The 67365-nt window shown below is 40.7% G+C and overlaps 3 protein-coding genes across 10 annotated transcripts in view; 1 reads left to right on the plus strand and 2 right to left on the minus strand.

Moving 5' to 3' along the window:
• Positions 1 to 5143, plus strand: part of LOC127778827 (pentatricopeptide repeat-containing protein At2g46050, mitochondrial-like) — a 6128-nt gene extending 985 nt beyond the window's left edge. Inside the window, exons 1-5 of one of the 3 annotated variants that reach the window (XM_052305461.1) lie at positions 1 to 819; positions 909 to 976; positions 1602 to 1690; positions 2167 to 2344; positions 4715 to 5143. The exon at positions 1 to 819 is cut by the window's left edge and continues 985 nt beyond it. In XM_052305461.1, coding sequence (XP_052161421.1) covers positions 1 to 754 — 754 coding nt within the window. In that variant the 3' untranslated portion in view covers positions 755 to 819; positions 909 to 976; positions 1602 to 1690; positions 2167 to 2344; positions 4715 to 5143. The other 2 variants (XM_052305460.1, XM_052305462.1) reach the window with 2 other exon arrangements.
• Positions 5144 to 13023: 7880 nt separating this feature from the next.
• Positions 13024 to 16177, minus strand: LOC127779965 (BTB/POZ domain-containing protein At2g13690-like). The gene is made up of 2 exons (XM_052306898.1): positions 15247 to 16177; positions 13024 to 14129 (listed from the first exon to the last, which is right to left on the minus strand). Exons 1-2 carry the CDS (start codon positions 16012 to 16014, stop codon positions 13203 to 13205), a joined length of 1695 nt encoding a protein of 564 aa, XP_052162858.1. The 5' UTR covers positions 16015 to 16177; the 3' UTR covers positions 13024 to 13202.
• An 18891-nt stretch (positions 16178 to 35068) lies between these two features.
• Positions 35069 to 41836, minus strand: LOC127780394 (pentatricopeptide repeat-containing protein At3g21470-like). 6 transcript variants are annotated; one of them, XM_052307301.1, is made up of 6 exons: positions 38278 to 41836; positions 38074 to 38152; positions 37025 to 37051; positions 36888 to 36937; positions 36048 to 36222; positions 35069 to 35892 (listed from the first exon to the last, which is right to left on the minus strand). In XM_052307301.1, exon 1 carries the CDS (start codon positions 41730 to 41732, stop codon positions 39840 to 39842), a length of 1893 nt encoding a protein of 630 aa, XP_052163261.1. In that variant the 5' UTR covers positions 41733 to 41836; the 3' UTR covers positions 35069 to 35892; positions 36048 to 36222; positions 36888 to 36937; positions 37025 to 37051; positions 38074 to 38152; positions 38278 to 39839. The 6 variants fall into 6 exon arrangements, with proteins under 6 accessions (XP_052163261.1, XP_052163262.1, XP_052163259.1 ...); XM_052307303.1 differs by having other exon boundaries at positions 35070 to 35892; positions 38849 to 41836; XM_052307300.1 differs by having other exon boundaries at positions 35070 to 35892; positions 38074 to 38487; positions 38849 to 41836.
• Positions 41837 to 67365: the final 25529 nt, after the last annotated feature.

Here is a 67365-nt window from a genome sequence, read left to right on the forward strand (position 1 = left end):
AAAACGAACATTTGGTATGATCCATAACCCAGATCTAGTTACATGGTCATCAATGGTTTCTTCTTTTGCATATCTTGGACTTGCCAAGAGTGCAATCGACCTGTTTGACAGAATGCTCCAACAAGGCATACGGGCTGATGGCATTGCATTTCTTGGAGTTTTTTCTGCGTGCAGTCATGCTGGGCTCATTGAAGATGGCTTCAAGTACTTTCTTCTAATGACGAGGGACTACAAAATTGATCCAACTCCGCAGCATCTTGCTTGTCTAGTTGATCTCTTAGGGAGAGCTGGTAGGATTAGAGATGCCTACGAATTTTTGGTCAATATGTCCTGCGACGCAAATGTTGATGTCATTGGAGCTTTCCTTGGTGCTTGCAGAATGCGAGGAAACATTGAGTCAGCAAAGTGGGCTGCCTCTAGGCTATTTAGTCTAAAGCCAGATGATCCAATCAATTACCTGCTTATATCTAATACGTATGCTGCTGCAGGAGATTGGAATGAGCTTGCAAAGGTAAGAAGTGTAATGAGGAACATGTGTGGCAACAAGGTGCCGGGCTGTAGCTGGATAGAGATAGGTGGAATTGTTCAGACATTTGTATCCAATGATATGATGCTCCATCAGTCAAGAGAGATGCAAAGAATGATGGAACTTCTTGTTTCATTAGTGGAACAAGATTGCAATGGTGATGACACAATTTGCAATGATCCATCATCGATTTTAAAATGGCAAGATTTTTATCTGGCATTTGATTAATTCAGCTGTTTGGGATAATTTCACAATGGAATACTGTCAGAGCTTCCTAATGTGACTATTCTCAGGTCATTCCGAGATGTATCTATTTTACTGTTTTTTTATCCTTTGATTATATACACAAACATAATATGCTTACTAGAATTACCTTGTGCAGGTTTTCACTTACCATAGACATGAGATAATGTACACCCAGGAAGGAAGGAAGTCTACCGTTTCTTCTAGGTAATCCATGTAAATATCAAAATATGGTATAACAGCCACATACTGATTTTTGTATGTAAGCAACCATATTTGTTTTGGGCAATCATGTGTACCAGTCAACTACTAACTCGGGTCAGTAAGTAATAGTAATTATTTTAGACTGGAAAACACATTATGAACTTACCAAGGCAAGGGTGGATAGTCCTGACCAAAGGGAGGGAGGGGACTAAACAAGTCAAGGGACTGAGAGTCGCATGCATGACCAGGCTCAGGATCCTCTCTGTGTATAGTGGCATGGTACCTCTGTTGTGTGCCTTGGTAGGACAGTGGAGTAGGTAACTTGATTGGGTTGCATCAGTGTTGCCTGTTCATGAGAGTACTGCAAGAACGCTGTAAATACAAGCCATGGACCTGATGCACAGGTGGGGTGAACATTGGGTGTAGCACATCATGGATTTAAGGATTTAAGTGGTACGATAAGCCTTAAACACACCAAACAAAAAAATAAATTACTTGTGAAAAAGGCCCCAAATGTTGCTGATAGGAGAGTATTACTTATGGAACTTCAGATGTTTTGCTGAATTGTTTCAATACTGTTAGTTTATAACAACTAAATGAAAGCTTTATTGATTTCATTTCCTTACAGCTGGTATGTGCAAAATCGCCTGCATTGGAATTTGGAATTGCTAAAATTCCTTCAGCATTTATTGGTTAATGGTGGCCAAGCAGAATAAGGTAAACCTACTATAAGCAGTTCAGCAGCAAATACCAATCCCAAAGCTCATAGCTTAAGCTATGATCACCCAGTACTTCACCTCTTTAGATAGTTTTCATTAAATATCCTGATACTCCGAAGTAGAGTGTGAAAGAGAAGGAAAAAAAATGAATTTCTACCAAGAAGTACAAAGCATCTTGCCATTGATCTAGTCCATTCATACCTTGGTCACGGTATCACTCCTTTCTCACATTGCCCACATTGCTCTATTCATACATTTGGAATAAGGGAATTCTTACCATTTCTGATGGGAATTGAACTGATTCTTGTGCATTTAAAAGGAACCCTACATGATTATATTATATTTTTCAACCATTCAATGTTGCTGAAGACAAACCGATTTAAGAATTATCTAAAACATTCCAAACTGCTACAATCATAGGAATAAGACACATTTAGGAAATTTGACTACCTCTCTTTCAATCATGCACAACAGCCCAATCTGATGCTATGGAGACAGGGACTTTCTGATGCAAGTCTGGTCTGTATACATTTAGGCACTTGACCGTTTCAAGTTCAGTTACCTGCTTGTGAGCCAAGAGATCTGTGCGGCTCAATCGTGGTTGCTTGCGCTGTGGGAAAGTTTGATGAGCCAAACATCCAGATGCAATGAGGTGTGTCGGCCATACTACACTTCAGTTTCTCATACTTGTACGTAAGCACCAAGAAAAAAATATAACAAAGTTAAAGCGATGAATATAAAACATTATGTTTTGGGTTCAGATCGAATGAAGAATAACTCATACGTGCTCAATGTATAATGATTACTTGAGTTATAAGGTATGCTCCAGTATTACCTATGGTAGTTGCCATCCAATCTCAAAATATAGCATCTTAAGATAACATTGGACATAACCAAGTATAACGAATTCGGAAAGGCCTAGTTGCTATATTTTAGGACGAAGGGAGTATATAGCAATAGGAAACATTAGACTAGGTCTCATTCGTCCTGCTCAATTATATAGCAAAAGTAGCCATGTGAGAGAAGAGGAGAGAGAAGATAAAAATTGTTGTTATTTTATTTTTTGGCTAGCCTCATGTATATTGGTAGTTCATATACTAAGGACGACCATATGGTCTACTCATAATATATAAGCTAAACTCTAGAAATTGATCCTCTCTGGTGGCTACATTGTGGATGGCCTAAGAATATAAGATGTCAAGAATATTCTGATTAATTGATGGGCCGCAGGTCTAGGCTCAAGTTTATTGCTTATTTTTCACTACTTGTTCCTTCCGTGAGCTCCAGTGTCCAAAGGAGATATGAAGCATTCACTTCCTTTTCTTGACTGAGACTTTTTTTTTAGGACAGGCTTAAAGCCATCTTGACTGAAACTAGAGTGCGTGGGTTAGGATTCATCGGGATGTTCATCCGCTCGTTTCCCTTCCAACATTGGTAGGCTGTCGTTTTGGTAGGATGACGATTCTAATCCCTTGAGTCCCCTTGTAGCTTTTTCGTTCAAATTCAGTGTGAATAGTTATGAAAAATAAAAAGAAAATGACAATGTAGACTATATTACTAATATCTAGAGTGAATTGCACTTTGGGCCATGTTTTATTGTCAAAGTTTCACTTTAGACCACCCTGTACACAATCTTTTCATTTTGGACTAGGTAACTTTATCTTTGTTGCGTAATGGACCACTCTAACTCTTTACGTTAGTGATGTCTAGCGTCTCTTTTGACAAAGGTATAACAAGCATTTAGGTATGAAAATTTGTTGGCATGTCGTTAACAATTTGCTTGAAATCATCGAAAAACTGAAGATGTGGTTTGGGGTGGTTCATTGTGTAACAAAGGTAAAGTTACCTAATCCAAAGTGAAAAGATTGGACAAATGGTAGTTTAAAGTGAAACTTTGTCAATAAAGTATGGCCCAAAGTGAAATTAACTCTAATATCTATCACTCCACCAAAAATCATTTTCAAATTCTATCTACTCCCTCCGTCCCAAAAAAAGACAAACCTTGATTTTCCGTGTCCAACGTTTGACTGTCCGTCTTATATGAAATTTTTTATAATTAATATTTTCATTATTAGATGATAAAACATGATTAATACTTTATGCATGACTTGTCTTTTTAATTTTTTTTCATAATTTTTTTAAATAAGACGGACGGTCAAACGTTGGACATGGGAACCCAGAGTTTGTCTTTTTTTTTTTGGACGGAGGGAGTACACATTAAGAAACGAAAAAGACAAAATCAGACATGAATAGCACCAATACTATTCATATGCTGGATTTATCTTTTTTTTTTATTTCTCAATGTGTGAGTTAAGTTTTGATTTGATTTTTGTGCAGTAGTTTATATATATGGTATGAATATTGTCAATTTTTAACGACTTTTGAATCACGTTTGAGTAGACGAGGGGACATTCTCTTAAGAGTTTAAAACAATTGTTCCCAAGATATACACAGTGGTAGTAAAAATATTCAAGTTTGTACTATCAATATTTTTGTGATAAAAATATTGTAAAGTAAAGTATATATTTTGGGGCAATTTTTATTAAAGTTCTATCAGCATGCAAATACCACACACCCAAACAAATTTTACAAACTTTCCGATACTGATGTTTTGGTTTTTTCTTTATCCAATTTATTCGTGTGAGATGACGTCAACATTGCCTAAGAAACGAGAATAAAAATAGATGCTTTGCTTGTAACTCGTATTTAATTGTTTCCAACAAACTACAAAATGATGCAGATAATAAAGGCCAAGAAATTACTTCTCCGACAAATATATACAGTATATGTCCCAACCAATTTGAGATCCATGAGTACATATTAGGTGGGTTCATTAGTGTTTTTTTCTTATGGGTGATAATAATATGTGCAAACTGCCACAGTTTCTTATGGGTGAGATTTATGGAGCCAAGTACAATGTGCCACAATTAAATTTCTTCCAGACTAGCTATATATACAGTACAAACCATTTCCTTCTGCTGTTTCTCAATCATTCATGACTTGAGATTGTGAAAGTTTACAGGTCAAAGTAAGATCACCGACGGACGAAGACACCTCCAATCATTCGTCATCGATACCCAAGTATATATATAGGATTAGGATGCATCTGGGAATTCGTCAATTGGTTCCAATTTCTCTAAATTCCAGTAGCACGTAGCTGATATGCTGCATAGCACTGGCATTTTTTCGAATTAGCATATTTGCATTGCCATGGATCCAATTAATCCATATCATCTGTAGTTGTGTGTCCTCAATTGATTTTTTCAGCTGCAATGTGGTATCGATTTTCTAATAATCAAACGCTACCAAAACTCCCAAACCTTTCTTTAAATTCATGGCGTTGCATTGTTTTGGCACGTCGGCATTACACTTCATTTGTCATGCCTAGACACAATAAATAAATAAACAAGTAAAAAATAATGAAGTGATGAAAGTAAAATAGTGCATCCAACTCTCGGTATTTGATTATTACGAATTTCATAATTCAGAAATCAGAATGAACCTAAGTACCCTGCAAGTTCGTTGGGGGTGCAAGTTCGTTGCACATTTACCATACCCTATACTTTATGTAAGGTCCCATTAGAGCTTTTTCAATGTAAATAAATCCAAAAGGAAGTAGCAAAGTGCCAAAGTGGCGGCATAATTGACAAAATTGGCCATGACACATCCGCAACCAAAGGCTTGTTCCAATCATCCTTGCAGACATATCCTCTAAAAAGTCAATCATAAACAGTCGTGTTCTATCATCTTCAAAATTTTCACATTAAACTCAGGTCTCCATCGGTTGGCCATGTCTTATTATAAGCCATAACGGCTTATTAGCGATTAAAAAATGATATGTAAGTAAAATTTTTGTATATATGTTCTTAGTGATTGAAAAGTCAAAGCTGAAAAAAAAACTATGTTGAAAAGCATCAAAATCAAATTCAAAATCAAGTTTTAAAATTTAAATTTTTGCCTTCTGACTTACTGTTGCCAATTACAGTAATGGGAGAGAGTGGCAAAGTACTGAACATTATATGACCTAGTTAATCACCCAACTACTGATGTAGCTCTTGTTGAACACCTTGACTGCTGGCAACTGTATAAAGAAATGCTAGTTGTACTTGTATCGCCAATTCAAGCCAAAATGCTCATGAATTGAATGCATGAGACCGTCCACTCTAAAGGCATTTTTGCTAGCTCTTGATTTGTGTTTACAGAGACTTCCTACATATATCCCATGTTATATAGGATTAGAATGCAACAGGAAATCCAAATGCCTGGATTGGTACCTGCCGCAGAAAATGGACTTTTGCAGGCGGCAAGATAATGCCAACCGCTAGAGAAAATGATTTTCCGGAAAAAAAATTAAATCCCCAAAATCCCTTTCTACCATCTCAACCAAGAAGTTGCCAAAAAAATTGAAAATGAACATGAACATCATTCAAGCATCAATCCAAATACAGAGCATCACAAATATCACATTGGCATCATTAGCATAACAGATTAACAACAACAATCTGCCGGTTGCCGTTGGCCCAAGTGAACCCGCTGCCGGCTTTGTCGCACTCGAAGTTGTAGTCATGGCCACGGTGGACTCATGGTCGTCGTGGTCACTGTGGACTTGGTGTCATCATCGTTGGATTCGAGCACCACCGGCGCCGGATCCACCTCTTCCGAGCACCCCCGCCCTCCCGAGCACCGCCACTGGAGCCACCACTGCCTGCACGAGCCACCTCACTGCCGCCATCCCTCATCTTCGCCGCTGTCATCAGTGGGGAGGAAGGAGGAGGCACCAGATCTGCTCCCCGTCACTCCCTCCCCCCGCGCTGTTGATGCCGAAAGCCACCAGCACTGCTTCCGAGGCCTAGTGGCGCTGGATCCACCCTCTCAAGGCCCACCGACACCAGATCCACCCTCTAGAGGCCCACTGGCACCGTATCCACTCCCAAGGACCTCCCCGTTGGTCGATGCGGCGACAGTGGAGGCAATGGCAGCCGGCGGCAGTGGAAAAGGGAGGCCAGAGAACGGAGGGAGAAGGAGAGACCGAGGGACAAGCGAGAGGCGAGTTTGGTGGGCGATGGATTTTATTCACCTCAAAAGTTTTTTTTTTTTTGCAGCGGTCCTCTTGTCGATGTTTGAGATCACGACTACGGTATTTGAATGGTATGGGGATCGTTGGTACCAGGGTATATGTGAGATCGAGGTAAAAGAGATGGAGACATGGATTTTTATATAGGTTCGGGCCCCTTATCTGACAGGTAATAGCCCTACTCCTGTTGGCCGAAGCCGGTGTTGCTTCTTTATTCATCTGAATCACACAAGTACAATAATTGGATAACCCGTCTAGCTGTCGTCGACTTGGCGGCTAGATAACCAACTTGTAGTCGACGACAGGGTAGTCTTCCTCCTTGAACAAACTCATCGAGATCAGAGATAGTGCTAGATCCCTTTTGCCGGCCTTCGCAGGCACCGTATTGGGTTTGTCTAGGCTTATCTCTGATGTTGATATGTGGCAGCATATTGGTTTGTGTTGATCTGTATGTCTTCTGGCTTGTCTCCTCTCCTCCTAAGGGGTTGTATTTATACCCATAGATGCCCCCTGTCTAAGTAGAACTAGCGAGATAAATATGGATACGATCCTAGTAGTCCTGGTTGTTTCCATATAGAACTCCTTTTGTCATTCCTTATTCGGAACTCCTTCTATATACGAGGTTTGTTTTCGTATAAGATATGGTATATGGTGGGCCCTGCCGAGCTTAGTCGATTATTATTGGGTATGTGGTATCCATAACCCTAACACCTCTTTACCTACCGCCGGCGAAAACGCGATTTTCATTGGTGTACACTTAGAGGTTCGCCTCGAAAAATAGAGTTGTTTTTTATGGCGGACCTCTTAGTGCGGCCGTTAAATCGGTTTTCATTGGTGATCCGTAGCCCCCTATCCCTCGATATGTTTGTGCTTGCGGTTTTCGCGTACGGCCGCTAGCAAAAATTATAGGGCGACATCATGAAAAATCGTTTTTTATAGTAGGGATTCTTCCACAAGACAAATTTTGCAAATATCTCGCAAATGTGATAAAATGTGTCTAAGGCTATTCCCAGTGTGCAGGTTCCACAAGAGTTTCCATCTCATTAGATGAGATGTCATATAGACTAAACTTATGACATGTCAATGATTTTATGAATAGAGAGAAAACGTTGAGTATCGTCTAGATGAAACTTGATTTGCGCACTTACCTATACCTCGGAAACATAATGAAATCCCACTGAATCATTTCATCCTATACCTTGGAAATGAAATGAAATCCCCACTGTGACCAAATAGTTTCATAATACCATTTAATAATTAAATGTCATATGTAGCATATGAAACCACTAAATGAAACTTTGCATTGAAAATTTTTCTTTCATTCATCAAACCAAATGTTTTTAGATTATGGCTGCGTTCGAATCTTATAAAGATTCACAAATACGGGCATGCAAAACAAGAAAGCTATTAGCGTATGATTAGTTGAAAATGATATATTTGATACTTTAAAGCAACTTTCATATAGAAAGTTTTCGCACAAAACACGCCGTTTAGTAGTTTGAAAAGCATGCTAATGGAAACCAAGGTAAAATCTTCATCTTCATGATAAAAGAACGGTGCCTATGTGACACTCTTAGAAATCATAATATGAAACTCTCTATTTGGAATGGCCTGAAATGTCTTGTAGGTTGACTTTTAAAATACCACTTGAAAGTGTCTTTAGACGAACTATGGAACTCCTGATATTACGGATGATTTGAAAACCATCTCTGTTAAGATGTACTACACGGAAGGTTTCTGTTGTAAGGATTTGATTTATCTTCGTTCATTTTTCTTTCTGTTTTTCTATATATCCAATTGTCGACCTCTTCTTCTCATTCAAAATATCTTATTGAATAAACTAGGATTAATTAAGTTCATCCGACATCTCTAAACTTTCATGAAAATCTAGAAACCAACCAAAAATGCACGGTTCAACGCGGAACTGTTAAAACCATAGAGTAGTTCTTGACTTCTTGGAGGAGGGTTATTTTCTAGACTTTCCAGAGTAAAATGGACTTCTCTGTTGAAACCTTGGTAGGTCCGAGAATAATTTAACCTTAATTGCAAAAAAAAAAGTTTAGGATAATATGCTAGCACAAATAAAAATGTTTTACCACGCAATAAATTATATATGAACAAAAGTAGCCAATAAATATATGAGTTGTTGTAACCAATAGTAGCAACCATGCATCGATGCTATGGATTGTAAGTAGCCAATCTTGTAATATCCTTCCAGCCGTGTTCATTGTTTCCTATGCACTCTAAGAATTCCGATCAACACTCCTAGCAACAATACTTTTCTTCTTCATCGCACTTAATTAGGGATAGGAAGCATAGGGAACTAGAATCATACATCCTCCATGAGATAAAGGATCAGCTCCAGCCAACTGATGCATAAGGTTGATACATATTGCGATAGAAGTTCAATTCGGCAGCCATCCGTACCTGCCTTACCTGCGACTTGTTCCCGCACCACACTGCACAAGGGAAGAAGGCAACACAGACATAGCTAGAGAACAACAGCGATCCTTCTTCTCGGGCTTCTAAACTATGTTTTCACGAAGTTTATTCATTAACATTTTTTTAGAAAACGTTTCAAATCATTATCAACTTTATAATATTTGTCACTTTTAAGATGTGAAATTAAAGATTTACCACTTACAGTCTATGACATGTGAGTCCTCATGTGTCTACGACATGTGGATCCAGTGACAAATCTATAATTACCACTTGTAATAGTGCCAAATAATTAAATATCTCATGGAAGTATGGTTGGCACATACACACAAGTGGAGGGGGAACTTACATCACTTGGATGGAGGGTGGAACGCACGTGACGGGAAGGGGTATTTTTAGATGGATCAAAAATAAAAAAAAGTATCGACATATCTAATGGTTGAAATGAATTAAATACCGATGGTTAGATGTATTATTATTTATTATAGAGTGAAGTGCACAGACAGTCTCTAAACTTGTTTGAGTGTGTAATTTAGGTCCTTAAACTCTCAAATAGTTTTTTTTTAGGTTTCCAAACTTGTCATGTGTTCATATAAATCCAAACAGGCTCTACTCTACTTCGTGAGCTAATGTGGCATGCCACTATAGCACCTACGTTAGTGGGATCCACAAGTCAGTCACATAGAAAATATAAAATTAAAAAAGAGAGGAGAAAAAAATGTTCTTAATGTTTTTCCTATTGGTGATAGACATGTGGGTTTCAATGATACAGACGGTACCATGACATACCATACCAGCACACAAAGCGGGTTGGAGCTCGATTAGACCTAAATAATACACGATACAAGTTTAGAGATCAAAAATACATTTTGAGAGTTCAAAGACATAGATGACACACATGCATAAGTTTGGAGGCTATTTGTGCACTTTACTCTTTCTTATAATATTTTTTTCTAATTTATTAGAGCGTTACATAACGATTTAGGAGCGTTTACAAGATGTTTAATGAAGTCATAGTATATAATAGATAGACAAATAAATAAATACTACTATATATCTTATAGGTGGAAGACATGCATGTAAATAGACTTTAAAAACTTATACCACACAAAAATAGGAAAAGGAAAAGGTACATCTGAGATCCCTCATCTCGTCACCGAGTTACAAAATCGTTCCTGAACTGAAAAACCAGATACAACGCATCATCCAACTTTCAAAACCAGTGCAAATAAGGTCCCTCAGTTGTATTGTCCTTGGTTATGACTGACATGGCGCTTATGTAGCACTTCACCCTCGGTGGTATTATCCCTTTGCCTAGGTCTTCATCCACGTGGCATTGACACGACGGTTACATAGCAATTTGGTAAAAAAAAATAAAATAATAAAAACAATGGGGCCTACTGGTCAGATCCCCTTATCCTTTTCTGTCTCTTCTTCCTCTCTTTCTTGCGTCAGGCATGGAGGAAGGGCAGAGGAGGGGGCGCCTCTCCATCGGCTGTGGGCGACCTCGATGGTGGCGGGAGGTGGCCCTGGCTCCGGTGGCGGTGAGGCCAGCGGCGTGTATAATGGTGTCTCGGGCTCCTGCTCACTCTCGCTGCCGGCGCCGGATTGCTCATCAATGATGTAGAATCCTCCAAATGCAGTCTGCTCATGTCTAACACAGGGCACGCATTCGTCAATACACTAACAAAATTGGCCATATCCAAATGCAGTCTGCACTGAACAAAATCCTCCAAATGTAGTCTGCAGTTCTGCACTAAACAAGAACGATTCCCAAGTTGGATATTGGGTAAAAAACGATTTTAGCACCGTCGATTTTCCTAGCGCGGCAGGCGTATCAACAACGCAAATTTACCAAAACCGAAGGAACGAGACCACCGACAGAGCTACCAACGATCTTCCCTTGTTCCTCGAGAAGGACAAAGGCATCACAACCCCCAAGCCAGGAGGAGCAGCAGTAGCGGCAAAGCATCAGAACCTTCCGGAGCTAACCCAAGGGCAGCAACCTAAGAATCCAACCGAGATCACCTTCCTCTTCATCGACAGGTATCGCCTGCTCACCTTCCTCCCCCTGCGTAGCGGCGGCGGGAGCATGGCAGGAGGCGGAGCAGCGCGGCGGAGAGGAGGGCCGGCATGACGGTGGCGTCACTGACGCAGCGGGGAGGAGGGCCGGCGTGGCGAGCGGTCCTTGGATCCACCTGCTGGTGGCTACCACTCCATTCCCTGGGCCCTAGCGGCACCGCAGCCGAGGCCACCTCCCGCCACGGCTGAGCCATTAGCGCATAATTAATTAAGTATTAATTTTTTAAAACTTTAAAAATATATTATTATGATTTTTAAAGCAAATTTCATATAGAAAACTTTTGAAAAAAAACATACACCGTTTAGTAGTTTGGGAAGCGTGTGCGTGGAAACCGAAACAAACAAACTCACTTTCACCTCCCCTAGAGCAGAGAGAGGAAGAAGGGGATCTGATCAGTGGACCCCCACTATTTCTTATTATTTTTTCTAGATCAAATTGTCACGTCAATGTCACATGGGTCGAAGACCTAGTCAAAGCAGCCATGTAGGCGCCACGTCAGCCAAATCAGGGATAATACTATTGAGGATCTTGTTTATATTGGTTTTAAAAGTTGGAGGATGGACTGTATCTAGTTTTTCGGTTCAGGAACGATTTTATAACTCGGTAGCAGGACGAGGCACCTCAAATATACTTTTACCCCCCAAAATATACTTAAAAGATACTATCTTCATCTTAAAATGTAACTATTTCTAGCACAATACCTTGTCCTAAAATAAAGCTTTTTCTCCACCTACCTCCTCTCAACCAATCACAACCATTCCCCTTTACCTACTTTCTCTTTTCAACCAATCACACTATTTCTTTAATCATTTTTTACCTATATTTATATTTTTAATAGCCGTGCCGTCGGAGGAAGTAAATCAGTACTAGACCTGTTTAAAGGACAGCAATATGGACAATATCAACCTGCCCACTCACAATATGTGTGTGTGTATACAGCCATAGGATTCATTCGTTTATTCACAAACTTCACTTGGTCCTCTCAAAATGAAAAAAGAAAATGCATGCCTACAGTTCAGCTTGATTAGATGCCTCAAAAGTAACTGAAGGAAAAATACTTCCTCTCTTCAACGTGGCACCGGCACATTACACTTGTATTATTTAGAAAGCAACGGTCCAATTTTAATTGTTACACTCCTCCATAATAAGATTAGGATGCATCAGGAAAATAGTATCGACTTTTTCTGCTTGATTTCGTCAGTTCTTTCATGCTGAATTCACCGGTGCCCAAAGTAGCCGTTGCCGATGGGTCGTCAGGTGAAGATGTTTGCTCATGTTGGTACTTTGGACAGCGCACACTACGATCGATCTGTCGTAGGCATTGCCAAAAGTTTTGCTCAAAAATCAAACAAGATTAGCATTGAACTGTGCGACTATTTGAGATTTTTTACTTTCCCCAAAATCTCAACTGGAATTGCTCGGTGTCTACAAAGTTTCTACGTAGAGGGCTAAGTCAAAACTTTAAAGTCGTTTTACTCTCGATTTGCCCCAAATGGTGGTTCAAACTTTACAGTCGTTTCACACTCATCACACTCAAATCAATGGCAACATTCAAGAGGTAGATTCAACATGAAACAGTAATTTCAAGGCGATTTAGGCAGTGAGATAATAGCTTGGTTAACTTGGAACGTCATGGCAATGTGCAGTCCAATAAACAAAACTAACCACACTAGCTTTGTTTTTTTCTTACTTTGATGTCACAAGGTTAACTGTAATGAATCAAGAAGGCTCAAACTTAACATACACACACCAAAGCCATCCATTCCTCAAAATAAATTTAACAAGCTTATGCACATACAATCGAAAGGGCTAAACTACGGTAGACATCATTCACCTGATCACCCCTACTAGTTATTCCAACAATTGCAATTTTACAAGTGGTACAGACAGCATATACTAGTAGTAAAAACATTATCACTGACCTTCTACCGATGATCTAACGAAGGACCTTCTCCACCATACCTGGAAAGCTCTAGTAAGGTTCGGGCACTCCGATCCTTTGGATGCAAAACACTGAAACCACTCCTCAAATAGACACTGCTGCTGCTTGAGTGGGAGGGTTAGTAGGGCCTGTCCTAGATTTTCCTCCAAAGATCTTACATCCAGACCTTTGGAGCATCGCTGAAGCCAGCCGAAATCAAGCAACATCGGGCTGAACCATCCGTAGAAGAGGAGGCTCCTCAGCTCTCCACGGCACTGAACTTTTCCTTTGCCGAGTGCGATGAAAACACTAGCAGATATTCGGCTTAGTTCATACCTCATCATGGGTGATGCCTGCTCATGTATCCTGATGAGCCTGTCTTGCTTTGCCCACAGCTCCACAAACTCTTCAGCCATGTCAATATTCACAAGAATGTCCAAGAGCCAGTTGAGGTTCTCTGTCTGCTGAGAGATTCTCTCAATAAATGGTTTACTGCCCTTGATAACTAATGCTTGAGCAGTGTGGTTTGTAGCCTCTGTTGCTTCGTCATAAAGATCCACTAGTGAATTTAAACAGGCATAACAGATATTATACAGGCTCTCTCTGTTTAGCCCTGCCATGTCTTTTTGGTAGACAGAACTTTTGCTTAGAAGGCCATTTACCAAAGATTGCATATCTTTTCTTGCACCACTGTTGGTGCTGCTCGTGACTGATTGGATAAGATGCACTGTGAGGTCTTCTGAGCTGCTCCAGCTGTGAGGCCGCAATCTAGCCAGAACATCTTGGGATATTGCTTCATCAAAAGTACATCTTGCAAAGAGATTCTTGAGCTTCTCCTCCTCGTTCTCATTCCATGGAACTGCTTCTATGTATGACAAACACAATTTAACTCCTCTTTCAAACATGATTGATGAAGACACCTGCAATTAAAGCATTAATAAACAAATTATGTACGTGATTAATTAGTTGGCATTTAATAAACTCATTACCAATGCAAGAAAGAAGCATTTAATAACATATTATTCTGTAAATCCCCACTTGAGAAATATACATGCTAGAATTGAAAAGATGTTACAAAGATATTGGACAGCAATGGTGGCTGCTTTATTTGGATCACTAGATAGCAATTATGGGCAACAGGAATACTTGCTTTTAATTGCGGGCCTAGATGCATTCAAACCACTAAATGCATTTGTAGCTGACTTTCATAGCTGTAGAATGTGATCTAATGGACATCAAGCCATAGAATGTGTATGGTTACAAGACTTATAGTGATTGTATTATTATCTAATCCATGATTTAACATATTAAACAAACAATAACAGCATGCAAACAATTCACATAGAAAGTGAGTGATCTACAACATCTAATATGGTTATAATTATATATTTACATATCACTTTGCATAACTTACATGAAAGCAATGGTTTAATAAAAGCATTAGATGATATTAAATCACTAATATCCCAGGTCAAATGCTTCTCACACAATCATATCATATTAGTTTCACTCGAATGCTAGAGCTATCGTTGTTTGGCATATGCTGATTATAAGCCGTAACGGCTTATCAGCGATCAAAAAATATTCCGTTCGTAAAACTTTATATATGTGAACTAGTTAGCGATTTAAAAGCCAATGCTGGAAAAATAAACTACAATGAAAAAAACCTCATAATCAATTCAAAAATAAAGTTTCCAAATTAAATTTCGGCAGTGGCTTATAAGCTGAAAGGCAAACGCTGGGGCTCTAACTTGTGCGCCTATCAAAAAAAAAATGTGAAAATGAGTATTTTGGTAACACCACACTGGATATCTACCACCAAAATGGCTTCGGAAAATGAACATCTAAGGAACACAACATCAATGTACCATGAATGATTGTTTGGTTGCAATGCCCACTAAATTTCCTGCCCTGTTGTGGGTAACAAAATGCCATCCATTATTGCAAGTAGTACTACTTCTTTTGCAACCACATCATGCTACTAGTAACACAAAATCAATTAAGAGAAGCTGCTTAAGCTTAATTCGTTTCCCTCACCTCGAGCACATCAATGGAGCGCGACACGCCAGCGGCGGCGAGCCACCGCAGCGGATCAGGCTGGTACATGAGCTCGACGGCGGCGCGGAACGCCTCCACATTGTCCACCCCGTCCACCTCGATCCTCCTGCCGCTCCCTCCTCCGTCACCGGCGGGCCCGCGCGGCGGCGCCATGGCGGCGAAGAAGGCGCTGCTGTCGCAGAGCACCCCGGAGTCGAGCTCCATCACCACGCACGTACTCCCGTCCCTCCCGCGAAGGAAAAGCCTCAGATCCAGCGCCTCGTCGCCCGCCGCATCCGCCTCCGCCGACGCCACCACCAACGGCGCCACCGCCGCCGACGTCTCCGCTGGGACCACCACCGTCTCCGCCGCGGGCGTCACCGGCGGCGGCGGGAGCGGGAGCGGGAGCGGGAGCGGGGTCGCGGAGTCATCGAGGTCGATGGGCGAGACGCGGCCGGGGGAGAGGATGCGGCGCGGGTCGATGAGGCCGCCGAGGCCGGCGAGCCTCGACGACGTCGGCGAGCTGTGGAACGACGAGATCGAGGGGGACTTGGGCGGCAGCTTATTCCTCCCGGCACCACCACCCGGCGCCGGGGAGGAAGACGCCGCCGTGGCCGGCGGCGCGAGGGAGGGAGGGAAGGGGCGGAGGTCGGGGCTCTGCGGGACGCCAGCGAAGGAGCAGCACCAGCCCCGGGGCGTTCGCGCGGCGGACCCCGCCGCACCTCGGCGCCGCCCGCGGTGGTGGCGCTGAGCCCCGCCGCCTTCCATCCTTGCCGTCGCCGGCGCAGATCTGGGTGGGGCGCGAGAGAGAGAGAGAGAGAGAGAGAGAGCTAGGGTTCGGAGGCGGCGGCCATGAGAGGGGAGGAGGGAGAGGTGTGATGAGTGGAACAACACGGGACGAGAGCTCTCTCTCTCTCTCTCTGCTGCTTCTTTCTCTCACTCTGTGCTGTGGCACTCACTGTGCACCGCGTGGGATTGGTCCATGGGACAAGACTGGTAGGTGGGGCCCACTGTAAGTGGGGTCCTTTTCCTCGGATACCGCGGGCGTGGTGTACGGGCATCACGAGAGGAGCTGGCACTGCACTGGCAACTCAACTGGGCAAGAGAGGGTTTGCGATCGTCTGCGTCCGGGGTATGGGTATGGGCGTATGGCTGTGCCGCTGCCGATCACACGGAAAACGGTCCTAAACGATACTCGGGAGGTTCCAACTCCCCCACACGAAAACTGGTGGTACCCTTTAAAACGTGATTAATTAACTATTAATCTCAAAAGCTCGAAAACTCGATTATTATAATTTTTTAAAACAGCTTTCCTATAGAAAACTTTTAAAAAGAATATACTTCCTTCCGTCCCATAATATAAGGTATTTTAAGTGGATGTGACACAGACAGGATGTGTCACATCCACCTAAAATCCGTTGTATTATGAGACGGATAAAGTATTGTTTAGTAGTTTAAAAAGCGTGCGTGCGAAAAAAAAGTGAGTTGGGAAAGAAGGAGAAATAACACAACCTTACTCTTATAAAAATAACTTTAACTTTTACTTCCGGATATAGTCCCTCCTTCCTAAAATTATTTTTAACTTGTTCCATACATATGCATATATCTCTACTATTATAAAAATTAAATATGTTTTTGACTGTACTTTGGAACATCATCCGTGTATGAGTCGGTTTCTAAGTCCGTTTGCTTTTTAAATATAGATATGTATTTGAGTCGGATTTTAAATTCATTCGTTTTTGGAAATAATGAGGAATCTTATAAGAAATCTCTTTAAAAAAACTTAAAGATGATCGGACTTATAATTGCAACTCATGATTTTCTAGAAAAATATATATCCAAGTGAATTCTCACAACGAAACTATTATATATATATCTACTGTTATAAAAATTGAAGATACTTTTGCATACGTTATCTTTCTTTGAGTTGGTTTTTAAGTTCATTCGATTTTAGAAATACAGATCCATATTTGAGTTGGATTTTAAGATCATTTGCTTTTGGAAATATAAAAGGAGACGTATAAGAAACCTCTTTAAAAAAACTCGCATACTAACTTGAGATGAAATATAGACTCCTAATTGCAGCTTATGATTTTCAAAGAAAAAAAATATCCAACCGAATTCCCACGGTGAATTTTACCATAGCTAAACCTTATAACAATAATAAAATTAAAATAGTATTTACCGTTGCAACGCACGGGCATTTTTTCTAGTATGTTATAAAAATTGAAGATGTTTTTGTTGGTAGTTTAGTACGTCATCCATGAATTAGTCGGTTTTTAATTTCGTTCGCCACTGAAAATATAGGAGCAGTATTATAAGAGATCTCTTTAAAAAACTTGCATGCTACTCAGCTCATGATTTTCTAGAAAAAAATATATATCGAAGCGAATTCTCACAATGAATCTAAACCGTATTACAGTATTTCTCACTTCATTTACCTGTAATGCATTATTCTCTACTTTCACAAATAGAAGAGTCCAAAAAATAACTTATTTTGGGATGGATGGAGTAAAAAAATATTAGCCTGTTTGGTAGAGCTCCAACTCCTAAATTTAGCTCTAGGAGTTGGGTCTGGAAGTGGAGTCGTGGAGCAACCTAAACCCAGCTCTAACTCTCTAGTTCATTTTGTGAGAGAGCTCTACCCAGCTCCGCTCCCATTTTAGATGGTGCTAAAACTATTTGGCTGAGTTCTAGCTTCAGGAGAGGTGAAGGTGGAGTTGGAGCAGTAGCTATGCCAAACAGGTCAGACTATCTTCAAAACACATTATTAAAAAAAGAGTAAAGTCCATTACCGGTCCCTAAACTTGTATCGTTGTGTCATCCCGGTCCCTAAACTCGCAAATCGACCGTTCAGGTCCTCAAACTTGTTCGACTGTGTCATCCCGGTCCCTAAACTTACAGATCACTCGTTTAGATCCTACAACTTGTTCAGTTGTGTCACCCCGGTCCCTAAACTTGGATTTAAATATCATCTGGGTCAAATAAGACAGTCTAAAGACTTTATATTTAAAAATAATTCATAACTTTTTCATGTGAATTCTAATGAAGAAAAACTTTATATCAAACTTGTAGCCCTCGACGCGATCTACAACTTTGTAGTTGAATTTTTTTTATTTTAAGTCATTTTTTGTCCCAAAATGTAATTTTAAAATTAAAATTTCAAAATATATAAACATGCAACAATATTTTGGGACCTAAACAGTTTTAATTCAAAAACTTTTCAACTACAAAGTTGTAAGTCGCGTCGAAGACTACAATTTTGATATAAAGTTTGTCTTCATTAGAGTTCACATGAAAAAGTTATGAATTATTTTTTGATATAAAGTTTTTAGACCGTCCTGTTTAGGGACCGGGGTGACACAACTAAACAAGTTGGAGCTAAACGAGTGATCTGCAAGTTTAGGGACCGGGATGACACAGTCAAACAAGTTTGAGGACCTGAACGGTCGATTTGCGAGTTTAGGGACCGGGATAACACAGTGGTACAAATTTAGGGACCGGTGATGGACTTTACTCTAAATAAAATGCACGAAAGCCAGGACCTAAGCATAGACAACTGGCTAAGAGCGAGGCCATCCTTTCATGCTAGGCATGATTTGGATTCAAACAGGTGAATTCAATGAAATTAGATGATAATCTTGCCCATACAGCATGTACACTTTATGTATCTATGTACATTTAGGCATACATATGTACATTATACTCAGGCCACATGTAACCCCACGTAAAAGCCACGGACACTATTAGGGTTGTAATATACAAAAGTTTGCACATAAGAACAACAAAATATATGCGTAAAAGAAAAACTGTTTGTAGACAACCTAAAATGTATAAAAGCTAAGAATTCACTAGTACAAAAACTGTGATAGGTATTTTCTCCTATGTTCCGGTTTATTTAAAACCGACACTTATTGATCGTTTCCTACCTCTGTGGGATAGAAAAAAATAAAGGACCACCATCTTCGTACAACTATATCTGTCGGTTCAAAATATCCCGGTTCAAAGGCATCCATAACATATTATAGGTTCTGGTTCTTTTAAAAAACTGACACCTATGAAAAACTAAGCCGAGCCATTGGTCATCGGGTGCGTATTCCTTTTAACCCCACTGAGTCAACCCGCGTTCATCGTCTCTCTCTCTCTCTCATACATTTTGTCGTCCCTATCCCCTCCAGCTCGCCTTCGTCGTCAACGCCACCACCCGTCGTCATGTCCCCCCCTCTTCCTCCTCCTCACCACATCCATGCCTCCCCCCCTCCTACTCGCTTCCACCTCTATCCCTGCTGCCACCCATCCTCACAACCTTCGCTGCCTCTACCACCCATTGTCCTCTGCACCACATCCTCGCCTGCTCCCAGCTGCCCTAATCTCTTATTGTTTAAGGTGTATGAATCTTATTAATGATTTACTAGTTTACTGATGCATATAACATGTAAAAAAAAGACTGGCAATGGAAATGGTAATATCTCAATGCTATACGTGACAAATTGAAAACATATTTAATTACTATTATATTGGACGTAGGCTACCACTTAGAAGATCCAATAATCAACAATCTCACCTAATTCTAGAAGAAAGTAATAGCATACAGAGCAGCAGGGGTGTACTAAATTTTTAATTGGAAAAATGGCCATTTATATAAGAGAGCCATAGCTGTCATAGTGCCATAGCTCAAGAGTAGCGAGACAACAGATTCATTAGGGATTTTTTTTTCTGTCATTCCAGTGATTAGTATTGCCATATCATTAGCATTCATATAGGGCTGTGAGGCATCAGTAATACTTGAAATTGACTTGCTATGAAACACAGTAGTCTGGCAACATTTCTATGCAGTAGCACACTGAGCACTCGGTTGGACAAGATCTGGCGTGAACAATACCTCGCTCACGGCGAGAGTCCGACCACTTACTTTTGCAACCGTTGTCGGAGTGGCGCCATGGATGTGAGCAGGCACATGAGTCAGCGATCTGGAGCGAATGGAGCCTTCCTGGGCAACACACCTGCACCATAGTTGCAGTCTTCCTGAGCTCATGATCTGCTTGACATCGACAGGCAATGGCAGCGCGGGCGCTCGACGGCGTGCAGGGGTGGTTGGCTAGGGCAAGCAAAGGCAGATTAGGAGGCTGTTAATCTGGTCATGAACTTTTTTGATTATTTTGCGATTTGTGAAGATCGAGAGAGGAAGGGAAAAGGGAAATGCGGCGGCAAATCCAGCCACATCCTCTTAAATTGGTATAGATATATATCGGGAATTTTAATATTGTAATTTGCAAAGTATACAGTTTCGTCGTGTTTGCAAAGTGCTAACTGCTTTTGCAGATTGTGAGAACATTTCTCCTTTCCATTCGTTTTTCCTATGGTCTGTTAATTCACTCTACCACACTGGTCTATAGGCCACACCTCTCCTTTTACCGTCCTCTGCCATCACCCCTTACCTGTAGATAAAACCTTCATAGGTACCTGTTCTGAGCCCTTTGTTGGTGCTGGTTTTTTTAACCAGCATCAATATAGGGGAACTAGTGAGGATAACTATAGGGCACCCAATTTTATTTTTACATGCGTGAAAAACCTAAAAACATAGTATTACTCCCTCCGTTTCACAATGTAAGACTTTCTAGCATTACCCATGTTCATATAGATGCTAATGAATCTAGACATTATTATATATATAGATTCATTAGCATATATATAAATATGGACAATGCTAGAAAGTCTTACACACTGTGAAACGGAGGAATGACATATTTCCATAGGCAGCCATGGTCAAGTATCGTTTCCCACAACTCACAAGATTTTAATACCATTTTACCTCTCTCTCCACCTAAAGACTTCTTACCATCTCACCGGAAAACACTTATTGTCTTGGAAGCAAATACTATTCTTTTGATACTTCTATATTCGAAACATATAATCCATATTTAGATCAACAACTGAAAATTTTATTAACTACAAAATTATCGATCTCATTTAGATGATCTACAACTACAAATTATTGACCTCAAAGAAAAATGTAATCAACTCCAAATTTGTATATCTCGTCGAGTTATACAAATTTGATATAAAGTTTATCTTCATCCAATTTCATATGAAAAAGTTAGATAAAAACAGACATATGTAAGTGGTGTCATTATAGGTGCCGGTTTTAATTGTCGATTGGCACCTATAAACTCATAGAGGCTGGTAATACCCATACATAATACCCATATATGACGGTTCACAGTAAAAACCAACACCTTTAACATCGTTTATAGGTACCAGTTTATTATAATAACCAACACCTATGACTTGAGAGAACTATTGGTGTAGGTTTTTTTATGGACATGCACCAATAAGTAATTATAGGTGTTGATTCTTAATCTTATCCGTTAAAAGATGAAAAACGCTTCATAGATATCGGTTTTAGATACCGGTACCTATATGACCGGTCTATGTTGTGTTCTGCACTAGTGGCTAGCATTGTCACAGGGTAAAATGTGTTATGGCTTCATTGTGGGCCAAGCATGATATGGTTGAACAAGGTCGACAAGGTGCTGATCGAGAATGATACGTGAAAGCCAGATCTAAGCATAGACTACTGGATGGCTAAGAGTAACGCCATATTGTCATGTTAGACATGAATGCATGATTTGGAATATGCAAACTCGTGACTTCAAGGAAATTAGATAATGGTCTTGCCCATATATACAACACGTATACGTTATGCATATACGTACATTATACTCTAGGTCACATGTAACCGTGTGTCAAAGCAATAGACACTATCAAAATCATAGTATATATAAGAATGTTAAGTTCTCACATAAAGACAACACAATATGGGTATATAACTGAGAAGAATTGTGTATAGACAACCTAACTACTTATCATGTATAAAAGCTAATAATGTTTGATGTGCATGAATGTTATTAACGGCTTATTTGTTTCCTGATGCATAAAATGTGTCGAAAATTTTGTTAGGCGATAGAAATTGTAATATCTCAATGCTATACGTGTCAAACAGAAAACATATTTAATTACTGTTATATTGGGCAGTAGCTACCAGCTAGAAGGATTCAATAATCTAGTCAACTAGATGATTCTCCGTACTTTGCTGCGGAAATTACTAAGTAACTTTTAATATTTTTTAATAATCAAGCTAAAAGTAAAAATTATATTAGTTATTAACAACAAATAAAAACTGGTTTGTCAAACTATGTTAAGAGAGAAATAAATCTAGCAGACTATGTATGAGATTGTAGATGAAATATATGATGTTGCGCGCTTTGATTATATGGATGAATATATGGTAAATATTATAAAAATATTGTGAAAAATAATGTGAAGTAAGATAATTGTATGTTAATTTGTACTCAATGAATTATAGATGATGTTGCATGCTTACATAAGTTTTGTATGTAATTATTGCTAGTGGATGATGAGGTGCCATATTTGAATGTTGAGCTTTAGAATTAGCGGGTTATAACTTTATAGTAAGATAGGATGTGGAATAAAAGTTACTATTATATTGTTAACAACTCATTTTTCCCTATTTTCTTTAATTTTTCCTCGTACTTTTCATACTTCCCCTATTCCCCCTAAATTTGCCTCATATCCCCCGCCTTCATGTTTTTCTTTCTTTTTTCACCTCACATTTTCACCGGCCCATGTGTCACAAGAGTGCTCATGCCGGTCTGGCATCTTTTTAGGTTGTGCCTTGACCGAGGCCTTGCACGCGGGGCAGCACGGTACAGACCGCTGCTGCTGTCATGCCACACCACTATAGAATCAAGGAGTTGATTTAGATTTTGTGATGAAAATATTGGTGGTTTGCTAATGTTAATTTGGAGATTTTATAAGATGGTTGATTTTGTGAAGTGGATGTTTTCGGTTGACCCTGGCGGTCAGACCGGCCGAGTGCCGCTGGTCAGACCGCAGTGTTGCAGCGGTCAGATCGGCCGGCCCGACAGTCTGACCGGCAAGATCCTGATTGATGTCGGTTTTGGGTTGTTTTGTTGGATTTGGATATTACCTTCGGGGATTTGGCTTCTAGATGGTTTCTATGCATATGGATACTGTTGTTATACTAATGTGAGTCAAGTTGGGACGAACTTAGGCTCGGAATATGGTTTCTTGGTTGTTGCATGTGCAAGTGTTGCTTGAGACCTTGGGACAGTGTTGCCGATGATAGATTATTGGAGTCAACTTGGGAGAAGTTGATGTCCAGGGATCAAGAGATCATACGGGATACTAAAGGCTAGAGGACAATGCACGTGGTGATGAAGAAATCCATATGGTATACAAGAGGGATTGTGTACGTATGGAAAGAGGAGTCAAATTTGGAAGGGAGTCCGAATTCGGGAAGTTTGATTGAGATAAGGAAAGAGATGAGTTGTTTACTTGCAAGAGAGGGTTTCCTACATGGGTTAGGAGTCCTAAGTTGTGTTAGATTCGTGGGCTTTGCATAGCCTACCTCATGTATAAATAGAGAGGGAGGGTGAGGCCTTCCAGTATCGATTTTAGAGAGACTAGAGTTGAGAGAAAGTTAGGGTTTTGAATTTAGTTTGAGATTTTGGTGAGAAGTGTTGTTGGTGCACTTTGTAAACACTAGTTGATGCAATAAAGTCAAAAAGTTTCAATCTACATCTTCGAGTTTGTCATGAATCGGTGTTTCTGGGCCCTGACGGTCTAACCGCACGTGCGCGTGTGGTCTGACCGGTGGGATAGCGGCGGTCTGACCGGTGAGGAGTTGGCGGTCTGACCGGCGGCAAGAAGGCGGTTCGACCGGCGGCGATAGGACTTCATCGTCGTCTTCGTTCGAGGGTAATCTTTAATTCCGCAAAAGATTTTTGGGTTTTTGGTTTTCCTTACCATTCACCCCCCCTCTGATAGGTTATTTTGGTCTTGTGCGATCCTACACTCTCCTTAATTCTAAGTATACTATAGAATATATAAAGAATCTATAGTATATTTAGAGCCTGTTGTAGTTCAGCTCTACATCTTGGTGTGTATTGAAATGAATGATGAGAGGGCCATTTATAGGTGGAGGTGCCTTGGGAGGATAGAGTTTCTTCCAAGCATCCAATGAGCATCTTCATCCTCCTAGTGCCAGGTGTCCAGCTTATGATGGTTTCCACCGGTGAAAATGGCTATAACCATCATTGGGGAGCGGTTTGTTGCCGAACGCAACCTGGGCCTAGGGCAGCAGCCTCTGTCATGGTTCGGCTGAACTCCGGCCGGCTTCTTTGGCTCCGGTTTTCACCTGGACACTCATTTCGGGCCCCTCATTATATTGGTATGGATGTTTGTCCCATTTGAAGGTGTTTAATTGGGTTTTTGGTCCAAAACTCTATAAGTTCGGATACGAGTTTGATTCTCCTCCTCCTTCATGTATATTTCTTCTCAACTTAGATAGTTTGTCACCTGCATTCGAATATACACCAACACTCATGGAAATTGTTAGAAATAAACCCTATCACTATGTTGGATGTTTTATATTTATGGTCTTATGCAAGTATTGACGGTGTTAATATGGTACTTAATAGCCATCAACAAACCCCCACACTTAGCTCTTTACTTGTCCCGAGTAAATGTTGAGGATTAATGTGGAACAAAATTTTCAAAAATATAATAAAAGTACACAAACTATTCTAAGCCATAACTTTACCTATAAACTTTGCAGTGTATAACTTACCATCTTGGGTAACTGATGAATGGAACGGTCGTGACTCAAGTCCTTCATGTTTCTCCTGTCAATCTCTTGGGTTTTCATATGTTTTCACAAAGTAGCTATACTCCTCAAATGACTTTCTCTCAAATCACGCATGTGGTTTAATTTGTGGATCTTCACCAAGGCATATTTTGCCGAATTGTCCCTATTCTAAAAGGTTGTATATGTGGAGCTTGGTAGGGATCAATCGGCGCATACCTGCATCACATATTTTGCAAAGCCAAAAGGTTGGACCCAAGGAGATAGTGAGTTATACTCTCTGATCAAGAATGTTCATGTGTGTGATATGTGTATGGGTATGTATGTGTATGTGTATAGTATATTTTTGGATGGAAAAAGGAAAATAAAAAACAACTACTACTTTGGTATACCGCTTCCTCCAATTTTCTCTCTTTGGAAATTTGAGAGAGTGCATCGCTATCTCCTTTTTTTTTCATCATGCCCCATACTTTGTATGAGCAGATTTTTTTCTATTTTCTCTCTCTCATTTTTTTATCAATGCTCCATACTTGTATAAGCAAGACTTTATTTTTCCTTCTTGTGCATAGTCATGCATCTCTCTTTCTTTTTTCTTTGAAAGAATTTTGGAGGAAGAGACATAAATGACATGGAGTATTTATTTTGTGGATAATGAATATAATAAATGATGGATGAGAGATGCTAACTTCCAGTGTAGAAGTTTAGCATAACGTGCGTATGAGGAGTGTGGTGTGATCTTGATCATAAAAGTATGAAAAGTATCTCACACAGGTCACAATAATTTGTCAAAGCTCAATGTAATGTCAAGCGGCCTATACACATATAAGGTTTTGCGATGAGAATCATATATGGCCTTGGTAGGTAATAATATAGTCACTAAGGAGTATTGCTCAAAAAGAATTTTTAATTTTCACAAAATAAAATCCCAAGTATCATGAAAGTTGGACATGAATTTCTTTCGTTCACTAGCACAGAACCTTTCATCTGTGATAGCCACTAACATGCCTGGAATTAGCGGGCCGTCACAAGGAAGTCATCTCAATCGGGCCAAAAAAGCGTTCGATTAAGATATGGTCGCATAGACATGTTAGATGGGCATAAAACTCAGGCTCGTCATGGATGACACCTATCCGTGACGGGCCGTAGTTTAGGCCCGATTGAGATAACATTCCATATCTCAATCAGGCCTCAAGTTGGCGCCCATCACGGATGACCATCATCCGTTACGGGCACCAACTTAGGGCCCGATTGAGATAACAAATAGGCCCGCCACAGATGACTCATCCGTGATCGATTGAGATGACTTAGTATTTTTTCTATTTTTCATATGGAATGTTTATATTTGTGAGTCGACCTGTAGCAAAATAATTAACTGCAGTATAATAATTCATTTTATTAGTCAAAATAATTTTTCGAGTAGTAAAGGATGTCAAATGGAAAATTTGTCAACAACAAAGTTGTATAACTTATCAAGATTTACAACTTTTATTTTGGTCATTTTTCTGTGTAACCTTTTTTAACAGTTTAAATTTGAATTTGAAAATATGACAACTTTAAAACAACATTTTCAAATACTAAATGATTTCAACTAAAAAGTCATCAACAAAAAAAAAGTTGTTATAACTCATCAAGATCTATAACTTTTATTTTTGACATTTCTTAATCCGACAAAGTGTTAGTAACATTGTTCACAAAACTCACATATCTCTCATCTGGTTTCATAAACTATAACGCAGATATGTAACATTGTTCACAAAATTTACATATCTGCGTTATAGTTTATGAAACCAGATGAGAGATATGTGAGTTTTGTGAACAATGTTACTATCATTTTGTCGGATGAAGAAATGACCAAAATAAAAGTTATAGATCTTGATGAGTTATACAACTTTGTTGTTGATGACTTTTTCAGTTAAAATCATTTAGTATTTGAAAATGTTGTTTGAAGTTGCCATATGTTTAAATTCAAATTCAAACTGTTCAAAAAATGTTATATAGAAAAATGACCAAAATAAAAGTTATAGATCTTAATGAGTTATACAACTTTGTTGTTGATGACTTTTTCAGTTGAAATCATTTAGTATTCTAAAATGTTGTTTCAAGTTATCATATTTTCAAATTCAAATTTAAACTGTTCAGAAAATGTTATATAGAAAAATAGCCAAAATAAAAGTTATAGATCTTGATGAGTTATACAACTTTGTTGTTGACAATTTTGCCATTTGAAATCATTTACTACCCGAAAAATTATTTGAATTTCTTATATTTTAAAATTCAAATTTTATATAGTTCAATCAAACCCAGATGGAGAAATGACCAAAATAAAATTAGTAGATCTCAATGAGGGATGCTGGGGTGTGGCATCTTGGCTCAGGACTTAATAGGATTAATAGAATACTCATACCAACAAGTTACCACTTCTTATTTCTAAAGAACTCTGAGGTTAAGCGTGCTTGGCCTGGAGTAATTTAGGGATGAGTGACTTGCACAAGCCTGGAGCAAGCACACGAGTGAGGACAAAGTGTACAACAAAAAAGACTTGCTTGGCCTAGGAGAGGCGGGACGTTACATGGGATTTCTTTTTTTTTTGTGGATTATACTCATCCGTGACGTGCTATAATTTAGAGATGAGAGTCATCCGTGACGGGCTTTTTTGTTGGCCTGATTGAAATGTGTGTCATCCGTGACGGTCGAATGCCCCATTGAGATATTTCACCACATCAGTGACCTTTGCTTGACGGGGCCCCTACCCGATAGAGATGGGGCTTGCCGCCCGTTACAGATGACTGAACCCGTGCTAGTGGTCATAACCATATCATAAATATCAATTACTTAGATGAGCATGGTTCCCTATGATAGATGGTTGTTCACAAGTGACAAGTGGTAGCAAAGAATAAAAGGTATACACGATTAATCATAGGAAAATTCTATTTGTTGAGAGTTAATGTTTTCAATTTTCATTTTGAGTCAAACTAAATTATATTAAACTTTCCATGCAGGTTTGACTTACAAACAGGGGAGGATAAGGGAGGAGACGCGCAAACCTGACCACACGGCGAAGGGGTGACAGAGCCAGGCTAGGCAAGGGTCGTGTGAACACTTGGTTTGGCCAACCCAGCCAGGAATTGGTTTTGGCTGCTGAATTTTGTGCACAGCCGTGGGCCAGCGTTCATCATACCATCATGTCAAGTTGATCTTGTTGCACGTCGGGAGTTCTGAAAAGACTCCCCCACATTTGTCTTGTACCTTGTCTTTATTCAACAAAAACTTAAAAAACAAAATGGGCTTCCATCGGGATGAAACACCGGCTGACCAAACTTTATTCAATAATCCTAGGCGCATGAAGTTCCTAAATTTATTTTTTTTATCTTCATCTTGATAATTTTTTTCATGGCAACAATGAGCATGGTGGGTATCTTAGCAGGGTGGAGATATGATGCACAAGGTGGTTGAGATTCTTACCGGATAGTTCTTACCAAGCTTAGAACTAAATCGAATGCAACAAAGTTTTGCATTTGTTTTGCTTGGTTCCATGTGCATCTTTGTTTTCTTGGAGACCAAGGAGCGTGGTATGAGTGTTGTAGTTATTTTACGCTGCTCCTTAGTTGTCTTTTTATTTACTGCAAAAGGTTAGTGGACAACAAATACCCGAGGGATTACAAAGAATTGGAAAGATTTTATCATACCCTCAAGATCAGTTGTTCACATCCATGCTAAAAAGGAATTGAATTCAAAACTTCAGAAGTGTGGATCTCACAAATTTGCCATAATTTTATTTTGTCATCATTTTTTTCGAGAGACACTTTATTTTATTCTTGAAAACAAATATATATATTTTTCAGTTTTTATTGTTCACCAAATTTTCATTTAAGCAAAACTCTTGCAGGGCTGAGGTAAATTTGCCTGAACAAGGTAAAGGAGCATTCAACAATATACGCACTGTGCACCTTGAGAGGTGATCTATTTCTCTTTTGCATGTTAGCAATTGCTTTATTCCTGGCCCTGTCCTACCTCCAGTGTGACTCGTGCATGAGAACTCACCTCGGTTGACGGAACTCGTCATGAAAAGCTCGTAGACCTCCCCCCACACACACACTTGGACTTTTGTGTCATAAGACGTCAAAAACCAAGTGTGAGATGTTGGGGTCTCTTGTGTTGCATCGCCAAGGATCACCAACGTGCTCGGTTGATGTAGCTCTTGCATTCTTAGGCATCGTATGACCCTCGTTCTTAATCTCAACCTGTGATTGTTAGTGACCAAGAATACCCGAATGTGCATACTATTCTAAAACTGGTCCTTGCCTTCATTGGAAAAAAAAACTTGCCATGATAATCCGGGGTAACTCCCGGCAGTGCTTTGTTTATGGTCACAAGCTCAGCCATAGAGACATCTTGCTGCAAAGTTAGTGCCACAAACACATACAAGATTTGCAATAGTTATGATAAATATAAGCATCCACAACCACACTTCTAATCATGTTAGAAATGATGGCCAAAAGGCGGTTGTGATCCTCGCACAAGAAAGCGATACTAAACTAACAGGACCCTGGGGATTCGTTATGTGAGCATGAATCTTGGGGAATTTTGAAAGAGAAGCTTTCATGCTCAAAGTGCCGTTCTCATCCTCCAGAGTTGATGTCTCAAGCTTATCCATAGCCCAAAGGTTCTCCTTCTCAAGAGATGCATCGTGCAAGAACGAGGTTGTTTCTTGACAACTGTCAAGAACAACATATTGAGGGCCAGAGAGACAAGGTTTTGGCTCGATTGGAGGTCATGATGGTGGTTTTATGGAATGTAATTCAAAGATCTCAACCGACTCCTCTTTTTCTTGGATAAAATCCAGAGCGTCTTGTTTAGAAGATGATTTGAGCAGCTAAAATGGAAGAACAGCAATTATGTCCTCCAAGATATCTTCTTCAGGAAGGGTATCAGTCAATGCTTTTCTTGACTGCGAGAATGGAACAAAGAAATTGACCCTCCTAAAGAGAATTTGAGGCTACCTAATCGAGGAGTATTGATGAGAAGTTTCTCGATTGGATGTCTGATTAGAACATCAAAATCTTGGATTTCAAAAACATGAATAATTCAAGATTGCCTCCTTGCCATCATGAATGACAGGCACGTCTTGTACAATACCTAATTCTTCAATAAGACTCCCGTTAGGGTGCTCGAAGAATTTGTTTGTCGGTGTAATTGCCTTGTCACTCAGAATAGTGAATACAAAGGATTTTGAGACAATATTGGCATAGACTGATGGACTGTAAAGGATACCAACATTATTCCCTTCTAAGTGATAGGGAATGGTTCGAGGAGCGATATTTATTAGAATTACTTCGGAAGAAAGCTCTGCCTCCTTTAGCCATTCGTCACTCATGATTGATGTCAGCTCCCGAACTGTTTCCTTTAGATATCCATATTCTATTGGATCGAGAGTTGGCTAGAGAATAGGTCGCCGTAATATTCAAGAAGATCATCCCTGAATTTGGGAGCACATCCCGGATCATGAATTTCTTCAATATCTGGAGATAGTTCCCGGGAGGATTCCTCAGTTAGATCTGATGATGTTGACGGTTCAGGTTCCTCCGTACCTCCGGCAGTTATGTTGAGGTAAAGTGCAGACTCCTTATCCAAACCCGTATGGAAATGTTGCAGTAATGCAAAATCGGGTATGGCAAGGTTGGGACTAGACTGTACCAGAGTAACAAATCTGGCCCAAGCTGCACCTATTGATTCCTTATTATTCTGCCGAAAGCTGAGGACTTCGATCTGGAGGAAAGTAATACGACTAATAGGAAAGAATGTGAGGCACAAAATCTGTCTCGCAATTCATTCTAGCTACCACTCACACTCCCAACGGTGTAAATGTACCATTGTTTTGCTCTCTCTTGAAGAGAGAACGGAAACAATTTCCATTTAATAGTCTCCCGTGGCATGCCTTGGATCAAGAGGCACGAACACAGATGCTCAAACTCTCGCAGGTGATGATAGGAGATTTCCTGGTCTAGACCAGAGAAAGATTTCTCCCTAACCGTACTGATGAATTCGGGACGAATTTCATAGCCAGGTGTTAAATAGGCTCCGATGAAGGAGGTGGCTCGTAAAATTTGCCCCGTGGAGTAGATAGTTGAAAGATATATTGTGGCTCCATGGGCGAGAAGAGTTTTACAAGAACATTTCTCTAGGTAGCAGGGGTGAAGGTAGAAGAAAGAAAAGTAAAAAGGATATGAGGATGAACAAGGTACAGAGATAAACAACAACCGTTCTCCGGCAACGGCTCTAGAAATGCTTGTTGGTATTTCTTAACGTCGCAGATAGAATTTGCAAGCGCACGGAAGATACCGATGTAGCACTTGACCCGGGAGTATTCTAAGGTATTGATTTCCGCAGGGAACGTGTGTGTTAGCTCTTTCCCAGGTTCATCTAAGGACACGAAGCAAAGATAGGCAAAGGGTAGAGAGGATTTACTAGTGGGAGACAATGTCTATGGAAAGCTTAATTTAATCCTAACGCGATACTTCGGGCACTGGCCAGCCCGCTGCTCCCAGATATGGCTCTACTGCGTACTCAGACAGGGAGGACTTCAGTGTAATTGAGGGTTGTCACCAACTCTACACCCACCTCAAACCTACTATGGGATACGAAGCAATCGCTAGAAATTAACTACCTAGACACCGCGTCTATGCAATTAATAACTATTCTAGTGCCGGCCAAACACTAATGCAATCATTATAAATTAATGGACTATAGTGAACAATGATCCTGCATGCTAATTAGGAACTAACCAATAATTAATTCTCACAAAGTAAATCTTAATTACTCAGAATGATATTTCTATTAAACCAGAGTAATTAACGAAGTACAAAAATAAGGAAAGGATTACCGATAACTCCGGAATTCCTCCAACTTCTATTTTACTCTCTCCCTAATTCTAAGTATATACCATAGAACATATAAAGATCCTAAAGTATACTTAGGGCCTATTGTAGTTCAGCTCTACATCTTGTTGTGTGTTAAAATGAACGATGAGAGGGGTATTTATAGGTGGAGGTGCCTTGGGAGGATAGAGTTTCTTCCAAGCATCCAATGAGCATCTTCATCCTCCTAGTGCCAAGTGTCTAGCTTATGACTATTTTCACCGGTGAAAACGGCCATAACCATCAACGGGGGAGCGATTTGCTACCAAACGCAACCTGGGTCTAGGCAGCGGCCTCTGTCATGGTTCGGCCGAACTCCGGCTCAGTTGGCCCCGGTTTTCGGCCTGGACATTTATTTTGGACCCCTTATTCTATTGGTATGGATGTTTGGCCCATTTAGAGGTGTTTAATTTGGTTTTGGGTCTAAAACTCTATAAGTTCGGATACGAGTTTGATTCTCCTCTTCCTTCATGTATATTTCTTCTCAACTTAGGTAGTTTGTCACCTGTATATGAATATACACCAATACTCGTGAAAATTGTTAGAAATAAACATTACCACTATGTTGTATGTTTTATATTTATAGTCTTATGTAGGTATTGACAGCGTTAATTTTGTACTTAACGGCCATCAAAATAATCACCTATATAAATTTACTAACTAAAAGGGGCATCTATATAAGATAGCCATAGCTCGCGAGACAACTCATTCATCATAACGTTATATCAAGTGATCCACCACCACTTAGAACAAAGCTTTATTATTTTCCTCTCAGTACTCATGCATGCTTTCTGTCGTTCCATCAATTAATATAGCCATATAATTATCACTCAAGCATAGGATTGCGAGGCATCAGTAATGCCTGAAATTGGGCGCTGTTGAGATAGTGTCTTCTACTGAAATTGGGCGCCTGTGAGATAGTGTCTGCTAGGAACATTTTCGTGCAGATTCATCCAATTACATCTAAAATATGTTATGTGGCTTCATTGTAGGCCAAAGATGCATGTAGCAAACTGAGAATGAAGCCAGAACCAAGCTTAGAGAATTTGGCTAAGTGGCTAACAGCAAGGCCATCTTTTATGCTAGGCATCCTTTGGAAGCAAACTAAGGGTTCATTCGGAATGTAGGGTTGAAAAAACATATAAAACATAGGATTTGAAAATACAAGAATTCCGGACATCTTTGAAATGCAAGATTGAGAAAACATAGGAATAAGAAAAACATAAGAATATAATGTTATGATTATTGAATTCTTATGGGATTATAAAACACAGAAAAGTCTCCAAACTATCGTTTGATTAGCACATAGGAAAAATGCAGGAATTTTAGACACATGAAGAGAAAAACATAGGGTGAGGCCTCATACTTATTTTCCTCCAAAATTGCTGTAGCATAGGAATTTCAAAGGAATTGGTAGAAAACAATCATTTGTTTTAAAGGACTCTATAGGATTATTTCTCATAGGATAAAATCCTCTAAAATTCATGTGGTTTTTCCTTTGAAACAAAGGGGGCCTTCATAGGAATGGATGTCTAGATGAACCATGGGAAAAACATAGGAAACAACGGTATGTGAAAAGTTTATTAGAGAGTTAACTATAGTCTTATCCCTAAAAAAGCATTAAATAATAAAAAGGAGAAGCCTGATGATGCTTAAGCCTTGCGTACGTTAGTGTGGCATCAGGGCTTCATTTGCCTCGATCCTCCGCAATGAGAAAGAAAACAAAGAGGTCAGACTGGACATTTCTCCCCTGCAGTTTTCCTACAAAATTAGCACCATAAGAAAGTTTCCACCATTTTTCCTAAGGGATAATCCTCCATTCCGAATGGACAAACAGTACCATTTCCTATTGGAATTAGAATCCTCTGTTTTTCTTCCATGAATCCCCCGATCCAATCAAGCCCTAAACATCATGATGTATAAAAGCTAGGGCCCCTTTGAATCATACAAATAAAAAAACGAAGGAATAGAAAAAACATATGATTCTGAGAGAAATACAAGTATAAAACAGATGATTGCAAAACACAGGAAAAAACCATAAGAATGATTGTTTGATTGAGCCGCATGAAAAACACAGGAATTTGAGGAGAGATAAAGACTCAAAGGATTCTTAACATGAGGTAAAACCTCATGTTAAATTTCCTCCAAAACTTGCATGGGAAGAGACATTCCGTAAGAATTTCATAGCTAGGATTCCATAGGATTCATTCCTTTGATTCAAAGGGTTATATAGAAAAAATTCCTATAGGAATGAAACTCTTTAAAATTTCTATGAATTTCCTTTGGATCGAAGGGGGCCAAAAATGTTAACAGCTTATTAGTTTCCTGATGCATATAATTTGTCAAAAAATATTGGCGGACGATAGAAATCGCAATATCTCAATGCTATGCATGACATAACGAAAACATATTTCATTATATTGGACATAGCAACTACTAGAGCGATTTAATAATCCAGATCAAATGTGGAAAGCTCCTATTATGTTGTTCATCAGTAGAGCTTCTCCTTTTCCACTGTTACAAATGGATTTTCTTAAGCTTCCCCTCATTACAATTGCCTGCTTAGTGCTAAGGAGTTACAACATATAGGATATGCAACTTGGTATTTAACCAATAGAAATAACGTGAGATGAACACAAACACTTTATTATAAACCTTGTAACCATCATCATTTTATCTGTCTCATGGATATATACTGGAGAAAAACTCATGCGCTTATGTGTGAAGCATGATTTAATACTATTACATGGATATCCAAAATGAATGTAGGACTGTTGAATAGCTGTAGTACAAATGAGCACATCAAAAGTTAGAAATTAAATTGCAGGGAAAATGAAAGCATGCACGGAAATATAGCATGGTGCATGATGTACTTTGTTTTCAACCATAAATAAACAGCTGCCATAGCTATTGATATCATATCAGCACATACATTTTTTTGATCTTTTGCGATTGAGAACAGAAACTTTGGATCAATGAACGCAAAATTTTGAAGGAAAAATTAAGTAAATGTGACGGAAGCTTTTTCTTTTTTTCTTTTTACCCAAACACAGCATGGAGAGCCTCCTACTGTAATTTTCCATTATAAAGAGAAAAGTTATGTACAACAGGCAAAAAATAATTTTTGAGGGAAAAATAATTACAAGGAGAATGAAGAATGTACAACATTGGTTATGCTAAAAGTCCTAGCTATGATGTCTAAGTGGTTTTTTTTTCTTTTTTTTTTTTTTTGCTCTGAACACATGCACACGCAAAGCAAAATCCTCTTTGAAATGGGAAAAAGCTTTGATGTGGCAATGCCATGCCACAGGATAGCAACATACTATGTGGCACCTCTTACCACATAAATAGTGTTGTAATGAAGCTTTGCGGTGGTAATGTCAAAGAATATTGGCATGGTCAAAAGGTTCAGGTTAAAAAAAAAGTTTGACATTGTTCGTTGTTAAAAAAAATGCTTTTTTAAAAAAATTAAATAACAAAAGATTCAGCTCTAATTCACCTATGGGGCGATACAGTACATACACTGCAACCCGTGCAACTATGCAATATATTTATTCCCTATGTTTATCTCTTGGCTTTGCAGGACGGAACACGTTCTTCTGGGTTTAAGCCATGAACTGGTCTTGCCTTTTATTTTTAATCCGCATTGAATTTATCTTGTTAGAGATGACACACCAGAGCCATGGCCTAGTCCCTGTGGCCTCCACCCTGACTAGCCACTTGTCAACAGTAGGTTTTACCAAACTTGCAATACCTCACATTACATTTAAGGAATATTGGCATTATTAATACACAACAATTTAATTTTTTGTCCATCAAACATCATTTTTTTTTACCAGAGAGAGTAACCAAGTATTCAAATCGCATTAGATGCCTTCTCTTCTGCGAATTCAGAAACAGCTATCTCATCTTATAAGTTCAGATTTCAGAATGAACTCCAGGATAATTGAGCCACCAGCGAATCCTCGGCCCCTCCAAGCAACAACCGCCCAGCTTCATTCCCCCTGCTCCAGCTTTGGGGAGCAGGGGAGACAGGGCAGGACACTGGAACAGAAAATGAAATTGCATTAGTCCATGCTGAGCAAAAGATGAACAAGGAACGTCCTCTTGGGGTCCTAGAACCCCTGGCAGGGCACATGAATGTTCACATGGAAGAATCGCCCATTTTTGGCTTGCGATTGCGTGGCAGAATAACTCACGGTCTCTGAATGCACAAGGTGAAAATGGTTCCATGTGTTTCTGGTATTCCAGTAGGCCAGTATACTTCTGATCAATGCTTTGTGTGGAGATCTCTGGTTTCTATAAACCCCAGGATGATGATGGCTCTTGTGAGTTGTGACCACCAATTTGTCCAATGGTTGTCCTTGCTCCCAGCTGCACATGAAGAGCATGAGAAAGTAGTCAATTAGTTGAGAACCCAGTACTGTAGTACTACGAATAATTGAGCTCTGTGCGATACTTCCAAGTTCCAGCATGTATTTTACCAGTATTTAGGGTTCAAGGGGCAATAATTATATTATTATTACTATTGAATGAAAATATCGACAACAATAGGACTGCTTATTTCAGTTGGGAATATCAAAATCAACTGGAACACTGAGCATTCACTTTACTAGCAGATAAGGTGTAAGTTGCAAATACTCCTACTAGATAGTAAAGAGAAGGACCAGTTATGCGATCGATTTCCTCACAATAGTTTGTCCACTGATACAACATCGGGTATTCTTTAAGTAGTAAAAGTTTTGTACGGGAAGCATAATAGATGGCATCAAATTGCATGTCAGATAAATGTGATGCAGATAAGGCTTCCACAGAGGAGAATCTAATGTATGCAAAAAATGCAAATAAATAATATTCTTTTGGACCAAACTAGACTCCAAGTTATGCTGTAGTACCTAGGTTTTTGATATGCCTAAACCTATGATTTCCTTGTGTTTCAGTAATGTGATGCTATCGACCTGGAGATCTTTAAAATCATAAAAAAAAAGTACTAGATATGTGAAATCATCCAACTCAGGAGTCAGGAAGCACAAAATTACCACTGGCACGAATTTGAAGGACTGATTAGTTTTAATCCTCGGACAGCAGCCTGAAAGCAAATTAAAATAACTTATCATGAGTCATGATTGGAGTGACAAAGGTAAAAAGGAAAGAAGGGCTGGAGAGTCAGAATGACCTGGTGATCAAAACTTCGATGATCTTCCTGAATGATGGAAAACAGAAAAGTTACAATATAAGCCAATCAGATCTTCTAGTCTCTATAAACTAAAGCAACAATATCTTGAGATTAGCCTTGAAAAAAGAAGTCCTGAACTGATGTTTCAAAATTTGTTCACACCCTTCCTTACAAAAGTTCAAAGAATGCAAAAGCATGTCACAGTCTTACAGAATGTGAATTAAAATGTCAGGAAAGCCTCATCGGACAACATGAAGATTCAAAATTAGATCAGTTAGACTTCTACTAGTACTTCATAAATTAATTGGTCACTTAGTCATCTCTTAGCATTAGGTGTCCTTTTTGTTAAAGAATAACCTTGACACTGTAAACATTAGGGTAATAAAAAGGTAAAGATAGGAAAAATGATGAAATGGAGCACACGGCATTAAACGAATTTTACAGGAAAAAGTTCAATTCCCTAAATCAGGGAAATTCCTGAGAAATAGAGTCCAGAGTGTCCATCAGCTTTCTATGTCATATTATCTTCATCTATTTTGTGATTTTCCATATCAATATCATCTCTTTGGGTAATGCTGCTTAACCTCAGACATAAATAAACAACAAATATTCTCTTTGCTAATGACAACTTTCAGTAGCATATATAAAAAATTCAATCAATTTATCACTCCAATGTTGTCTTATATTCACATGGAAATTATTATAAGATTTTGCACTTAACATTCGTGTCCCTGCTCTTTTTTTATTCTCCACAACAAATATCTTCTAAATGTATTACAGAAGAGAATCACTACTGTAAATCCAGGTAATTTTTTGTCTTAATTTAATTCAATCGTAAATAGTGTTCAAGTCGACAATGAGTACTCAAGCATAAAATTTGCTGAATAATCCAGCCAAAACTAAAGATAAATTTCCACAGTGAAAATATGAGAAATCAGACAACACAAAGTACCCATATATCATTAAGAAAAAATGTATGTTCCTATAGCTCTAATGACCCAGGAGACAGTCAGACAGTATGTCTGTACTGAGGAAGAAGCGGAACACACCACAATCAAATGTGAAGTTCATCCTGGTATGAGTTGTCACTGTAAAACTACATCTTGACATGAGCACAGCAACTTCTGCCTGCAATGCAAATTCTCAGTGGAGGTTTTGTTTCTTGAAAAAGAAATTTCTTCTTTAAATGGATGGTAGTTCACTATTAATTTTACATTCATGCTTGTAACAAAATAAGAGCAGAAAAATTTTACCTTGTAAACAAGCTTGGTGAAAAAAAATTTACCATATCATAAATTCATAATGGATGGAAGAGGATTGAACATATACGACTATTGATCTAGATGAAGGTCACAGACTGGCAGCTATGTAATCAGCATGGTCCAGAACTATAAACTGCCAGTAGGGCATTTATTAACTGGTTGTTGCTGTCATGATGACATGTGGTGTAAAGGCCAATGCACCTTGAAATAGCCAGGCAATAGATGGAACATGATTCAGCGATTTTGAACCGTATAGCGCCAACAAGAGAATAACAAAAACTCAAATTTTAACAAAATAAATCGAAGTGGCTAATGGATTTCTATCAAGTATCAACCCAATCCCATCCTAGTTTCCTAGCTGCAAGTTGCTTGCAGCTATGTTCCTCAGCCAAAGTCAAGATTGCTAGAAGCTAAAATTGAAGTAAGATCAGAAAACTATGTAAAGGCCTAAAACCAGTTGCACTTACCAGTGTACTAATATTGAAAAGTGTTCTTCTTTCAAATAAGATGTTTGAGAATAATGTACAACACATAAAACTGGGAAAGAAATTTCTATACTTACTATTTGTAACAAATATGCCATGCTAGTCAAAGAAACAGATAAGTCGTGTGCTCCCAATTTGTGATTTCAGTAGTTTGAAGACAGGATCTCAATATGATTCACCAGATTAATCAAAATGCAATGGGTTGGGGTGATCACCCAAAAAGACCATATGGAGCACTTCTGCTGCTAGCTAAAGCAGCTTCCTCAAATATGCATTGATAGTAAAGAAGACTCAACTGCCCAGAGAATAAGTGACGTCTACTTATATCTGAGATAGTACGCAGCTATTTGCTCCTGGTGAGTGGTGACAGAACCAGAGCTTGGTTCATGCCAATTGCAGCAAAACTCTCTGCCTTCTATTTACCAAAAGTGATGCTCTCCAGTTTGATCCAGAAAGAAGATTATTAGCAAACCTGATACAGTTGTAGAACAATAGGAAGGTCCCCTTTACCCATGTTACTGCAGATTATTCACAACACCTGATGAACTGAATTAGACTTTTTCAGTTACACTTGGAAAACGGCTGTAAAAGAGCACTCCAGCGATTAACTTCTCCCATAATCACAGTGAAGCAATGTCAGCAAAAACTAGCTGTATCTTACACAGTTGTTGCCCTATCAAGCATTGAATAGCCCCAGTACTAGCCACAAAAAGGTCCTGCCACAAGGACTCAAGGACATAAGGTCATAGGGTCCCAACTCTCAACCTTTACACATGAGCTGCACAAGACAGACAAGCAGGCAAGATCTTCAATAGTTAAGCGGTGTGCAATTTCTTTAAGCAATCAAAGGGGGTGTCCTCTATGATTCATGCATTCAATCAAATCATCAACTGCTGATCTCTCTCTCTCTCTCTCTCTCTCTCTCTCTCTCTCTCTCTCTCTCTCTCTCTCTCTCTCTGCTATACAACTTACCAGTCCATCCTGTTCAAATGGTAATCTAGTATTTATTTTGCACATGTAGGACGAGCAACACTCAACTAAGCACTTCTGATGCTGCAGTGTTCTACATTATCTTACCCAATGTGCTTGCTCTGTATGTCTCATGAGGGCCATTAAACCGTCAACTGTTTCATATATCTCTTTCCTCCTCTTATGCCTTGTATCTTTAGCCAAAAACTCATGAACCTCACTGCCTACCTGGATTGAGCTACTTCCAGGCACTTTCTCAATTCCCCAATTACGCATGCTTGTGCGTGCATCGATCACACCATCCCACCTTCCTTCCAAAGCACTACAATTAGAAACCAGGACTTGATAACTAGAATTAAATGGTTCTAGTTCAGTTATCTTCTTACTGACATATTCTATAAGCTCTGCATTACCATGTGCAACACAAGAGCAAAGCAACGTGACCCATATGACAACACTAGGTTCAAGAGGCATGCTTTCAATAAATAAAATCGCCTCCTGTAAGTTACCTGCTCGACCAAGTAAATCCACCATGCACCCATAGTGCTCCATTCTTGGTTGAATGTTATATCGCTCAACCATTTCATTAAATATACTCCAACCTTCTTGCAACAAACCTCCATGAGCGCAAGCAGCGAGTGCAGCAATAAAAACTGTGTCATCCAGTTGAACTCCTTCTCTGCACATATTATTGTAGACCAAAAGAGCGTCTCTACAAAGACCATTAAAAGCAAAGCCAGAAATCATTGTTGTCCATGTAATGATACATCTTGTTTCCATTTTATAAAAAATTGACTGTGCCCTTCCTACATCCCCACACTTTGCAAACATGTCTATGAGAGCATTTCCTAGTGCAACAGTGAGATGGATGTTGCTTTTACCAATGAAAGAACTGATCCAGTTGCAGTATTCAACACTGCCCAATTGAGCACATGCCGAGACAACACTCACTAATGTCGCCTCATCAGGTCTGAACCGTCCTTCAAGCATCATCAGCTGAAATGTGCGCAATGCCTCATCGTATCGCGAGTTGTGATTGTATCCAGTTATCATTGCATTCCATGAAACCAGGTTCTTCACAGGCATATGATCGAACAACTCATTCGCTGTATCTAGATCCCCAATCTTGGCATAAGCAGAAACCATAGCAGTCCACGAAACCACATCCTTTTGGTCCATCCGATCAAACACGGAACGTGCAGCCTCCACATCACCACTCGTCGCATAACCCGAAATCATCAAATTCCAAGAAACGGCATTCCTAGAAGGCATCCTGTCAAACACAGCCCACGCTGTCACCATGTCACCCATCCTTGCAAACCCGGCAACAACAGTGTTCCAGGAGACAACATTCCTCTCAGGCATCGCCTCAAAGAACCCCATTGCTCCCGTAGCGTCCCCACTCGACATGTACACCCCAACAATGGAGTTCCACGAGACCACATCCCTGTCAACCATTTCGTCGAACACCTGCCGAGCGGCCCCAACACCGCCACCGCCACCGCCACCGCCACCGCACCTGTGGTACACATCCATGAGCGCGTTCTGGACGAAAACGTCGCTCCCGAACCCGCACCTGACGATCTGGCCATGGATGCAGCCGCACGGCCGCGGGAGCCCCAGGAGCGCGCACGCCCGGAGCAGGAAGGTGAAGGTGAACCCATTGGGCGGGACGCCCTGGGCGCGCATGGCGGCGTAGGCGGCGAGGGCATCGGCGGGGGCGGGTGCGGGGGCGGGGCGGCGGCCCCGCGGCCTGGCCCCGGCGAGGCGCTCGACGAGGGTGTTGTGGGAGACGGTGGAGGCGGCGGGGCCGGCGGCGCGGAGCGCGGCGGCGGCGTAGCGAGGGGAGTGGGCGGAGAAGGCCGCGGCGACGAGCGCCGGGAGGAGGCGCGGGCTGGCGGCGAGGCCGGCGGCGAGGAGGCGGGCGTGGGCCTGCGTGAGGTGGGCGGTGGAGCCGAGGGTTCGGAGGATTCGGAGCAGCGCTTGCTCCATCGCTTCGCTTTGCTTTGCTTTGGTTCGTCGTCTCGTGGAGACTTGAGAATTCAGATGCGGATCATCGTTTCCCCTTTCCCGCTTCCCCAATCTGACGGAGACACTATTTCATACGGAGTACTAGACAACTCGCCGATAGGAAACCTTCGATGCCATCAGAACAGGTCGTGACATTTGAAATATCACCATCAGTATTGTGGACATCCACAATAAGATTTTTGTCATGTCGTGATAAATTATCCCAATTAAAAATAATTTCTGAAATGGAATAATAGAATGTATTAAAAGCCAAAAAAGAAATCACAAACAATGAAATACGTACAAGTAGAATTCAAATGTGCCTTGGAGTATTTTTTCCCCCTAAAATCTCCATAGTCTAAAACGTTACTCAGAGCACAAGAAATAATTATTATGCAATCAGAACAATTTTCAGAGTTTCTAGAAAGATAAAACTAACATAAACCCTGCATGTTGCTCCCCAAAATCCACCCTAATTAAATCCCGTGCTTCCAAATTGATTGGGGACTTTTAACCCCCTTTCATTCCTCTTATTTTTTCCCTAAGTTTCCCCCCAATAATTGTGTGTGTCGAAACGCCCGAAATGGCCGCGCCTTTCCTTGCTGGCATTGATGGCTGCCCGGCATGATTGCCACTGCCAATCCGCACTTTCCATCACCGGATCTCCCTCCTTTGCCTATAAAACAGAGCCCTCTCTCCCTCCCATCATTCTGTTTTGCCACCTCTCTCCTGGCTACATCGTCTCTCCACGACATCCTCCTCACTCTACCTTGTTGGAGTGTTGCCCGACGTCACCATCTCCTTCCCCGGCCACCCCTCGGCTTCGCCCAAAGTATGCCGGAACCCATTCATTATCGCCGTCTTCCTCCTCTATCTCGCAATGCAACTCTGGCCGGTTGTTTCTTCTCGCCAGAGCGTTGCCCGGCTGAGCTGCCACCGCCTTCGGCTTCGCAGTGCTGAACTCCACTTCAACCTCGCTCTCCAATCGCCCGAAGGCTGCCACAGTAACATCGTCCTCATCGCCGTCTTTCACTATCAAGCTGGAGTGCCTCTAGTCGCTATTCCCGTCTCGTCGACGCGCTGCCAAACCTCATCATCACAGCCTTCGGCATCGTGTCATCAAGCCATGCTCTAGCACTGCCTTGCCTACGCCGCTAGGTCGTCACTAAAGTCATCTCCTCGTCTCCATCGTCCTCGTCCATTCGTTGTCAGTCATCGTCGTTGTTTCCTCACTGTGCCAGTTCTGTTCGTGAGCTCATCATCCCCTCGTCAGGCCTTCTCTCATTTTGGTGTTTCCTTATACTGTTGTTTGTCGATGGGACGTAGTCGTGCGTCGGCGTCAGCTTTCGCTCGTGCCGCAGTGATGTGCACATGTGATGACAGTGTTTCCACATGCTCATGTGAGCGCCATGTGGTTGCCCATATGTGCAGCCCATGTGGCATCTAGTGGGATCTATTTGTCGGTCACTTGTTCCGGTTGACACATAGGTTCCCCTTCCGTAGACCCGCGGACTGCTTCTATGCACTTTGTCTACTGTGGTCTAGGGATTGACATGTAAGGTCCAAATGTCAACAACTCAACTCTTCCTTTCTTCTTGGGTCGATGTCTTAGACATGTTCTACAGATCTAAAATTAATCACAATAATTCGTAAATTGTCATAACAACATTAAACTTTAGATGATCTTGGTCATATGATCTCTGAATCGACTAGTTCAATTCTCTTAACTTTTTTTATAACATAAAGAATCCATGTTTGTGCTTTCTAGGTATTGTTATTGCTTCTTGAATAGGGTTTTAGTTTTGTTTGTGTGCTTCGTGTAGTTGCTGTCATTCTGGAGGATCCCGTAGTGTGGGTTGAGTTTGTTGTTAAAGGTTCAGAAGACCCTTTTCTTAGAGCAAGGTAAGTCATGCTCTCCTTGAGCATATCGAATCCCAGTTTACAGAAGTTATTTTAATTTAAATTATTGTACTTTGTTGTATTAAATTTCGATGAATAACTGTTTAACTTAGCTAGGCCTATTATTCCTTGTTATGGCCCTATTGGTTGTTATTGCTTAACTATTTCTTGACAACCCTATGTAACAAGAACCGGTTAGTAAGAACTATATATGTGGCGCTTATTAGACCTTTTAGGTTTATGCTTAGCATGCTTAATTAGCAACATGTAGATGTTTTATTATGTGACTTTCGGGAGCTATTTCAGATCACTTATGGTAACTCTGGAACTTAGGAGGTATATCCTTCACATGACACTCTCTTCCCCTTTCAAAACTCCCAAAACCATACCTCGACCGCTATGAGGATTAATCTCGAGCTTCTATTGTAAAATATTATTGTACTACCACATGTCTAGTTTGGGTAAGGCGTAATTTGTAGCTCAGTCTAGTATTGGGCATCGGGACACGAATAGAAGCAGACGAAGTCTGGTGTGATGGATATTGTCTTATTGACAAAGGAAAGCTACTCAAGTAGCTGGCTCGATAACCTAGATTATATTTGTGGCAAAGGAAGATCACTCGAGTAGTCACTCCCAATATGGGTGAGCTGATGCTTTGGGACGCAATTATAACCTCTACCTGTTACAAGGTCCTTGGCCGTAGAATGGGGTTGTGTCAGTCCCCTTGTTCAGGGCTAGGATGAGTAAAGAACAATGCCACCTTTTCCGTGCATGTACCGTGGTGGTATGAGGCACGTGGTGACATGTGAGGAAGGCGTGTCTTATGGGTAAAGATATACACCTCTAATCATAGTAAAACCTATTTGAATAGTTGTACCTCGATTATGGGCATCCCTAGTAATGTACTCAAGTTAGTAGTTCTTAAAATTTGGATAATCTAGTTAGCTAACTAAAATTTGGAATGGTTGGCCTGGTATGGCTTAGGACGATTTAGAATCTGGTACAAGGCTGCTTGGCCGGTTTAATCTGTTTTTGGCCTGTGGTTTAATGTAGGTTCGCATGGGTCGTGACATTGATAATTAATTGGATTATAGGAACATGTTTCTAAAATTGACTTTTATTCCTAAAATGATTTGAAATGATTGTTTGTTGTAAAACTCAACCCTGTAATACTATTCATTATGCCACCTTGCATTAATCATGCATCTCCCGGTGTGACTTGCTGAGTACGATGATTATATTCATTTTTGCTCAATCTTTTCCTCTTTAGTAAGTAAAACTTTGGAGAAGAAGTCCTAGGTAGAGTCTTGTCTTATACCCTAGTTGAGCGCATGTGATGATGGAAATATAGGTTTGTTTTTCTGTTGTTGTTTATTTTTGTTTGTTAGGTCTGATGGCCTTTATAATAATATAAATATTATCAACATAATAAAGATGTGTCTTTCGCATCAAGTTCGTTGAGGTATACCATGATTTTTTTCTAGGACGCGGATTAATACAATAGTGATTGGGAAATGTGATTTTCTGGTTGTGACATTTTTCGCCCTGAGTGTCAACCTCATGGCAAGTATGAGTGAAGGATCGTGGAAACTACCCCTCTAGGAATATGTGTGGCACCCACAGGCGTTACCGATGCCGATACTCAAAGAGAAGCTCACTACTACGATGGTAGTGGCCAGCAGGATTAGTAGACAGATCGGCTAGAGCGGCGGCCAATCACCTGTACCCACCACTATCACCAGAAGGTGAGTGGCTGGCTCGATGCCCGATGAAGCGGCAGCCTCCAAAGAGCGTAGCCAGGGACATGATTACTTGAAGGTGGCTCATCTTCTTCTCCTTTCCTTCTCTCCTCTCCATGGGATCCAATAGGCTAGGTGGGGTGTAGCAGTTGTAGCCTGCCACCACCGGTTGCACCCCTGCAGCGCGCCACCTCCCATGCCCGCCACCTCAAAGATCACCGGAGAAAAACATAGACACCTATGCGGTATTTTCCCAATACAATATACTAATTAACCACCGTCTTTTTATTGCAATATAGATGTACATGCGATAAATATATATCTTTTTTACATATCATAACTATGCTCTTGAGCACAAACAACGATATAAATATATAGCTAGCTAGCTAGCGACCACGAAGTCAGAATAACTCTTACAAACCACGAGACGCAAATTAAACACAAACAAAATATACTGCGAAAACCAACAAGAACAACACACACACAAGATCGATCGAGATTATTCCGTCCAAACTAGCTAGCTATCTAATTAACGCGCGCGCGCGCACGCAGCGTGTCGTACGTTTGTTTGCTTCACACTTTGGCAAATATTCCACATCATGCATATGATCACGCGGGAGGCTTGCGTGCGTGGCCGGTGGCCGGGCTGTTGCCTGGGTTGGTCGGCAACAAGCCGTCTCCTCCCACCCCCGCCTCACCTCCATCTCCTCCTCCTTCCCCTCCTCCTTCCTGCAGCACGCGGCCGCCGCCGCGTGCCGCCGCCGCCGCCGTTGTCACGGCCGACGGCGGCGGCGACATGGCGGCCGCGAGAGGGAAAGATCGCGCGGCGTGGCACTGGCAGCGAGCTGACAGTGACAGCAACGCCGACGACACCACCACAAGTGCAACGAGCGCCGCCGCCGCCGCTGATCTGCCGCACGACACGCTGCCCATCGATCACACAGCAACAATATTTGGATTATATGTCTAGCTTGCTAATGCTAATGGTGACCTAATTTAGTTGTTAAGATAACTCGCTAATTAAGTGAGATGAGAGATGTGTTGATCTGCACTGCAGCTGGAAATGCCAGGGCTGCCATGGTTTATATATGCAGAGGTAGATCACTGTTTGGTGCTTAAGTAATGGATCAAGTTGTACGAGCAAGCTTAGCTAAACTAAATTAACCTAAGCTTCGATTCCATTTCTTTCCTGGGAAATCTTCTACGGAATTAGTACTGGTGTTTTCTTTATAGGACGTACTCCACAAACTAAAGCAATTTAGTATTAAACGTCAAATCATACAGGTGTGCTTTTTTTTTTTTTACTGAAAATACCGGCTTTTCAAAATCTCAATTACACCCCAATCCGAAATCACTGATAGCTGCTAATTTATCCGGCTGAAGTCATGTAGAGTAGAAATGAACACACAAATAGGAACATGGTATTGATAGGTGTCATCACTTTTTAGTGTAAAATAATTTAGATGGACCACATCTTTTATAAGTATTACTACCTCCGTTTTTTAATTTATGATACCGTTGATTTTTTTATCAACGTTTGATTATTTGTATTATTTAATTTTTTATGTAAATATAAAAATATTTGAATCATGCTTAAAGAACATTTGATAATAAATCAAATCACAATAAAATAAATAATAATTATATATATATATTGAATAAGACAAATGGTCAAATGTATCTTAAAAAGTCAACGACATCATAAAAAAAACGGAGAGAGTATGTTACCTGAATGTACCAAATTAGGGTGTTTTTATGATACTTAAGAAAGTATTGAGAGGTTTCACAAATTTGCATTAGCTAGAAATTAATCGTTTGTGTGGTACCTCAGAGTAAATTTCTATAATATGGACTATGATACCTATTAGTATCTTCTTAATTAAGTACCATAATCAAGGATTACATAATTGTTCTTACGAAAGTTGGAACCACAATTACCAAACAGAGGGGTACAATCCTTTTCCTTTTCCATATTAGAGATCTGATGATAACTTCATACTGTAAAAGTTCGATGATATGCTTCTCCACGTTAATTAATTTCGCTTTTCTGGTATCAATCCTTGGAGTTCAAATTCATTCTAATAAGTGACGACATGCCACTCGGCCGGCCCACTCAAAACTGAAAAATGAAAACCATATCATTAAATCCAGATGCTTTTGCAAGCAGAAATTTAATTAAATCCTGCAAAACTTAGCTAATATATGACCGGTAGATTTGTCTTTGTTGAAAAATTATATCGGGCACTATATATGGATGACGACATGTTCATTCCTTCGTGGTAGTAAATGTTCTACTTCTTATATATGTTTTTGTGGGTTTTCATTTGTTTTTATAATGATATGATGCTGAATGCGCATAAATTAACTAAGCCTCAATGAGTTGCTCAGTATAATTGATCATTATGAAATAATACTATTTGAGTAGCAATGCTAATAGAGTAATGTGTAATAGCCGGACTGCTATTAACAAAGTTTCATAATTAACTAAATAACATATTTTACGTTGCTTGGTTACAGTAACATAATTTAGTACTTCTGATATACATGAGCATCATGATATATTGCTTGATTAAATTTCTTGATGTTGTAGATGTTAGTGATATGCTCTAGAGGCAATCATAGAGATGATTGTATCACATACTATGTTTACATATTTCTCCGACATTGTTCCTCGAAATAGATAACTCATTATTGGTTAATGAATATGTGATTCTTTCATGAGACTCTTTATGTTGTTTGTTACTATTTCTAAAGGATCCTTGATCAAATATCATACGTGGAACAAATATGATTAGATGATCAGCACATGTATTAATTGATGATCATGTCCCATGGATCATGGTATAGAGATACCAAATTAATAATGTGGACACATGTTAGTGAACTTGTTGTTGGATAGACCCAACATAAGACACTGCAAGAGCCATATATGTTGTGTCATCAGTGATCTCATTTAGTGTTGATGTTGAATCCTTAGACCTGAGATTATCATGGTTCCCAACATGTGTAGTAGCTTACTTAGGGACTGCTAAACGCTACTCCGTAATTGGGTAGTTATAAAAGTAGTTTTCGGGTATGTTATGAATTAAAACATGTAGTGAGATATGAATAATCAAGATGGGATTTGCCCCTCCTATGGAGAGATATCTCTGGGCCCCTTGATGTTGTAGATTATGGAAGTGCATGGCCATGCCAAAGGTGATTGAGGAGTCAATCACAAGTTATATAATCTATCAATAAGTTCGAGTGAATGATTGAGCTATTTGAGGATAACACATATCTAGCCTTGAGCTTAATCGATATCGTGAGGCAAAGGGGTTCATACAAGTATACAGTAGAGGTTTAGTCGATATGATCTTTATGTATGCCCGGTGAGTCAATACGTTCTGCTAGGGGCAGCTGTTGACGCGTGGACCGAAAAGGAGTTTTCGGGTTATAGCCGAGTGTACATGAACCTATAGGGTCGCACGCTTAATGGGCCGGAATAAGGGGATTGGATGGAGATTCAATATGAGCTTAATCTGGATAAGGATCCGAATAGGAGTCCTACGGGCCTTGGAGGCCCAAGTGATCGATCCTATATATTCGTAAGGGGTGTGACCGGCGAAACGTGAGAAACCCTAGCTGTCACTTCCCTCCCAGCACATCTGCGCGCGGGTGCTAGCACATCTGCGCGTGGCGTTCTGTCCCTGTACATTTGGATACTGGTAGAGGCGCCGCTGGTTTGCGGTGCTGATCGGCGTGGGAGTACGGCGAGGAGAACGCACGAAGAGGAGAAGGTCGAGCTGGTGCGATTGACTACTTCCTCTACATCAACGCGCGCTACTTCGCGAGAATTCCTTCGACTTCCTAGCGCCTTTTTCCGCTGCGTAGCGCGTCGAGTGGTAACGATCTATGATCTAATACTTGCATGGTTCCTGGTTTACGCGATAGAAAATTTTGATTTATGCTTTCGTAGTCTACGCGTATCCCAACAGTAGATACCCAGAAAAATATCTTATTCCTATGAATATCAATATGATCAATACTCTTATTCCTATATGAATATAAATTTGATCAGACGACCAAGCTACTTAATTCGATGGATATAATAACCCAATCAAGGTAATAACTTCACCCTTCAACAATTGATCCGTTCCCTGACAGGTGCCGGGTTGGATTATAATGTGAGGAAATTAATATGGCGGCCGGTTAAAATCATTGTCCATTTCAAAATTTATTAGTAACTGAGTTCTTACTGCTTTTCCTCAGGTAAATGTTTGTTTATATAGGTTCTTTTTAGCCTTTGCTTACATTATTTAGTTATCATGAAAATTAGGTTAGTTGTGGTCATTCCTAGAGCCTTTAGTTGAGAGTATCTCGAGACATCATTATTTACGTATAGTAGTATCTAACATGAAATACTTATGACCGAAGGGAGTACAAGAACAACTAGATGTGTATACATTAACAAACTATATTATGAAGATATTATTCGTAACCACATTCATATCAATAAATAATTGGATCAATTTGTGTTGCCTAAACATGCAGATACTAATCTTAAACATATCATGTATATATAAATATATATTTGATCTACTTATCGACCATACTGGTATATCTTCTTCATAGTGTTAAATAAAAAATATTGACAACCTTCGATCTCCCATCTAATTTTTTTGACAAAAAATAATAGGGGTGGTCCCTATGGATATTTATATAAAAAAATACTAAAATGTTTATATAGGGTTAGAATATACAGGAATGGAGGAGAATTTTAGGGTTCGCATGCATAATTGAGTGAAAATTTGATCAAATTCTCTAGACTTAACAACTAAATGTTGACTTAGGGCCATTTTGATTTGCTACCAAAATGTACCGTACTATTTATTTTTTTTAGCTTGTATGATACTTATAATTCTTTGGATTAAAGGCTATTGGTATTGCCTATAGTAGATTTGGTATCAATTTAGAACATTCTACACTATAATATCATAATTTGGCTCCACATTGGTAGCAAACTAAATATGAGAATGCAATCTTATGCTACTAAATAATTGCGCTTATGTTTTGCAATACTAGAATTGGTACGGTAGTGTCAAATTTTGAGTGGAAGCATTATATCATTGAAAATCTGATGATTTCAGTAGCTTGTATATATTCCAAATTTGTCATCAGCAAGAAATTTTCCATGAATCCTCTGTTCTAGACGTTGATTGGTGATGATGTGATAGAATTCTAGGGAATTCCATGAATCCACACTACACTGTTAAGTGCAGGACCCTTAACGTTAAACTCCCAAGCCAATTAACTGGACATATATCGTCTTTATTCAGCTTTCTCTTTGAATTTGGATGACCCACTTGCATAATTGGTTGTTCCACCTATGCACACAAATCAAGGATGTATCCATCATATGGAAGATGTCCCATGGAAGGTTTACAACTAAAAAATAATCAGAAATGCATCATGGAAAACTATGAGTAAATCTAAATCGTACCGCAAGTTTTTTTATGAAAAACTTTCAAATGTAACTATAGTATAGTTGAAGTGTACCTACATTGTAACTACATTATAACTACACTGTAACTACAATCTTACTTATATAAAACTTGTATTTAACTATAGTTTGGTTAGCTACTACCGGGATCATATGCTTGACCTATGTGAAAAATTTATTTCTAGCATTTTTTTCTCTTAATGCACAAATATTAAGATGATCCGATCGATGTCCGCAAATCTGAAAGTTTTGAGGGCAAAAAAAACGAGCAGAAGTTTTCTAGCAATTCCATTACTCAAATTGAAATTAGGTAATTTTTAAAGAGAGCACTGCAAATACCAAAAATTTGAGTGGGTTGCCACTGAGTGTATGTGGCTGCATGTTTAATTTGAAGCTTACTGAATTGCTTAGTTAAACTTAATGTCTTATTACTTACTTTCTAAACTTAATGTTCTTACTGAATTGATTTGTTGAATGTGGCTAATGTGTGTTGGCCGAACAAAACATTTATAACACTACTATTCAGGATATATCACGACAACCTTCACACCCCCTATTCAAGGTTCATAAATATGAGGTGATATGCCTATCTGTTGATGAAAAACACGAGGCCTGGGAGATTTGCTTAACTCCAGTGCAGGTCCAAAACTCGCTTTCGGGTATGCTAGCGTGCCAGTTGATTTGATCTTCTAATCAACAAGAAATAAAGACAAAGAAACCGTGGTTAAATCCGTAAATGATAGCTGATCGGCTAGGTGCCGATGACATATCATTTATCTTCGAGCCGATGTCATATGTAAATCGATCGACAGTTATAAATAGATAATAAAGAACTAAATCTACTCGATCGGCTGTAGATATTAACAATATATAATCCTTGTGTTGATATATACTTAAATCAAGTGATTGGGATAGATCGGTCGCCGTGTCGAGACAGTATAAATCACTTAGATCGAAATATATATTAACAGCAATACTATATATGTTCATAGCATAGCCGATCAGATAGATCTAGCATGTATCAGCTAATACTCCGATACCACTCTATGTTAAGATATTAAAACAAGTAGAATATATCAAACAAAACCTAATATCGGTGGATTTAACATAAAAGGTGGATTTAACATGTTAATAAAGCATATAAAACAAATGTAGTTAAATCAGATAATATCGGCTGAAACCCCGATACTACCCTAATCGGCAACCAAGAAGCAGGCTAGAGATTAAGATTCTAATCACGACTCATAAGATCAAACAACTGATGCAGCTATAAGTATGAAAAGAAAGACAATATCTAGACAATCAAGCCATTGGAAGTTTCATAGAGTGGTGGATATCGTATATAATCTAAGTCAACATCGATATTTAACCTAATCGGCTGCCCTCTATTGATAGATGTTAGCTGATTGTAGGTTAGATAGAGTTATTGCCAGAGATTATATAAGATATATGATAACTCGACGAATTACATAGACAAGATTAGAGTATCATAAAGATGGAAGCACTAATCCCGAGAACGCAAGCCGTCATAACAAGTTTTACCTCTTGTTGAAGATTGAAACCGATGCAGCTCAACCCGAAAGCAAGAAATCGTCGAAATAAACTAAAGCAAAAAGGGTGGCGATGCGCCGAAATTGTATTGAACGTGTGTGTTAATTAATTACATGGGGTTCGGGGTCTATTTATACCCGAGAATTACAAACTATGTCCATATCGGACACGACTCTTTTCTCTAACAAACTCTAAGATACCATAAGTCTTTGCGGCAGACTTTTGCCAAACATATCTCTAAGGAAAAAATATCCTAATTAATAGATACAATTGCCTTCTCAGGACTCTATCCATGAGTAGCAATCATCTTGAAGCACATCAACTGGACCCGATATCATACACCAAGTCGTATTGTCGAAATCGGCTGTATCACCTAACCCAGTCTGACTCGGACTTAGCCGATCCCAGTCGTAGCCGATCCGGACTCCAGCTGATTCTTACTCTGTTTCTGTGACAATCCTCATGTTTGATTCCGCTTCGATCTAATCTCCTTTGCCGATGCTGATATTACCAAATTTGGTCGTTAACACTTGCCCCCCCACGTCCGGAATATTTGATAATGTTTCGGATTTGCCATATATCAACTCCGAGCAAGATTCGCACTCTGCCGTTTTCCGACCGTTATCCTCAATGCTTTAAATACTAACCGCCTCCCTGAAAAATCTTCACCCCGTTACTTCCGTTTTCACCGCCGAAGCCAACCTTGTCCTTTCTCTCTCCGGTGATTTCTCCGACGCTCAAGACGACCCCCAGGCGACTCCATCTCCGGCCAGATCTCCGTCCGCGGCGATGTCGTCCTCCGCCAACCCGTCTACCGCGCCGTCGGCCGAATATGCTGAGGTAAGTTCTCATCGGCTAGATCCCCTTCTCTCGCATCAGATTGATTTCCCCTTTCCTCATCTTATTTTCTTCTTCTCGGTTCTTTTGGATTTGCAGCACCTCTCCAACCTAGTTGCGATTCCCAGTCTGTCGCATGAAGACCATTATTTTCTTGGTCCAATCGGCAACCTTGATCCTACCGAGTTCATCATTGGTGAAACAAATAGGATTCCTTTCAGATTAGCCAACCCAGATCTAGGTCACTGGAAGAATACCTTCAAATCCTGGCCATCACTTGAGAAAACCCCTCCCGAGAAGAGCTGGATTACATGGTACAAGAGCGTATCGGCTAGCAAAAAAATTCATTGGGACGAGATCGGAATTGGCCAAGCGCTTGCCCTTACCATAGCCAATTCAGCTAAGGATGAACCTCTTTTGGCCGCCGCCACCTATTTCTGGTCCAACACCATCAATGCCTTTCTGTTCAACCAAGGGCCGATGACTCCAACTCTAATCGACATCACCATGATCACCGGATCAGATGTAACCTCATCGGCCAACCCTATGAGCATGAATACCAAGAACCAATTTGGTTTTAGAACCAAAAGTATAGGTGATTGGTCTAGTTATGTGGCTGCATATATGGGTAAAGGGCCCATCACTCCTCGGGAACATGTAGCTTTCTTGCTAATGTGGCTAGAAAAGTTTCTCTCTGTGGATCCAATTGTGGTCCTACAACCAATTGGCAATTTGTAACCGAAGCCCTAGAATCAAAGAAACAATTTCCTTTGGGCAAAATCCTCCTCGGCTATCTATACCAAATGTTGAATAATGCATCGGCCAAGATAGCTGTCGGCTCAGTAGTTGGAGCAGGTGGACCATGGTGGCTGCTGCAGACCTGGCTAAATCTGATGGTCATGAAAGTTGTCAATCGGCCATCTGTGAAAGAAGCTGAATTTCCAAGGTTGGAGCCGATTGTATAAGATGATGGAGAAGAACGCACTCATCGCAGATGCATGTCATATAGAGAATACGCATCTACACTAACCGATGCTGGGGCAAAACTATCGGCTAAACTGCTCAAGGATTGGTTCTGTAGCTTTTATAAAGGCTTTCAAAAAGATGCCCGGGTCTAGTTTCCTTATGAAGACACAGCAAACCTTGACCTCCCATCGGACTTTAGATTTGAAGACATCAATCATGAAAGATACCAAAAGTCCAGGGAAGTTTTCTCAGCTGCAATCAGTCCATGCATCCTTCCTGTTGGCATTCATCAGGGAAGAAACATTCAAGTCTCTTATGAATTTTATCACCCGATGAGCTCAGCTAGACAACTTGGAGTGGGTCAACTTCCAATCGGCTTATTCTTCGCCGATAAGATCCAATGTCGAGGGGAAATTTCATCAACCTTGATGATGGATCGGCTGCTCAATCTCCAAGGACCTCCTCTAGGCAGTATTGACAATATCGAGCTGGCGAGATTCAAGAGCAAAAACTTTGACAGATAGTGGGGCGAGTTGAAACTGCATCTATTCGACCAATCGGCTTCTATGTATATGACATATCTCTTTCCCGATGTTATACCTCAGGTAAACTTTGATCTCATTAATTCTGCTTGAACCACTGTCAGCCGATCCATAATTTGACTAACCTTCTCTTCTACTTTGCAGACAACAGAATCTTCCCCTCCACATCAAAGCAATAGTGGTAGAGATATCCAATATGCTCCAGGTTTAATTCCAAATGGAGGTGGACCATCCCCTCCTGTCATCGGCTATAATGCCCCTAAGACTTCAACTCTTCTTCAAGGGTTCATTAGAGAACCAGCCTATACTGGCAAGAAGAGAAGAACCAGGTCATCGGTTGCAGACACGTTAGCTCTAGCCCCAAAGAAGAAAGCCAAACTCAAGAAGCCTAAACCAACCGATGACCTGCCTATCCTAGATCCATCTATTGAGCAAGCTCTGGATGAAGAAGACATTGAAGATGATGTTGATCAAGCTGCAGCCGAAGTGAGTGATACAGAAAAAACACCATCGGCTTCTCCCAAGCAGACCTCTCCAACTCCTTCTGCCCCAACTCATTTTTCAAGAGTAAGCGGCTCTCTCTGATCCTTTTTGCAATCACTTCATTTTTCGGCCGATTAATCACAGATTTTATAATTGTAGAAGAAGAAAACTGCTGTAAAAAAGAAATCAGCAGCAACAATTCTCAAACCAGCTCCACCAGTAAGATATTCTTAATTTTTACCAGTTGATTTCAGCCGATTTTGTCTAACACTTGTATCTTTTACAGCCTCCTCCTCCTCCTCCTCCTATACAACAATCATCAAGTGACCGAACTCCATCGGCTGTGGGAAGTCACCATGTTGAGGAAGAAATACAACCAGCTGCTCCTGCCATCCCGGTAAGTCTTGTCTTATAAGAATTTTGCATCGGCTACATAACTCATATCGAGAATTAATTTTTAAAATTCTTTCTTGCAGGCCTTAGCCAATCTGTTTTCTTTCGACATTAAAGATTATCTTGACAAAGAAACAGAAGAAGATACCACCAGCAAATCTCTGGTTCCCTTGTCCGATGATGTGAAGAAAATACTTGAAAACATCTCTCATCGGCTGGAAGCATCATCACTAGACAATTTGGTGGTAAACTGTGGGCCGATTAGGACTCGGCTACACGAGATCCAAGCTCTAATCCCAGACGAGCTAGCCGACATCCTCACTCCAGCCGTCTATCTTGAGCAACATCAATTCAAGCTGGAGAAAGCCAAGCTAAGATTAGCCGAATGTCGGGAGCGTAAGGATATCGAAGCACAATCCAAGCCAATTGGCAGCTTGTGCATGAAGAGAAGTCCAAGCTTGATCAGGATCTAATATTGATTGGCTCGAGGCTCGTAAGATTGAGCTCTTGGCACAGCTTGAAGAATGCAACGCCGAGCTGGATATAGAACATAAAAAGTTGGCCAATCTCCCAAAATCCGTTGAAGAACAGAAGGCAAGATTAAAATCGGCTATTAAGAATGTTGCTGATCTCACCAAATCTTTGACAGTCATTTCTGGAACCGATGCTCAAGATGCCCAAGCCATTGAAGAAGTGGAACAAATCAGACAAAGGGCTATTTCGGCTATCCCGCAATACTTGTCTCAATGACTTTTTGATAACTTTTTTGACAAGTTGACAAGCACGATTGCAGCACCTTAAGCCTTGCGGTGATCCTAGAGTCGCCAACCACCTCGATCTAGCAAAGAGCTAAACCTAGATGGGTTTTTGATAACTAAACCGGCTAGCGGAGCCGATTTCTAGATAACTACCCATCTCGTGGGCAAAACGGAAGGTTTTCAGGACAAACCTATAAAGAGATGTCGCACTCTCGCAGCGGCGGCGGACGGTTTACGGTGCAAACCGACAAAGATGGACAAACTAAGAGAAAACTAAAAGCAATATGAAAAACGATTCGATTGATTGATTGTAGATTGGTTTTTTACAATGAACCGGCCATGTCCCTTATATAGGGGTTGGTCTTGCCCTCTACAGGCCCTCCTCCACGTCCAACTCGGGGTAGAAACTAAAGGAAACCTGAAACATGCCTTCCCGAGCAAGGAAACCTCGAAACCCGACTAAACACAGTCGGACTAGGACCTGCCGGTCAGACCGGCCATACACCACCGGTCTGACCGGCCCTCAACCGGCGGTCTGACCGCCCAACACACGGCGGTCAGACTGGCCCACTCGGAGGAAAGCGGTAGACTTTCAAATTTTGGCAATCTTTCCTATTTTAATCCTAGGTGCCAAATTTGGGTGTAAACACATGCCCCCCGCCTTTTTGATGAACAACGTGAATCTAAAAGCATAGAACATATTTTGGTCTTAGGACGATAATCCAATTACCGGCCATAGCACCTCCTAAGCGTCTTGCCAAACGCTCGGGAAGTATTTCTTCAAGTATTTCCCGTTGATCGCTCGCTGAAAACGCTCCCCTTGAAGTGTCTCCAAAACGTATGCGTTCCCTCGAACAATGCCGCACAGTCGATAAGGACCCTCCTAACTAGGAGACCACTTATCGAACTCCTTGGATCGAGTACCCAAAGGCAAAATTATCTTCCAAACGAAGTCTCTAACTTGAAACAACTTTGCTTTCACTCTCTTCTTGTACGCCTTGGCCACCCTCTTCTTCTCTTTCTCTATCTCTTCCAATGCCTTCAAGCCTTGTCGATGACTTCATCAAGGTTGTCTCCCATCAACGTCTTGTAATCTTCACTTGACAAATCATCTTGCTTGATATAACGAACAGAACCAAGATTTACCTCCACCGGTAAAACGGCTTCTTGACCATAAACCAACTCAAAAGGAGTGACTTTAGTGGCACCATGTTTAGATATCCTATGCGCCCACAATGCTTCAGAAAGCACCTCATGCCACCTCTTTGGGTATTCCTCAATCTTCTTCTTCACTAACTTCAACAATGTTTTATTACTCGACTCGGCTTGTCCATTAGCCTGAGTGTAGTAAGGAGAAGAACTCAACAATTTAATACCATAAGATTCGGTAAAACTCTTCACTTCCTTAGACATAAAAGAAGCACCTTGATCCATAGTTAATGTTTGTGGAATACCGAATCTATGGATAATATGCTTCAAAATAAAGTCAATTACCTACGTATGAGTCATATTCCTCAAAGGCACGGCTTCGGCCCACTTGGTGAAGTAATCCGTAGCAACTAGCATGAACCTATGCCCCTTTGACGATGAAGGATAAATTTGACCAATGAAATCCAAAGCCCAACCTCGGAACGGCCATGGTTTGATTATAGGATTCAAACACGGCGGTGGGCACCAATTGAACATTGCCGAACCGTTGACAAGCTTCACATCCTCTATAATATTTGAAGCAATCATCAATCATCTTCGACCAATAAAATCCCGCTCTTCTAAGCAACCAATTCATCTTGTGGGCCGATTGATGAGTTCCACAAATCCCTTCATGTACCTCTCCCATAGCCACTTTAGATTGATCTTTATCTAAGCACTTCAACAAGACACCATCTATATTTCGGCGATATAAATCCTCATCAAGCAATGTATATTTGAACGCTTGCCGCCGAATTTTCCGATCAACCTCAAGCGTGGGATCTTTCAAATATCGAATCAAAGGAATTCTCCAATCTTCTTCTGCTTCCTGGGCACAAATGTCCGAATTCACAATTAATTCGGCCTCTAAATTGATTGAAACGTGCCCCCCAGCGCTCTGCCCAAAACCGGTCAGACCGACCACACAGGGCCGGTCAGACCGCTCTGGGTCGCCGGTCAGACCAGCGGCATGTGGCCGGTCAGACCGCCCTTGGTCACCGGTCAGACCGGCCGTGCAATGCCGGTCAGACCGCCCCTCGTCTCCAGTTTTGCCAATTTCGCACAAAGATTTAAAATCAAGCACCGGCTCTTCTAATAGCAGAAATAATCTCTTCTTCACATTACAGCCAGATGCTTGTTGCGCCAAGTCATTCTCTCTAGAATTATCACGCCTAGCAATATGTCTAATAGCAAAACTATCAAAATTGGTAATAATATCCAAACATGAATCGAGGTACCTATTTAGTGATCCGTCTAAGCATTTGTAAATTCCGGCGACTTGTTGAACCACCAATTCCGAATCACCAAAAGCCTCCACGTACTTAGCTCCAACCATCTCCATGACTTGTAAGCCGAATAATAAAGCATTGTATTCGGCTTGATTATTTGTACAATAATATTCCAAACGAACCGATGCTTCATAACACATGCCATTAGGTGAAAACAAAACTACTCCTATGCCTTGACCTTCTTTGCAAGAAGAACCATCAAAATAAATCTTCCAAGGTATAACTTCAACTAAGCAAACCTTTTCCTCATAAGCAATATCTACATGATGGTCCACTGTAAAATCACATACAATCTGGCCTTTCATAGATTTCAATGGTTCATAAGCCAAATCATATTCTATCAAAGCATATGCCCACTTGCCAATTCTCCTACTTAGAATTGGCCTTTGCAACATGTGTTTAATAACATCGGCTTGGCAAGCAGCTATGCATGTACTAGATAACAAATAATGCCTCAATTTGGTACAAGCATAGTATAAGCATAAACAAAGTCTCTCTATAAAGACATACCTCGTTTCGGCATCCAAAAGACGGCAGCTCAAATATGTAATAATATATTCCTTGCCATCTTCCTCTTGCGTCAAAACGGCACCAATGACTTTGTCTTCGGAGGCAATATATAACCGAAAAAGCTTCCCGGCTTTAGGCGCTCGTACAACGGGTGGAGTAGACAAATATCTCTTCAACTCTTCAAACGCCTCCTGTTATTTTGCCCCCCAAGTAAAATCGGCTTCTTTTTTCAAGCGAAGTAAGGAACAAAAGCATCGATTTTACCCACTAGGTTAGAAATAAACCTTGTCAAATAATTCACCTTACCTAGCAACTCTTGGACCTCCTTCTTGCATGTCGGTGCTTTGAAATCATGAATCTTCTCTATCTTCTTAGGATCAATCTCAACTCCTCTCTCATGCACCATGAATCCTAAGAACTTTCCCACCGACACACCAAGCACATTTAAGTGGGTTCATCTTTAAACCATACCGGCGCATCCTCTCAAAAGCTAACCTCAAATTGGCTATGTGTCCTTCCATACCACCCGATTTGACAACAATATCATCAATGTAGATCTCTAAGATAATACCTAATAAATCATGAAAGATCAAATTCATTGCCCTTTGATATGTTGCACCGGCATTCTTCAACCCAAAAGTCATGACAACCTACTCAGACAAACCAACAAATCAAGGGCACCTAAAAGCCGTCTTGTACATATCCTCTTCCGCCATAAAGATTTGATTGTAGCCGGCATTACCATCTACAAAGCTAATCACCTTATGACCCGAGGCATCATTAATCATCATGTCGGCTATAGGCATAGGATACTCATCTTTGGAGTGGCTTTATTTAAATCTCTAAAATCTATGCAAACTCTAATCTTACCACTCCCCTTCTTCTCCACCGGGACTATGCTAGAAACCCACTCCGCATAACGACATGGCCTAATAAACCACGCCTTCAACAACCGATCAATCTCCTCTTTGACTCGGTCATATAGCAAAGGATTAAAACGACGAGGTGGTTGCTTATAAGGCCTAAAACCCGGTTTAATTGGAAGCCGATGCAAAACAAGCTCACGGCTAAGACCCCGCATCTCATGATATTCCCATGCAAAGCAATCAACATATTCTTTAAGTAGCTCGATTATCTTAACCTTATAATCGGCTCTCATATTTTTGTTTACAAAAGTCGGCCTTGATTTGGTTCAATCACCTATGTCTACTTCCTCCAATGGATCGGCCGATGTAAACCCTTGTCCAAGCTTCTCCACTTCATCAAAATCTTCAACGGTTTCACCAATATCGTTCTTTGTAGACCGATATTCTTGCACCCTCTTTTGTAACCACTCTAAATTAGCCTCCTTACTCATTATACAAATTTATATGGCTTAGCCATGCTATACTAGCCGGCTTTACAGAGATAGGTACAAATTTGCCATCGGAGATACTAATAAAATCATAGCTAGAAAGATCCCTCCCCGATAAGCATTGGATATTCCCATGACGCCACTCAAAGTAGCATCGGCCATTGCAACCTCGGCCGATGTATCCGCGTGAACAATTTCAACATCATCGCCGTCCCATTGAATTAAACATTGATGCAAAGTAGAAGGCATACAACAATTGGCATGAATCCAACAACGACCCAAAATAACATTGTAGTTACCTTGCACATCGACGATGAAAAAAGCGGTTGGTAGCGTCTTGTTTCCCACGGTGAGCTCCGCTGAAAAGATACCCTTCGCCTCCGTTGGTTCGCCATTAAGCCATTGAGAATCATGTTAGTCTTCTTCAACTCATCATCCTCACGCCCCAACTTTTTGAATAATGAATACGGCATCAAGTTCATGGTGGCACCTCCATCCACTAACATCCTAGAGACCGGCTTCCCATCAACATGGCCTTTGAGATAGAGAGGCTTCATGTGACGGTTTGACTCATCGGGCTTCTCAAAAACCGCGTCTTTAGGACCTAATGAGAATTGAGCAACCTCTGCTTCATCCATAGCACAAAACTCCATAGGCAACATACACACCATGTTGATATCCATGTCTTTTTTTGGAGATGATTCACCCTTATCAACCGATTGTTCCTCCTTCTCCTCTACCACAACCGGTTTTTCCTTTTTTATGGATTTACGTCTCCATACCGGTGGTGGTCGTAACTCATTGAACCTCTTATCTCTTTGCTCTTCGGCTTTTTTCTCTCTTATCTCTTGAGCCCGAAGACGTTGCATCCTTCTCTTTTGAGTAGCCGTTAAATCCTTAGGCATCCACCTAGGATTCGGCTATGTTCCAGGAGGTAAATAATGTCCTCTATTAACCTTGCTTGAAGCCGATGAATTCCTCACATCGCCCTTTGCAAACCTCCTATCAAACCAGCGCTGGAGCCCGGTCAGACCGGACGTAGACCACCGGTCAGATCGGCCAGACGCGCCGGTCAGACCGCCATTTGGCGCACGGTCAGACCGGCCTGAGGCATCGGTCAGACCGCTGTCGAGTCGACGGTCAGACCGGCCTGATGGCCTAGTCAAACCGGCCGTATGGCTACGGTCAAACCGGCCAGAAGGCCTAGTCAGACCGGCCGACTGCGATGAGCTGGTACCGGCTTCGGATTTTTTGCTTGAAGACGCTGCAACTTCATCTCCAGAAGGTATTGGCACATCATGAGACCCCACTTTGATGGTAATTACTTCCGAAGTCCTTGCCTCCACCTTCATGCGCTTTCCTTCCCTCCTTTCTTCATTGGCCCGGTTCCTACCATAAAACCCACCATTGTTTGGTGAAGACAAACGCTCATGAATTGGCCTTCTTGATCCTCCCCACCCTTGGATAACCCGGCGGCGGCATTGGATAAGAACCCCATGACATGTCTTGTGGATGATGATATGGAGGTGAATGCGACTGTCTTGGTGAATGACCAAATTGCTCCCTAGGAGGTGATCTTGGTCTTTTCCCTTTGTTGCGAGCCCTCTCACCACCTTGCTTCTCATGCTTCTCCAAAAGCATATCAAAAGTCACTTTGGTCTTCCTAGGGGTTTTAGAAGTTGAAGCTCCACTCTTATTCTCCTTCCAAACGCCAACCTCCGGCTTCTTTGGCACTATCATCTTAGGCCTTGGCTCGCCAATGACCACTCCTTTTCCCTTAGTAGATTCGGCTTGCTCCGGCCGAATCAACACCTTCTTATCATTGAAATTAATTGTATTCATCGGAAAAGGATCATGATCAAGCTTCATCTTGGAGCCATCGGTGAACTTCAATCATCCTTCATCTATGGCCGATTGAACCTGTCGTCGAAACACATTGCAATCATTAGTAGAATGAGAATGAGAATCATGCCATTTACAATATGCTTGACGTTTCAATTCTTCTTGAGATGGTATTACATGGCCTTTAGGTAATCTAATTTGTTTTTCTTGTAAAACATAATAAAAAATTTTATCACACTTGGCCACATCAAAACTATATTTAACCTCACTTTGCCGATCTTTGCGAGGAGTCGGCATTAGGTTAGAGCAAACAAAAGGCTTGTTTTTGTTAGTCCATGACCACTCAGCAACGTATATATCATGATCACCCTCCTCCTCACTATCACTAGCCTCAGGGTAATCAATCACATTAACATTAGGCTTTTTGTCATATGATCTAACAAGTTTTTTTATTATCCTTAAACCGGCTTTCTTGAGCCAGAGCCTTTTGCATAAGTTGACTAACATCAAGAAATTGTTGGCCATCTAGTCTTTCTCTAAGAGGAGCAATTGAACCATTAAAAGCAAGACCAGCCAAATCTCTATCAGTTATATGCAAGCTAAAACATCGGTTTCTAACATCCCTAAATCTCTTAATATAATCAATGACAGGCTCATTATACTTTTGCTTAACCGATGTTAAATCACATAACCTAAGCTCAGTTTCTCCAGTATAGAAGTAATCATGAAAATTTTCTTCTAATTGAGCCCAAGTATGAATAGAATTTGCTGGTAAAGAAGTAAACCATGTAAAAGCATTACTAGACAAAGACAAAGAAAACAAGCGCAATTTAAAAGTATCACTATTAGCCTCACCACATTGCGCCAAAAATTGACCTACATGCTCTCATGTGGTCTTACCATCCTCACCACTAAACTTGGTAAATTCAGGAACTCTATAATTACGGGGAAACGGCACATTATCATAATAATCAGGATACGGCTTTTTGTAAACCCTAGCACAATTCCTAGTTTCAATCCCGAACCTATTCCTAATAATCTCACTAATTATATCCTCCATATTATTAGGCCCATGTTGATTTGGTGGTGGATTTGGCGGCCTAATAGGTTGTGTTTGTGGTGCAATATGATTATATTGGCCTTGTCTAGTATCGGGAGGATACCCCCTAGCAACATCATTATAAGCATTAGGAACATGTGGGGGAACTTGGGGATTATTTGCAGCAGTAGATACAGGAGGATCAAATGTTCTAAGATGATACAAATAACTAGCATTAGTCATCGGATCGATTCCCTGTATCGGTATAATCGTGCCGGTCTGACCGGCCCAGGGCCCGGTCTGACCGGCATCCAGAGGTGCGGTCGGACTAGCTTGAGTACTGATCTGATCGCCGGGGTACTACCCGGTCTGACCGGCCGTCTGGCCGGTCGGACCGACGGCTAAGTCGCGGTCTGACCGGCCGTTAGGCCCGGTCAGACTAGCGTGTGCGCCGCTCCATCGGTTTTACTACTCGTTTGATCTATAGTAAATTGGTTAGCAGTGGTAGAGGCTTTATCCTTTGACATGTAATCGGCCATGAGAGGACCGAATTTAACCCTTAAAAACTCATCAAATTTACCTTCAAAAGTTGCATCTAATCTATCTTTAAAAGCAATCATAGATGAATCTATTGTAGATGCTACTTGTTGTTGGATAGATTGTGTTACCTCATCATTACTTACCAAATCGGGGGCGAGCTTAGGACGTGGCCCGGGCTTGATGATAACGCCTTGATGAGTCCTAGTGCTTGCCCTCATCGACGCCTCCCGGGTGAGTTCGTTGATGTACTCCTCCATAGCTTTGCGGTCCTCTCCTTCGAAATCCTCCAATGTGACCGGTATCACATTGGATGGCTCCACCTCTGTCTTGGATGGCGGCTTCGTCATGGCAAAGTCGAAGTTAAGTTGACGATGAACGGATCTCCTCCCCAGCGGAGTCGCCAAAAATTGTGTTGGCAACTTTTTTGACAAGTTGACAAGCACGATCATAGCACCTTAAGCCTTGCGGTGATCCCAGAGTCACCAACCACTTCGATCTAGCAAAGAGCTAAACCTAGATGGGTTTTTGATAACTAAACCGGCTAGCGGAGCCAATTTCTAGATAACTACCCGTCTCGTGGGCAAAACCTATAAAGAGATGTCGCACTCTCGCAGCGGCGGCGGACGGTTTACGGCGCAAACCAACAAAGATGGACAAACTAAGAGAAAACTAAAAGCAATATGAAAAACGATTCGATTGATTGATTGTAGATTGGTTTTTTACAATGAACCGGCCATGTCCCTTATATAGGGGTTGGTCTTGCCCTCTACAGGCCCTCCTCCACGTCCAACTCGGGGTAGAAACTAAAGGAAACCCGAAACATGCCTTCCCGAGCAAGAAAACCTCGAAACCCGACGAAACACAGTCGGACTTGGACCTGCCGGTCAGACCGGCCATACACCGCCGGTTTGACCGGCCCTCAACCGGCGGTCTGACCGCCCAACACACGGTGGTCAGACCGGCCCACTCGGAGGAAACCGGTAGACTTCCAAATTTTGGCAATCTTTCATATTTTAATCCTAGGTGCCAAATTTGGGTGTAAACACTTTTCTATGTAATAGTCCTTAGAAATTTTTTAATCGGCTAAGATACTCTATTACTTTGCTGTCTTAACAACCCTTTGTGCTAATTTTGCTCAAAAAATTGACATTTTTTGTATATATGTGCCCCCCCCCTAATTTTATAATGTCAAAAAGTATTGATAAAATTACAAAAACAACTAAGGGCGATGTAAACACATCGGCCATTGTTCATCGGCGAACCACAGCCAATTACAATATGAAAAACAGCTAAGGGCGTTATAACCATATCGGCTATTGTACATCGGCAAACCACAACCAATTACAATACGGAAAACAGCTAAGGGTGATATAACCATATCGGCCATCTCAAGGCGATGTAAACACATCGGCTATCATATATCGGCAATATCAGCCGATCATGCATTAACCCAAACACTTGGGTAATATTTCTTCAAATATTTGCCATTCAGTGCTCGTCCATAAACCTCTCCATCGAGTCCTTGCAACATGTAAGCTCCCTTAGATACAACTTTGTGGATTTGGAACGGTCCTTCCCAATTCGGCGACCACTTGCCGAATTTGCTATGCCGAGTTCTAATCGGCAAAATCAACTTCCATACAAGTTCTCCCTCCGAAAAATCTTTAGGCACCACTTTCTTGTTGTAATGCCGAGCAACTCGCTCCTTATCCTTAGTAAACTTCGCATGGGCTCGTAACCGTGATTGAACCAGATCTTCTCTCTCATCGGCCATAAGGTTATAGTACTCATCGGCCGTTAAATCATTTTTCAATTCAGTTCTCCTTGAGCCGATTCTAACCTCCCATGGCAAAACAGCCTCATGTCCATCAACAAGTTTATAAGAAGGGACTTGGATCAATCCATGACAAGCCATCCGATAAGACCACAATGCTTCGGCCAACCGAGTATACCATTGCCGAGGATAATCAAAAATCTTTCTCTTAATCAATTTGATCAAGCTCTTTTTTTTTTACTGAAAAATTTGATCAAGCTCTTGTTAGATGCCTCGGCCTGCCCATTAGCTTGTGCATAACATGGTGAAGAATTCAACAACTTGATACCCATGCTATCGGCGAACTGACTAAACTCATCAGAAACAAAAATTGAACCCTGATCGGTTCTGATGGTTTGAGGGATACCAAATCGATAGATTATATGTTCTTGAACAAATTGTATAGCGTCCCCAGAATCAACCTTCTTCAAAGGAATCGCCTCTACCCACTTGGTGAAATAATCGGTCGCCACCAGTATAAACTTATGTCCCTTACTCAATGGTGGATTAATCATGCCGGTCATATCAATTCCCCAACCTCTAAATGGCCATGGTTTAATTATAGGATTCATAGCTGACGCCGGTGCTCTCTAAATTGCCCCAAACTTCTGACAATCCTGACATCCTTTGTAATACTTAAAACAATCCTCTAGCATTGTCGGCCAAAAATACCCCGCACGTCGAAGCAACCACTTCATCTTATGAGCCGATTAATGAGTACCACAAATCCCCTCATGAACTTCGCCGATTGCAACCTTTTCCTGATCGGCACTCAAACACTTGAGTAACACCCCATCAATCATCCTATAATAGAGCTCATCATCCAATAAAGTATGCTTCAACGCTTTATACCTCAATTTCCAAGAAGCCGATTGAGATGGATTCTACAGATATTGATGCACATCATATCTCCAATCATCGGCTGTTATTGCAGCGACTTCAACCTTAACATCTTTGATCATCGGCTTGTACCCCGATGCCCCTTGGGCCAAATCATTAGCTTCAATGTTTTATTCTCGAGATACATGCTTCAAAGTAACCAGCCGAAATTGTTTCATTAGTTCTTGACACTTCTCATTATAAACCATTAATGTATCATTCTTGCACTCATATTCCCCTGCCAATTGACTGAATACTAGAAAAGAATCCACCATAATTTCTATAGCATCAGCTTCAACTTCCTTGAGTAACTGCAACCCTTTAAGAACTGCCACATACTCAGCTTGATTATTAGTCGCATAAGGTGTGATAGTATAAGAAAACTCAAAACTTGCCCCCCAAGGGGAAATAATAACCAAACCGATGCCACAACCATGAGTGCACACTGATCCATCAAAGAATAAAGTCCATGGCACAATTTCAACTGAACCGATTGAGTCATCATGATGAT

This window comes from Oryza glaberrima, chromosome 7, assembly GCF_000147395.1.
Source record: "Oryza glaberrima chromosome 7, OglaRS2, whole genome shotgun sequence".
In the NCBI taxonomy this organism is placed as follows: domain Eukaryota; kingdom Viridiplantae; phylum Streptophyta; class Magnoliopsida; order Poales; family Poaceae; genus Oryza; species Oryza glaberrima.

What these genes read in the sequence shown, in the direction of transcription:
- LOC127779965 (XM_052306898.1), bottom strand. Translation starts at nt 16,014, where the DNA reads ATGGAAGGCGGCGGGGCTCAGCGCCACCACCGCGGGCGGCGCCGAGGT. An exon ending in GCTCCATTGATGTGCTCGAG is followed by an intron (nt 14,130 to 15,246) that starts GTGAGGGAAACG and finishes CTTTAATTGCAG; the next exon opens with GTGTCTTCATCAATCATGTT.
- LOC127780394 (XM_052307302.1), bottom strand. Translation starts at nt 41,732, where the DNA reads ATGGAGCAAGCGCTGCTCCGAATCCTCCGAACCCTCGGCTCCACCGCC.